The sequence below is a fragment of the Falco punctatus genome (assembly GCF_963210335.1).
Source record: "Falco punctatus genome assembly, contig: scaffold_43, whole genome shotgun sequence".
Classification (NCBI taxonomy): domain Eukaryota; kingdom Metazoa; phylum Chordata; class Aves; order Falconiformes; family Falconidae; genus Falco; species Falco punctatus.
The window spans coordinates 1-69,087 of NW_027660107.1; the positions used below are offsets into that span (position 1 = coordinate 1).

The 69,087-nt window shown below is 51.2% G+C and overlaps 1 long non-coding RNA gene and 1 pseudogene across 2 annotated transcripts; both read right to left on the bottom strand.

Moving 5' to 3' along the window:
• Nucleotides 1-3,343: 3,343 nt before the first annotated feature.
• LOC308057994 lies at nt 3,344-4,489 on the bottom strand. Its single transcript, XR_013925584.1, has 2 exons — nt 3,762-4,489; nt 3,344-3,725 (listed from the first exon to the last, which is right to left on the bottom strand). It is a non-coding gene; the product is annotated as an uncharacterized lncRNA (long non-coding RNA).
• A 13,932-nt stretch (nt 4,490-18,421) lies between these two features.
• On the bottom strand, nt 18,422-19,371 carry LOC308057995 (olfactory receptor 14C36-like; annotated as a pseudogene). Its single transcript has one exon. The product of its transcript is annotated as an olfactory receptor 14C36-like (transcript).
• Nucleotides 19,372-69,087: the final 49,716 nt, after the last annotated feature.

The window sequence follows — 69,087 nt, forward strand, 5'->3', positions numbered from 1 at the left end:
GGTTCTAGCAGCAATCTCCAAGCGATAATGATGCAGAGGATCTCCTCAGGATATCTGGACTGGTAGGAATCGCAGTCCCTTGAGGTCTGACACAGGATGGACAACCTTGCTCTGAATGTCCCCAAGACCACCCTTTTTCTCATTGTCCCCTGGGACTCACATCCCTTCTCCTTACATCAGACTTCTCCCCTCAGTTCTGCAGGTGGGTGCTGCAGCTCCTTTGCACCATCCCCACCTGTTTGCCTTAGAGGACTGGCTGCTTTTTCCTTCCTGAAGCTAAAAACAGCAGTACAGGTGAGAGGTACCTAAAAGACCAAAGACTAAAGGGAGGAGAAAACTGGTGAATAACTGAAAGAGCCTTTGCTGAGACAATCTGCTGAAAAGATGACTTCAGAAGGCGTCACTGTCTCCTGCCCAGGTGCAAATATGTTAAAGATGAGAGAAAATAAGGGTGTGGTATAACCGTAATAATAATGGTGAAGTTCTGGTATAAAATCAATATTTCCTTGAAGTATCGCTTTTGAAAGCTCCATGAATTGGCAGAGGTCTCTTGTGAGAAAGGACAAGTAAGTGTTGCAACTGTCTTGGAAGGAGTCCGTAACTTGGAAGGAGTCCAGTAGAGCAGCTTGGGGAACCATAGGCTGCGCAAACCCCCATGTTGAGGGGTGTGCCCCCAGTTAGAGTCCCCTTGGGTGACATTTCTGGCACCTGAGTGGGTAACTGTCCAGGTGGATTTTCCAAGGGTAAATCCTGCCTCGCCAACCTGACAGCCTGCAGTTGTGCGTGAGGAGCTCCACAGTGGATGTCATTTCCCTCAGCTTCAGCAAAACTGTTGTCATGGTTTACATCAGCGTTCTTCTGCCCACATGAGGCCATGACACTCTGGGTGGGAACAGAAAGAGATGGGTAAAACACCAGCTGGATGGTCAGGCTGAGAGAGCAGTGGGGAAGGGCTCACACCCCACCTGGAGGCCACTGGGACATACTGGGGCAGTGTGGGCTGAAGAGGGTCCCAATCGGAAAGTCAGCCAAGTAACGACAATCGCACCAATGTGGCTACATGTCATCCTACTTTATTTAGCAATTTTGTCATATTTATACTTCTAATACACTGTTCACGCGGCAGCTGCCTGACAGTCATTGGTTGTCGGTTACGTATTCATGTTACCTGTTGATTGGTTGTCATGCTGCAAGCGCCTAATAAGGATGTGCTAACCTAGCGGTTTTCATATCTTGCTTGGCATCCGGCCTTCTTCTTGTACAATGCTCATTATTCTTTATTCCGCCTATTCAAGGACAGTACAAGATCTTCAAAGTAACTTTGTAATCTGCAGGCCTGGGTTGTCCAACTCCTGCAAGGGTACAGTATGCCCTCGTTCTGCCAAGAATTCCCCTACACATCCCCCTTTTTCTTTTTGGACAACCTAGGCTCTATCAACAATTGATTCCAAATCTTTCTTCATACAGGAGAAAATACAACAAAAGATAACAAGCACAGCAAAGATAATAACAAAAATTTAATCCCTTCCATCAATAAGGTTTTCTACCAGCCAGTGATTCCCCATCCCTTAATTAAGCCACTCGTCATCAGTATTTTCAGTAACACTGTGTTTCTTCATATTATCTTGCAGTTATGAAAGCTTTTTGTGAATGGACTCAGAATGATCAGCAAGATTCATAGAGCACATTCCCTCAAAATCCTCACAGACGTGTCCTTGTGACGTGCGGAAAGCAGACTCCACAGTCTGTAAGACTGTAAAGTAGGTATGTTTATTCAGCGCTGGGTAGCACGGGTGGGTAGTCCCGCCAAAACCGTGTGCGCCTGACATGAAAACTTGCTGTGTTTTTATAAGGCATCTCATTACATATTCATAATATGTCGCAATACGCCTATACATATGCATTACCTATCCCGGCTTCATATTAAAATTAGTTCTGCGAGCCATTTCCTTTTTTTTTTTCTCAACTGAGTTTGCGCAGTGTCCCCTGGTGGTGGTCGTCAGGGGTCCTGAGGATGAAGGCAGGTGTCTTCCTCGTGACCCCCACATCTGGCGCAGGCTCAGTAACGTCCTGCTCTTTGTCCAAACCGCAGAACTGGCTTTGGCTTGTTCTTGCAAGGTTGTAATTGTTCTTTTGACTTATATGGTCATAAAGCTGGACTTATATGGTCATGAAGCCCTTTACTCCCGTACACCTTATCACAGTACCCAAGCAAACCGTGTAAGATTTGGCAAACAGCTTAAATTTTACAACTTTTACTCTAAACAGCTAAACAGACAATTACAATTGTTAAACTCTACGCTATCTCTTACCCCCCCCCCCCCCCCCCCCGTCTCTCTCAGTCCCTCCTTTTCTAAGAAATTAGTAAATTCTTTTACTCAGACTCGAAGTATTGATTAGATTCTAATTTTTGTCGCAGTTGATTTCTCTTCCATTCACTATAGGAATTTCCAGTTCCCTTAAGACACCAAAATCTACAACGGACAGCTATACTAATAATTAAAAATAGAAAGACAATTACAATGATCATTACAAATAATTGTTTTAACCATGTTAGATTGGGCAACCAGGATGTCAATTTCTCCCATAATTCAGAAAAGCCCCAAGAAGTGTTATCTTGTGTCACTTTATGTAGAATATTTACTTGTTTCCTAATTTCTTGGAGGTCCTCGGTGATTCGCCCGCTTTGATCTGCATACATGCAACAATCTACATTGATCACAGTGCATACCCCCCCTTGAAAGGCTAATAGCAAATCTAAAGCCATACGATTCTGTGACACTATTTTCGATAAGTCAGTAACTTCCTCCTGGAGTGCTAGGAGGGCATCAACTGTCCTATTTTCCACTGTTTCTATTATAGCTGAGATGTTTATTATTGCCTTTTCCAACTCACTAACCCCTAAAAACGGAATGAACCATTGCGCAAAACTGTGGAAACTCGTTGGTCTGTTTATGAGGGGGTTATTTACGATGTTCCGTTTTTTCCTTATGGGGGGTCGTGTTGACCCGTCAATGATAGTAATATTGGGGACCAGACCTCCCAGAGTGCATGCTCCTCGCCATCCTATGGGCAAGACTTTACGAGCCATTGTGCTGCACAACCAATACCACCCTGTCCCTCGTGGAGTCGGGAGACCAGTATAGTTCAATTTTTAAAATCCCAAATCTCTACCTGTCATATTTAATGTATGACTTCGGTTACAATTTGGGTGTTCTCCCACGAACAGTCCTTTTCCCGAACTTACCAGGCAGTTATCCCCCAGTGTGCTGGTCTCTTCGACAGTGATTTTTAATTCTCGTCCCCACTTAACCTGAGGGTCTGTGCTCCAGATTGTATTTCCCCAAAAGGAGCCGTCTTGGCGGTTCGTCAGGGGAACTGGCAGTGGGATGCCTATTAACGGTATCTCATAACCAGAATGTCTTGGCATTTGGGTACAGATCCAACAATCTGTCTTATTTAAAATTTTGGTGATGTTTTGAATCGCCTGAACATACCAGTTCTCTCGCCAGGCCGCTGTGTCTATCACCTGTGAAATTATCAGAATCATATTAAATTTAACCCACATCCTATCTTTTTAGCTTGAGCTTTAACGGCCCTTGAATTTCTGATGTCCAAAGCTTTTGTGGCGACTTCTTCACACGGGTATGATGAATCCAGGCATTCTGTTCTTTAATTTTGACTGCTGTGAAGGAGGTGAGGAGTACTTGGTATGGTCCTTCCCACTGTGGTTTCAAGGTTTTTTCTGCAAGAGGCTTTACATATACATAATCTCCAGGTTGGATATCATGTACAGGCCCATCCAGACCCCTTCCTCGGGTCCCAATTACATGTTTTCCAATTTTATTGAGCTGCTTGCTCAATGCCACCATATAGGAAGTCATAATTTCATCCCCAATTTGCATTGATGTCCCCTTTTGTATTCCATAGGGGCGTCCATACAGAATTTCAAAAGGGCTCAGTCCTTCCCTCGCCCTCGGTCTTGTCCCTATACGCAAAAGGGCTAAAGGGAGAGACTGAGGCCATGGCAAGTTTGCTTCTTGTCCCAACTTTACAATTTGCTGTTTGATTAAGTGGTTCATTTTCTCCACTTGGCCACTCGACTGAGGGCGATATGGGGTGTGAAGTTGCCAATCTATAACTAAATGGTGGCTGGTTTGTTGCACTATTTTTGAAACAAAGTGTGGTCCTCTGTCAGAGGATATGGTTGCTGGAACCCCAAAACGCGGTATTATTTCTTGTATTAGTATTTTAGTTACCTCCCGAGCCTTGGCAGTTCTGGTTGGGAACGCTTCTGGCCAACCTGAAAAGGTATCAGTTAATACCAGCAAATATCGGTACCCCCCTTTTCTTGGAAGTTCTGTGAAATCAACCTGCCATTGTTGTCCAGGCCCATTACCCTTTCCAATCTGGCCCATTTCTAATTTGGGAGTATTCTTTGGATTAGTCTGGAGGCAAAGGTCACACTGTTGAGTCACCTGTCTCACTGTGGTATGTAAGTTTCTAGCTACAATATCTTTTATCAGATGCTTATACAGAGCCTCCATTCCCCCATGTCTCTTCCTATGTTCTTCCCGTATTAAGTGCCACAGTAAATATGAGGGGACAATTAACTTTCCCTGTGGGGTATAAGCCCATCCCTCTTCATTATATGACCCTTCTAAGTCTGAAATAAGTTTCTGATCTTCCCTAGTGTATTTTGGTTTATCTTGTAGGGAAATATGCCTATCGGGGATTAAAGACCCTGCTACTTTTATTTTCATTTTGGCCACTTGTTTTGCCTCTCTGTCCGCCAGTTCATTCCCTTTTTCCAAACCTGAGCTCACTTTCTGGTGTGCCTTAATATGCATAATTGCCACTTTCTCAGGGAGTTGGACAGCTTCTAGTAACTTCAGAATTTCTTCTGCATGTTTGATATTCTTTCCTTGGGAGTTCAATAAACCTCTTTCTTTCCAAATTGCTCCATGTGCGTGTACAACTCCAAAGGCATATTTTGAGTCTGTGTAAATGTTTACAGTTTTGCTCTGAGCCAACTCCAGGGCTCGAGTTAGGGCAATTATTTCTGCCTTTTGTGCGGAGGTGTTCATGGGCAAAGGTCCTGACTCTATTGCCTCTTGACTGGTGGTGATGGCGTATCCTGCATGTCGATTGCCATTCAGGACATAGCTGCTCCCGTCTGTGAACCAGTTTTCTCCGTTTTCTATGGGGCTATCCTTTAAGTCTGGGCGACTTGCGTATGTCGCTTCAATAGTTTCCAAGCAGTCATGATGCACTGGTTCTCCTGTGTTTCCACTGAGAAAAGAAGCTGGGTTGACAATGTTAGTAACCACGATTTCCACATCATCCTGTTCCACTATTACAGCTTGATATTGCAGGAATCTTTGTGGAGATAGCCAGTGTCCACCCTTTGCCTCCAATACTGCCGACACTGCATGGGACACAAAAACAGTCATTTTCTGGCCCAGGGTGAATTTTCGGGCTTCCTGTATATTTAGTATCACAGCCGCAACTGCCCTTAAGGCATCCAGGCCAGCCCTTTGCAGTCGCGTCTAACTGTTTAGAGAGGTAGCCAACTGCCCGACGATACGGACCTAGCTCCTGTGCCAATATTCCTAGGGCAATGCCCTGTTTCTCGTGAGAAAAGAGGAGGAATGGCTTACCCACATCCGGGAGTCCTAAAGCCGGGGCAGACATCAGAGCCTTCTTTAGTTGTTCAAAAGCTTGTTCAGCCTCTTTATTCCATTTGAGGTGTTTCTGCTCAGTCGCTGTCAGCGCATATAATGGTTTAACAAGCAGTCCATAATTGTAGATCCACAATCGACACCACCCTGTCATTCCCAGAAAGGTTCGCAATTCCTTTACCATCTGGGGTTTTTTAGTTTGGCATATCACCTCTTTGCGGGCCTGCCCCAAAGTTCTCTGTCCCGCACTGATCTCATAGCCCAAATAATTCACTTTACGCTGCATTACCTGGGCCTTCTTCTTGGACACCCTGTATCCTTGAAGCCCTAAGAAATTCAACAGACTCACCGTCCACGCCATACAATCTTCCTCTGTGTTGGTAGCAATCAGGATATCATCCACATACTGTAACAATTTTCCTTTCTCGGACAGGGCTTCCCAGGATTCCAGGTCTCTCGCAAGCTGATTGCCGAAGATGGTAGGACTATTCTTGAATCCTTGCGGCAACACCGTCCAAGTGAGCTGGGTCTTTCAACCACTTTTAGGATTTTCCCACTCGAATGCAAACAACTTTTGACTGGCTTCGTGGAGAGGGAGGTAAAAGAAAGCATCCTTTAAATCTAGAACAGTAAACCAGATTAATTCAGGTGCCAATGCAGTCAGTAGGGTATACGGGTTTGCCACGACTGGGTAGAGATCCTCAGTAATCCTGTTCACTGCGCGCAAGTCTTGAACCACCCTATATGACCCATCGGGCTTCCGAATAGGTAATATAGGAGTATTGAATTCAGACTCACATTCCTTTAATAGTCCTAGCTGCAAAAATTTTTCTATCACTGGCCGGATTCCTTCCCTGTCCTCTTTCTTTAGAGGCTATTGTTTAATCCTTACTGGTCGTTGACCTTCCTTTATCTTAACTTCAACAGGTGGAGCATTTTTCGCTCTTCCAGGCACATCAGTAGCCCAGACTCCTGGATACACTTGGTTCAGAATTTCCTCATCGATTTTCCCTTCTGAGGGGAGACTGGTTAGGACTAGACTTAATGCCTGTGTATATTGTCGATCCTTTACCTCCAGAGTAATTTCCCCTTTTTCAAACGTGATCTTTGCTCCTAATTGTTCCAACAAATCTCTCCCCAAAAGTGCCTTTGGGGAGTTGGGCATGTATAAGAACTTGTGGATACCCCATTGCTTTCCCAATTTATACTTTAAAGGTTCGCAAAAATACGCCTTTTCACTTTGACCAGTTGCTCCCTGTACTACAACGTAATCATCTCCTAAAGGCATTAAGGCTTGATTCAAAACCGAATATGTCGCTCCTGTATCTATCAAAAACTCCACTTGTTGCTGCTTTTCCCCTAGCTTAATTATAACCAGTGGATCCGCTAGGGTAGATTCCCCAGGTTCCCGTCAGTCTTCTATTACATTGGCTATCTTCACATTTGCCGAGGTTTTCCGACCCCCTTCCCTGTTTCTAGGACATTCCCTTTTCCAATGACCAAAGCCCCTGCATATAGCGCACTGATCCCTTTCTAATCGAGACGAATCTCGCCTACCACCTCTCCGTTCCCCTTTTTCTTGAATGGCAGCTATCAATTTCCTTTGTCCCCGCCGATTTTCTTCTTCTCTATTACTAAACACCCTCCATGCTTCATCCAACAATATTTCCAAATTTCTACCTTCTGTAGAAAGCGGCTTTTGAAGTTTTCGCCTTATGTCCCCTGCAGATTGACCCAGGAATAAAGAAACTAATTGCTGGATCCCTACCTCAGACCCAGGGTCCAGCGGCGTGTTACGGCGCATCACATCCCTCAGCCGATCCAGGAACTCAGAAGGGGACTCAGAAGGAGTTTGCTTAACTGCATATAAAGCTGACCAGTCTATAGTTTTGGGAATTGCTCTCTCCATTCCCTTCGAAATCCATTCCTGATATTCCTGTAATCTTTGCATATGTGCCGATCTATTAGCATCCCACTTTGGGTCTTGGAGGGGGAAATGTTCCTTAACATCCCCTCCTGTAATTTTATAATGGTCTTCGGCCAAATTTCCTGCTGTTTTCAAAACTAGCTGTTTCTCAGTTTCAGTCAAATATTCCAATAATAATTGTATATCATTCCAATCGGGATTGTGTTGTTTTACGATAAATTGGAAATGCCTGGCTGCACTTATCGGGTCATTTCTATAATCCTTTGCAATCTTTCTCCACTCTCCCAAATCAGCAGTGGAGAAAGGCACTTTAAGTAGCATTGTTCCACCATCTGGCCCCACCGCCTCTCGGATGGGTGCTTGTAAAATAGACTTCTGCCGAGTGTGGGAAGATACAGGGCTATCAGGAGGATTTGAAACTCCTTCCAAGTCCGCATCCTGGTCCCGTGCCCGGGGGGGGAGGTTTAAACAAGTCATTTAAGTCTTGTTCTGGGGCTTGGTGAACTTTGTCTGCCTTTGTACACCTCTGCCCAATGCTGCAGGAAGAACAGCATCTTTTCAGTTTACTTCTACCCCCTTTATTTTCTCGCTCCAATGCGAGTACCATAGGGTCCTGTGGGGGTGTTATCCCACAGTCCCTTTGCCACTCCGGATGGTTTCGCAGCGTGAAAAACATATCTGCATATGACACTTCATCCCATTTCCCTTCTCTTCTCAAGAACAGCATAAGCTGTAACAAAGTATTATAATCCAATGTGCCATTAAACGGCCCCTTAACTTCGCCCTCTAACTTATACAATGGCCACCACTGATTACAATATTTAATGAGGGTCTTTTTACTTTCTGTGCTTCCCTTCCCAACAATATCCTTCCAATGGGTGAGTATACAACCCAGAGGACTCTTTTTTAGTATCCCTCCTTGGGTGTTACCCATTTTCGATATACTCTTAAGGAATTTAAACTGACTTTTAAATTCTTTTTTTACGCCTGTCAGCCACGCTCTCACTTATTCTCACTCAATTCCACTCTCACGGACGTCCATGCACTCAGAGAAAATCACACACACATCACTTCACACAAACACTATGGTTCGACAAATTCAAATCGGTAGTCTATTCCAAATGCCTTATTGCCATAACCAAAATCAATACCAAGAGAAATCTAACATAGCATCACTCCAGTTAACAACCTTTTAGCAGCTGCAAATATTTTGTGAATTACAAGAGGCCCGCTTACCCCTCTCCTGCCTCTCCTGGCTCCCAACAACAAGATACAGCGGTTACCTCGAACTCAGTCGATCTATCCTCGAGATCGCTACCGGCCGCTCTACCGGCCAGCGAGTTTCCCAATTGCAGTCCCAAACCCTATAGGTACCCAACCCACGGGCACTATGCTGCACGCCAGACGTCTCTGCGCGATTTATCAGCAGCCCCGAATGTGCATACGCTTAAGTCCCTTCGTTAAACATACCGTTAAATCCGCAGCTTCAAGAGGCTGTTGTCCACTCCCGCGGTGATCAGCCGGCAGCGGAGACTCCTCCGAGTAAAATGCTCGGGGCGCGCCTAGGAGCGTCCGCTCCGCAGTCGGTCCTGCAGCCGAGTGGAGATCCTCCTGGCTGGCTCGCCAAAACTGACGTGCGGAAAGCAGACTCCACAATCTCCAAGTTTGTGAAGTAGGTATGTTTATTCAGCACTAGGCAGCACGGGGGGGGGGGGGGGGGGGGGGGGGGGGGGGTAGTCCCGCCAAAACCATGTGCGCCTGACATGAAAACTTGCTCTGTTTTTATAAGGCATCTCATTACATATGCATTACCTATCTCCGCTTCATATTAAAATTAGTTCTGCGAGCCATTTCCATATTTTTTTCTCGACTGAGTTTGCACAGTGTCCCCTGGTAGTGGTCGTCAGGGGTCCTGAGGATGAAGGCAGGTGAGTCTTCCTCGTGACCGCTAGTTGCCCCCACATCTGGCGCAGGCTCAGTAACGTCCTAGTTTTTGTCCAAACCGCAGAACCGGCTTTGGCTTGTTCTTGCAAGGTTGTAATTGTTCTTTTGACTTATATGGTCATAAAGCTGGACTTATATGGTCATAAGGCTCTTTACTCCCGTATACCTTATCACAGCACCCAAACAAACCATGTAAGATCTGGCAAACAGCTAAGCAGACTATCATAATCGTTAAACTTTACCCTAAACGGCCAAGCAGACTATCATTACCCTAAACAGCTAAGCAGACTATCGTAATCGTTAAACTTTATCTCTTAACCCCCCTCTCTCTCAGTTCTCCTCAGATAGTGGAACTGGCTGCAGTTGTTCGAGTTTTTTGAAGGTGGTCCACACCGCTTAATCTTGTTACGGATTCAGCTTATGTTGCAGGGATTGTAGAACAAGCTGAAGCATCTGTACTACGTGATGTCTCACATTCTGAACTCTTTGCCTTATCACAAGAGCTTGTCTTTCTCTTAGACTCTCGCCCTCACCCCTATTTTGTTATGCATGTCAGGGCACATACCTCTTTACTTGGCTTTATTGCAGAAGGGAATCGACGAGCTGATATGCTCACTTTACCAGTACGAGTCCTACCAGATCACCTAGCACAGGCTAAACTAAGCCATTCTTTCTTTCACCAGAATGCTGGAGGTCTCAAACGGCAGTTTGGGCTCACCTCCCAACAAGCGTCCAATACCATCACCATCTGTCCTGACTGTCAAAGGCATTCTTTTGGTCCATGGCAGGAGGGGTTAATCCTAGAGGACTACAGAGCTTACAACTATGGCAAAGGGACGTTACACATTATCCAGAGTTTGTAAATTAACTATGCCCATTCCTCTATTGACACCTTTTCAGGTGCTCTCTTTTCTTCTTGTCACACAGGAGAGAAAGCTCGTGATGTCCGCAAGCATTTGATGCATGCTATTGCCACCTTGGGCATACCCTCCCAAATAAAAACGGACAACAGTCCCGCATATATCTCAGCTGCAACAAAGGGCTTTCTTGACTCATGGGGCATATCTCACATTACCAGTACTCCTCATTCCCCTACTGGCCAATCTTTGATTGAACACTCTCATCAGTCTTTGAAACGCTTACTACAACAACAAAAAGGGGGAATGGGGACTGCAACCCCTGAGGAACGACTAAAGAAAGCTCTGTGTGTTTTCAATTTTTTGAATTGTTCTTTAATAGATAATAATCCTCCGATAGTTGGGCATTTTAATGTGAATGCTTCACTTGAGGCATGAATTAAACCTCCGGTGTTGGTCCGTGATCCAGAAACAGGTAAGATTATGGGACCATATCCTCTTGTGACATGGGGAAGAGGTTATGCTTGTGTTTCCACAGAAAAATGCCCCGGGTGGATTCTGGTGAAGAACATACGACCCTTCCATGAATCCCTACCACAATCATCTGGTGAGGACTCCAATCATCCTCCGGATCATCCCCTGCATCATCACCTCGATCGACAAGCTTCTGAACCTTCTGGGATCACAAATAACTGAAGAAGCAGTATAAACTGAACGCTGTGGACTGAAAATAACTAAATGAATCAACGTAGAGAAGTATCAGTCACGGGAATTTCATGTGCTGTATGCGGGCACTGTAAGCCTTGGGTCTTATGTGTGTGCTCTAACTGTAAAAAGGAATGGTGGTGTAGAGTAGTATTAGCCAAACGATGGTGTGAAGGCTGTCTTGTTAATGGAATTAATACTGTTAAAATTCTGCTTACTTCAGGTCACGAGTCAGCAGAAGAACAAAGATATTGGGGATATTCCCGGGACTGGACCCTATCTGTATATAAACAAGCAGAAAGAGTCCTGCTCTGTGGTTTTGAGTGCAGTAAGACTAACCTGGTGCCTGCTGTTTGGACTGTTCTTAAACAAAACTGGGAGTAGACTAAAGAAAAATGTGAAAAACGATTTGCATGGAAGCTAAGGGCAGGCCAGAAACAATTTTTGAAATAGTGCTTATCTTCATGGTGACAGTAGGGATTGTGCAAGGCTACCCATTTCTTCCTGCACTTCCTAAGGTTAATGTATGGGTTACATTGGCAAATGTGACCAGACAAGACACTTGGTGTCTTGCCACTGCTTCACCTAATAACCCCTTTTCCACATGCCTCGTGGGCCTACCGCTAGATGAGTGGCCGGTACCTACAAATTTAAAAGCAATTTTTCCAAATCGGTCACAAAATCTGACAGAGAATTGGGACATATGGGTCCCCTGTCTCCCGCAGGCTACCCTAGAACCACAAGAGATTGAGCTTCTTGGATCAGTGAAAATGGGTATTTGTGTGAAGTTGAACTATACAGGGAAAAATCAGTCCAAAGCATGCGATGTCTCTCCTGCCCATCCCGTTTTTAGGAATGCTAGTGTTTGGTGTAATTACACGGCAACAAACTTGTCCAAGTCTAGCAATGCCCCCTTGTCATTACCATCGGGAGTATTTTTTATTTGTGGGGACAGAGCGTGGCCCATCATCCCTTCTCATAATAGGAGGTCCACGTAGCCTCGGCCGCCTTTCTGTCCTGACTCCTAATACATCTCTGATTTTACAGCACCGTCTCTCTCATAGGGCAAAGTGTAGCATTCATGCATATGCACCCGATTGTGAAGACCACGTGGAGTTTTGGTCTTTTCGTCAACGCTTTGCTGCCTCCCTCTTTATACCTGGAGCGGCCACTGGAAAAGCATTAGCAACTTTAGATAAGCTTGGCTGCTGGCTTGCTCAACAAGGGAATGCTACTAGCAATGTATTGTCTGGTCTTTTATTAGATGTAGACAGGGTTCGCCATGCTTCATTGCAAAATAGGGCCACTATCGATTTTTTGCTTTTAGCGCAAGGACACGGCTGTGAGGATTTTGATGGCATGTGCTGCATGAATCTCTCTGACCACTCGGAACCGGTTCATACCAGCATTTCAACAACTTAAAGCTGGAGTCTTTAAACTTTCACAAGCCAACAGCTGGGATTGGTTGGATAAACTTTTTGGAGGATGGGGACTGTCGGGATGCTTAAGAAGTTTAGTGAAGATGATTGTTTATGCCTTAGCCGTTTGTGTCTTCTTGTTACTCTTTTTACCCTGTTTGTTGCGGTGTCTACAAAAGTGGATAACACAGTCTGTGAAGAAAGATCTTTTTGTGCAACAGGAAGGGGGAGATGTGGGACAGGGCCTGAGAGGCAAGTCTCCAAGTACGGTCCAGCTGATCAGCGGGGATGTGCTGGAGCTTGTGGGCCATCAACCTTGGGAGGACGGCCATAAAACCTTGGCAGGATGGCTACAAACCTCGGGAGGACAAGGCATGTGAATAGGTAACAACTGACAGGAGGAGTCAGGCTGAGTAAAGATAAGGGAATGAGGAACAGATGGCCCAAAAGAGAAGTAACAAGTTTGTGCTGATTGATGACTGTTGAAACTTACTTAAAGCGCTCTTTGTTTGTAGTTAACCGATGAGGGATTGCCTTATGTAATGTGTAGTTTAAAGAACCAATCTGTTTAAAGCGCGCGGCCTCTGATAACGTATATAAACTTGTGATTGTATACAATAAATCGACATTTGCTTGCATCAAGCAGCGTCCCATCTCTCATCGCGGCAGTTGGACCCATGCCCCTGTTTCCCTGCAGGCTGTAGGCACCATCTCGCTGCCCTGCCTTGCTCTCACCCCAACATTGCCATGGGCTGATCCAGGCTCCCTCTGGCTGAGCTCTTGCACCGCAGCAGGACCCCTGGAGTGACAGTTCTTCCTCCCGATAGCCACTCTCCACCATCAGAGCTTGCCTTTGTCACATTTTTTCCTCTCTTGAGATTTTTCCCACTGCCCAGCAAAGCTTTACCATCTCAGAAACTACGCTTCAAGCAGGGAACCCAACCTGTTAGGGTTTTTTTGGTGGTCTTTCCCCTCAAAAAAGTGAAGTCACCTCCACATGGTCTTCCAAACCACATGGCTGCTGCTGGCCTTTCAGCTTTTTCCAGAGACATGACCAAGCCCTGTGCCTGCCGCTGTCCTGTCATGTCCACAGGCAAAATGGACATGACAAGCCCTATCCCAGCCCTTCTCCTGGATGGGGCCTGTGGGGTCCCTTGGCAGAGGGACTGTCCCAGCCACGTTCCTGATGCTGGCCTGTCACCTCCAGAGGCAGAACTGACCTCACAGGCCCCTCACAGTCAGGCACGTCCTCCTGCATGAGGAGTTCCTGAGACCCAGGTGCCCTCCTAATACCAGACCCCTCCATCACCCTCCTTTTGTCCAGGGATGTGACCACCAAAAAACAAGTTTGTTTTTCTCAGATTTATCAAATACCTTTCCCGCAATCCATTTGAGTGGAGAAACATTCTTCAGATGAGCTCCTCTATTTGTGTTGACACATTCTATAGATGCTCTTATATCTCTATGGTTTGCTTTTTGGTTGGACTGACCTTTAACTGAGCAGCTGAGGCAGGGTCAGCTAGAGCAGCCTGCTCAGCAAGTGGTCTAGGTAGGCTTCCAAGACCATAGAAGCACAGAAACAGAATCATTGAGGTTGGAAAGGACCTTAAAGATCATCACGTCCAACCGTAACCTGAGTATCAGTAAGTCATCACTGAACCATGTCCCTAAGCACCGCAACTGTGTATTTCTGAAACACCTCCAGGGCTGGAGATTCCCCCAGCTCCCTGGGCAGCCTGTTCCAATGCTTGACCACCCTTGCAGTGAAGATGTTTTTCCTCACATCCAATCTGAACCTCTCCTGGTGTAACTTGAGGCTGTTGCTTCTTGTCCTGTCACTTGTTATCTGGCAGAAGAGACCTACCCCCACTCATCTACAACCTCCTTTCAGGTACTTCTAGAGAGCATAAAGGTCTCCCTGAAGCCTCGCCTGCTCTAGACTGAACAAGCCAAGTCCTCTCAGACCCTCTTCATCCAAGCAAGGCTCCAGACCCTTCACCAGCCTTGTTGCCCTTCTCTGGATACACTCCAGCACCTCAACGTTTCTCTTGAACTGAATGGCCCAAACCACAAACACTTTGTTTGAGGTGTGGCCTCAGCAGTGCCGAGTACAGGGGGTCCATCACTGCCCTGGTCCTGCTGGCCACGCTCTTTCTGATACCAGATAGGATGCTATTGGCCTTCTTGGTCATCTGCACACAACTGCTGGCTCATGCTCAACCATCTGTCAATCCTCACCCTCAGGGTACTTCCCCACCAGGCAGCCTTCCAGCCACTCTGCCCCAAGCCTGTAGAGTTATGTGGGGGTGTGGTGAGCCATGTGCAGAACTGGCACTTCTCCTGGATGAACTTCATACAACTGGACTCAGCTGAACACTCCAACCTGTGCAGACCCCTCTGCAGAGCCTTCCTGCCCTCAAGGAGATCAGCACTTCCACCCCACTTGATGCTGTATGCAAACTCACTGAGGGTGCACTCAATCCAGACCATTGATAACGTTCTGAAGCAGGACTGGCCTCAACACTGAGCCCATGGATCACCAGTAATTATGGGTCGTCACGTGGGTGTCACTCCATTTACTACCCTTCTTGGAGCTTGGCTGTCCAGCCAGCTTTAACCCAGCGTGGAGAACACCCACCGAAGCCATGAGCAGCCAGGTTCTCCAGGAGAATGCAGTGGGATATGTTGTCCAAGGCTGTTTTAAGGTCCAGGTAGAGAACACCCCCAGGCTTTCCCTCATCCGCTAGGCAGGCCACCTTGTCACAAAATGAGATCAGATTCATCAAGCAGGACCTGCCTTTCATAGATCTGTGCTAGCTCGTCCTGACCTCCTGGTTGTCCTATGCTTGCTGTTGGCTGTTGTTCAGGATGATCAGCTCTACAACCTTCCTGGCACTACGATCAGGTTGACAGTCCTAGGAACCTCTTTTCTACGTTTCTTGTAGGTGGGCACCACTCTGACTAACCCCCAGGCTTCTGGTGCCTCCCCAGTATAGGCGGGAGTCTTGATAGTCACCCCTGGGGTAATGCATTTAGAGAAACAGACCAACGGTTTTCACAGTGTTCCTGGGTCACGGCATGTCCATAGCCAAGGACACTTTCCAAAGCACTTTGTCCTCCCTGGACATGAGGTTCACCTGCACCACATGTCCTCTGGGGCTGCAGAGGCAACACAGACAGACATGTCTGTGCCAGCACTGCACAGTCCAGCCCTTTGTCCCTCTGGTCTTGAGGACAGCTGGGTTTCCTCTCCTTAGGGACATTTCATTTCACCGTTACAGTGCCACCTGCCAACCACCCCAGTATGCTCTGCAGCAAAATTTAGCATGCATTGGACTTTGGGCACTTGGTACCCGCTATTTTTGTTACATGTTTGATCTTGGCCCTGGTGCCACAGCTGAGGTCCAATGCGTCCCTTCTCTGCCATAAAGAACCTAAATCAGGGAGAGCAAGGGGCCAAACTCTTACTTAACCAGCCTGAGGAAGCCTTCGGATCAATGACCTCACATCTTACTGGGGACTTTTCTGACCCCGTGGGTTTACATGGCAAGGGTTTGGGAGCGGTCATGGGGTTTGTAGGGCTGACAAAGGTGAGAAGAGGTCAAGAGTTGGCCCCATGGCCAAGAAAGCCACGTTCAGCTGGCTCTGAAATGGACCTGCTACCTCCCTGAGCTCATAAGTAATTCTAGCTGTGAATTCTCTCTGTGACAAACCAATGCAAGAAAGGACATAAGACAGTGTGCAGCATTTGTAAGAGAAAGGCGTGAGAAACTAGGCACAGGAACAGCCCTACAAATACCAAGTGAGTGAAGAAGGAGGGGGGGCAGTGAGGGAGAGGCTTGCTGGGCTCATGGAAGCCAATGGTCAACCCACTGACCCCGACGTTCACAGGTCAGCACAGTGACAACGTTCCTTTAGGTGTCTGTAGGTTCTTTACATCAGCATTTTAGCATTGCTGCCAGATGGGTCAACAGCTGTGATGCTCAGCTGGATCTGAAACCCTGTGTCACCCCTGTCCACCTTGGCTCCAGCAGCAAAGGAATTATGGAGTCTCATCTCCCAGGGGCAGTGAGGCAGGAGAGCAGCGGAGTGCAGGTGCCGGGCCTCAGCGTGGCAGGCTGTGGCCAGTGCTGGGAACTTTCACTGGGCAGTATCACTCAAGGGAGAAGGATTCAGTGCAAGTGGTCACAAGGAGGCCATGAGGCCCCAGGGCCAGAGGACAACTCGCCTTCTCATAGGCCTTGGTGGCAGAGACAATGGCCATACGCAAGGGGACAACCCTTGGGTTCTCTTGGTGACTTCCAGCCTTGCCCGTGCCCTTTGCCTTCCATCTCACGCTGTCCTACGCTGTCCCACGGCTGCTGCTTTTCCCCGGCAGGCTGCAGGCACCCATCTGGCTTCCCCACATTGCTCTCACCCTGCCCTTGCCACACATGCACTCATGTCTGCCCACCCTCACACGCTGTTCCTGCAAACACACACACATGGACTGATCCCACACTCCTTCTGGACGACGTCTCCCACCACAGCACAAGCCCTTGAGTGACATTTCCTCCTCCTGACCTCCAGTCTCCACTTTCCCAGCTGCACTGGGTGGCAGTGCTTCTCCCTCCTGCTCTTCCCTACCTCCAAGGAAAGCTCCACCACCTGGGAAACCACCCTTCAGGTGGACATCCCGACCCCTCACCCTCCTTGTGGCCTTTCTCCTGACCATGCCACGGCCTCACCGCGCTCTTCCAAGGCTGCGAGCCTTTCAGCTTCTCGCATAGGCACGAGCAAGCGGTGTGCCTGCTGCTGTGCTGCCATGTTCTCAGGCAGCAGCGACGTGACAAGCATTTCCCCAGACACTACGGTGAGGATGACCAGCCTGTATTTCTCCCAATTGTCCTTCTTGCTTTTCCTGAACAAAGGCTGGATGTCTGCCTTTTGCCAGGACCCCAGAACCTCCCTGATTGCTCGGACACATTTGAGGGCACCATCCAGAAAGGGTGTCGTGATCAGACAGAGGCACTTGCAATGAGCCTGCCCAAGGCGGGTGAGATGAATCTCCCTGGGACAGTGGCCTTTGTTCCTGCAGTCACACACAGGAACGGCCGGGCCCTGGGAGGTGTCCCCACCTCAGCTGGCCTCATGCTCTGCTGGCGTGGTTGAACCCCAGCCTCACGCACACAGGGGTGCTCAGAGGCACGAGCCCGTCCCTGGCAAGGCGGAGGCAGAGCACTGCAGCAGGCACAGTGACTGCCTGGCCTCCTGCTGCCCCTGCCAGAGGCTGGCAGCACCTCAGCCCGGGGGTGTCGTGCCCTGCTCGGCACCTCGCGGAGATGGCCCTCGTCATGAGCAATGGGCACGGGGACCTCGGTTCAAGGAAGCACGTTGCAGTGCTGCATTCAGGTGGTCTCCACAAATCCAGAACATTTTATGGAGGCCAGCACCGTCACAGAGTGCCCGTTGCCTGCCCCTGCCTGCGCTCACAGGACTGCCACGCAGCACGGCGGTGACCAAGCTGCCAGAGCACTCAGGCCTTACACCAAGGCAGGGGGTCAGAAGGAGGGTGTGGAAGTGGAAGGAGGACAGCACTGGAGAGCCAAGGGGTGGTGTTCCCTGGCAGTGCTGCCATGCCAGGAACCTTTTCCCCTCCGTCTGTGGATACAGGAACTGTCCCTGCAGCTCCAGAAAGGCCTTGGAAGAAAGAATCCCAGGAAAAACATAGTGGTTTAATGGCCCTTTGGCTTTGTTAGATGAGGAGAGAGCAGGGCACCTTCAGAAAAGAAAATCACAGAAAGAATTAGAATGGGGACGACACCTTTATCAGAAATGAAATACCCTGAGAAACTACAACAAATTCAGAAGACACTCTGGGTCTGTGATAAATTACATTATAAATGTTATTCAAAATATTATTCCTTCAGAAGAAGATACAGTTATCAGTTTGCACATTGCACCCTTGAGCTCCTGGCTCCTCATGCTGTAGATGAGGGGGTTCAGTGCTGGAGGCACCACTGAGTACAGGACTGACACCACCAGGTCCAGCGATGGGGAAGAGATGGAGGGGGGTTTCAGGTAGGCAAACATGGCAGTGCTGAGAAAGAGGGAGACCACGGCCAGGTGAGGGAGGCACGTGGAAAAGGCTTTGTGCCGTCCCTGCTCAGAGGGGATCCTCAGCACAGCCCTGAAGATCTGCACGTAGGACAGCACAATGAAAACAAAACACCCAAAAACTACTAAGACACTAACCACAATTAGCCCCACTTCCCTGAGGTAGGTGTGTGAGCAGGAGAGCTTGAGGATCTGTGGGATTTCACAGAAGACCTGTCCCAGGGCATTGCCTTGGCAGAGCGGCAGTGACAGTGTATTGGCCGTTGCAGCGCAGCACAGAGAAACCCACTGGCCCAGGCAGCTGCTGCCATGTGGACACAAGCTCTGCTGCCCAGCAGGGTCCCGTAGTGCAGGGGCTGGCAGATGGCCACAAAGCGGTCATAGGCCATGACGGTGAGGAGAGAACACTCTGCTGAAAGGAAAAAGACAATCAGGAAGAGCTGTGCTGCACATCCTGAGTAGGAGATGTCCCTGGTGTCCCAGAGGGAGTTGGCCATGGCTTTGGGGACAATAGTGGAGATGAAGCCCAGGTCGAGGAGGGAGAGGTTGAGGAGGAAGAAGTACATGGGGGTGTGCAGGTGGTGGTCGCACACTACGGTGGTGATGATGAGGCTGTTGGCCATGAGGGCAGCCAGGTAGATGCCCAGGGAGAGCCAGAAGTGCAAGAGCTGCAGCTCCCGCGTGTGTGCCAATGCCAGGAGGAGGAACTGGGTGATGGAGCTGCTGTTGGGCATCTGCTGCCTCTGGGCATATGATCCTGTCACAGGAGAAAAAGACAGTGATAATTTAGGGGAGACTTCTGCAAGCAAAATCAAAGCCATTTCCCACAGACCACCCCCCCGTGACACACAGACATCCCTCTCTTTTCTCGGAGACCTTCCTGCAGCTGTGTGGCTGCAGCCCTGCTTGGTGCTGGCCGTGTGGGCGATGAAGAGCAGGGCATCTGCCCACGGGCTCTTGACCAGCCAGCCCCACTCTGCAGCAGTGGGTGGGAGCAGGGACCAGTCCTGGTGTTTAACTTTGTCCTGTGAAACCAGTGCCAATGCAGAAGGGCTGCTCAGCGTCTGCAGCGCCAGTGCTAAGGAACGGGAAGGGTGAAGGCATTTTAAGGGAGTTTTAGTTTATTTCACAGCTCACCCCATCTCTCCTGTTGCGTATTCTTGGATGTCAGAAAAGCAGAGCATTTTTGCTGCCCTCAGGTGGAACAGAGTGAGGTCTGTGAGGCAAGAGGATTGCCTGTGGGTGAGTGCACAGTGAGGGGAGGTGGTCTGTCCATCTGGTTCCCAGTTTCTATGGGCTTGCACCTTCCTGAGATGAATGGTGGCCACACTCCCATGTTACCCTGAAATACCACAAGGCACTGCTGAGAACAGACTGACCCACCACAGACCAGTAAAGGTTGTAGACTTTCATCAGAAGTCAGCATCCCACCCACAGCAAAGGATACACAGCTCATTTCACCCTCCCCAACAGCGTTTTCTCTATCACAGAAACTCTACGCCTCTACGTGGGGCTTTCAGATCACTCATGGGTGCGATGGGACAGGTTTCCATTCTGGAGGGCAACGCACTGCTTGGAAGGGAACTTCAAGGAGGTAGCCAAGTGCCCTAACAAGAGCATCAGGTTCAGGGAGAACCAGCCCATTGCCCAGCCCCACATAGGGCATTGCCCACAGCCCCACAGGTGAGAGGAAAGCTGGGACACCTGTTCCCATGGACACACCTGCAGGAGAGGACCCACAAGGTCAGAGTGTGACTCTGCAGCTGAAACACCCATCCCCAGAGAGCCTGACAGCAAGAGCAAGAGAATAAAACTAACACCAAAAGGCAGAGAAAGAAGTAAAATTGCACTGATGGTCTAGGTATGAGTGTCCAGGGCGAGCGTGCCAGGCACTGAGGGCAGCGCTGCCCTTGCCCAGCTCTGCTCGCCACCTCCCACACACCAACATTGCTGGGCAGCTGCTCTCAGCCCCTGTGCTCTGCAGAGGGACCGGGGCACGTGGCTGCAGAGCTGCACCGCAGCTCTGCTGGAGCTCTGGCTGCAGAGGGGGTGGCTCACACCTCGGGACCCCCAGCCCTGAGGGCAGAGGCTTTGCTGGGGGGAGAGCAGCCAGGGGGATGCCTCAGAGAAAGGGGTCTGCACTGCACATGGTCAGAGAGAGCTTTCTGATTCTCCTTTCAACAACAATTCTGTCTGAAGTTTCCTATCAGTCCTTGCAATATCCTGGATGTCAGGAGATTTTCCTTGTGGGAGGTATCTCCCTGTGCCAGGTCTTTCCCTGTCAGTGCTCACAGATCCCATCTCTGCCTCTGTGCACTGGCCCCGCACAAACGTGCCTCTCTGCAGGGCACTGGCTGGGCGCAGGGTCCTGTCCGCAGGGGGAAAAGGGCAGCTCAGAACGACCCTGATGGCTCCAGCAAAGGTGCTGCTGCTGCTGTTCATAGGTGGAGGAGTGGCTGAGGGCACTTCAGGAGGCTCCTGGCAGACCTCCTCATCACTCAGAGTTACAGCTGGCAGTCTCAGGGACATCTTCAAACTCGAGATCTCCATTAACATTTCTGCCTTCCCTCTCCTGCCCCCAACAACAGAAAGCTGAAAACACAGATTGAGGAGAGCCCTGGATTTATCATAGCAATCCCTGCGCTGACCTTCGATACGAAAAGTCTCATCCAGACATATTCTGAGGGTAACCTATCCTTGTAAGCAGCGCTCAGCCATGCAGCACACTCTCAACAGCAGAGAGATCCGTCCATATCGGGGCTCAGTCCATACTCCCCCAGAGCTGTGGGGAGCCCCCCGGCAGGCTGAGAGCTGCCCCTGGCAGGCGGCAGAGCCCCTGCCCCAGCACAGAGCCCCCGCGGCTGCAGGGACCCTGCTGGCAAGGACAGCCCTGGGCACCCCTGCCTGCACAGCCACCTTCACAGCCCTGCAGCCGGCCCTGGCACAAGGCAGCCCACATGCCCTGGCCCTCCCACGCTGCAGCAGGGAAGCCCTGCTCTGCAGCACACTGGCCTCCTCCACAGCAAAAGGCTCCCACACGGTCCCACAGGCTGGGGGGGGCCCAGCTGCTGCAGACCCGGCTAGCAACTGCAGAGGCATTGCCCTGCAGCCACACACTTACCGGCTCAAGGGCTCTGCAGATTTCTCCAGCAGGGAGCTCTCAGCAGCCTCCCACCAAGGTCTGCTTTTGAGCTCTCCCTGCCTCCCTCCTCTGCCCCTCTGGGCTCCCTCCAGCTGTCCCTGGGGCTGCAGGGGAACCTGCTGGGCAGCAGGATGAGGCAATCCCTCATGGGCCTTGCCTCACCTGGGGGGACACACTTATTTCCAGCACTGGCAATTCCCTTACTAGAAAAAGTTTTCTGCATGAGCATCAACTTTTGTTAACTCATTCCTAGACAGGACACCAGTAAGACTGCAGCAAAGGATCCAAGTACTCCTAACGGAGCGTGTGTGTACGTGTGTGTCTGGTGGTTCTGCAGGCAGGGCAGGGAGGATGTCCTCAGTGCTTCAGTAAGCCCTGCAGAGCCCATTTCAGCACTTCATTGCACAGTCCGAGGGCTCAAGACTCAGCTCTCCTTTGCCCAGGCCACGTCTCTGCTCTGAAGCAAAGCCTTTGCACCCACGGGCTCGGGGACACTTGGTACCAGTTGCCTTATGGCCAGGCAGAGCTGGGCTGGTGCCACAGCTGGGGGGCTTCAGCCCAGATGTGCAGCAGTGCTTTCACACTAAGACGAGGGGTTTCCTCAGACTCTTGGTTTTTAATGAGCCTGGCAGTTTCCGAAGACAGACGAGACCCTTGTGTCTGACCAACCTGCCCACGACCTGCGCTTTGACAGCCCACTGTATCCGAGGGTGACTCTACCAACCTATCCAGGAACCCCGCTGACAGCATCATTGAGTCAGAGCCCTTAAAACCCCTACTCACATCTCCAGAGACTTATAGAAAATGAACTTCAGCTGAAGATTTTTATTATGCAAGTTTGTGACAGAGTAAGGTTCAAAGAATGCAAGTAATGGTAGACTGACTGCAAAACACGCTTAAAGCAACACCCTGAGCAACAGCTACCGTGAGTTAGTGCTAGCATAAAGTTCTTACCCTATAGGCGTCCCTAGGGGGAATGACAGGTTCAGCCCATCCACTGATCCCAGAAGTTCCCATGGAGTCTCCACTCACTTATCCCCTCATTGTCCACTTTGACACTTCATAGCACCTTGCTTATTAATTAACCTACACGGGATATGTTACAAGTTTCTCACTCGTGATGTACATTAGTGCTCACCCTCAGGCAGCACCACGGAAGGCTTTCACTGACTGCACATGCTCCCCAAGCGGGGTTTTGCCCTTGTTTGAGGGCTGTTTGACTTGGAGGTTGCAAACTGTCACTATCACAGTTACCTTTGTCTTACTATTGACTGGGGTGGGTTTGGTTTGTGTTTTTGGTTTTTAGGTGTGTTAGGTGGTTTTACAGGCAGGGGCGGGGAGGATGTCCTCAGTGCTTCAGTAAGCCCTGCAGAGCCCATTGCAGCACTTCATTGCACAGTCCGAGGGCTCAAGACTCAGCTCTCCTTTGCCCAGGCCATGTCTCTGCTCTGAAGCAAAGTCTTTGCACCCACGGGCTCGGGGACACTTGGTACCAGGTTGCCTTATGGCCAGGCAGAGCTGGGCTGGTGCCACAGCTGGGGGGCTTCAGCCCAGATGTGCAGCAGTGCCCTCAGCCAGGGGCCCACGCAGAGGCAGCTGGAGCCCGTCCTGTTGCAGACAGAGCTGTGACACTGAGGGAACCAAGTGCAAAGGCAGGTGGCAGAGCTCAGCACAGCTGCTCGGCAAGGACAGCAGCCTCCAACAGGTCCAACATTGAAAATGGAGTTTATGCTTGTGGGGCAATTCCAGGGCACCCGAAGGAGCGTTCCCTCCTTCTGCACAGGCCACAGCCTGCCAGTGTGTGACCTGGGGCCTGCACTCTGCTGCTCTCCTGCCTCACTCCCCCTGGGAGATGAGACTCCACCATTTCTTTGCTCCTAGAACCAAGGTGGACACGAATGATGCAGGGTTTCAGATCCAGGGGAGCATCACAGCTGTTGGCCCATCTGGCAGCTGTGCTAGAATGCCGATGCAAAGAACCTGCAGACACCTAAAGGAGCATTGTCACTGTGCTGCCCTGTGACTGTCGGCAGGTGGTTACTTGACCACTGGCTTGCAGGATCCCACCAAGCCTCTGTCTCGCTGCTCCCCTCCTTCTTCACTCACCTTGATGTCTATAGGGTTGTTCTCTCACATAATTCTCATTCCTCTCCCGTTGTGTTTTGTCCTTTCTGCCATAGGGGATCACAGAGGTGCCACTAGAATTGCTTCTTGGCTCAGGTTTGGGCAGGGGCTGGTCCATTTTGGAGTCAAATGAAAGTGGCTGTTATGGCCATGGAGTCAGCTCTTGGTCTCTTCTCACCTCTGCCAGCCCTACAAACACCTCCAAACCACTCCCAAACCCCTGCCGTGTAAACACACAGGATCAATAAATTCCCCAAGAAGATGTCAGGTTATTGATCCTAAGGCTTCCTCAACACTGCTTAAATAAGACTTTTCCCCTTCCTCTCCCTGATTTAGGTTATTTCAGAGCAGAGTTACCCTGAACCACACCTGTGTCACCTGGGCCAAGCTCAGACATGTAACAACAAAAATAATAATGGGTACCAAGTGTCCAAGGTCACACGCCAGCAAAATGTTTTGCTGCAGTGCATGCTGGGGTGGTGGGCAGAGGTCACTGTGATGGTGAAATGAGATGTCCCTAAGGAGAGCAATCCATGCTGTCCCTGGGACCACAGACATGCAGGGCTGGACTGTGCAGTGATGCAGGAGAAGGCATTGCTGCCAGTGATGCCTCTGCAGCCCCAGAGGACATGTGGTTCCAGTGAACCTTATATCCAGAAAGGACAAGGTGCTTTTGATTGTGTCCTTGACCATGGACATCTCGTGATGTAGGGACACTTTTAAAATCATTGGTCTGTTTCTCTATTGCCTCAGCACAGCGATGACTTTCAACAGTGCTGGCTAACTGGGGAGGCCCAAGAAGGCTGAATGTTAGTCAAGTGGTGCCCACCTACAAGAAGGGTAGGAGGGAGAATCGGGATAACTACAGGCCTGTCAACGTGATCTTAGTGCCAGGGAAGGTTGTGGAGCTGATCATCCTGAGCGCCATCGCACAGGAGCCGCAGGAAAACCAGGAGGTCAGGACCAGCCTGTTGCAGAATGGATGAAAGAGAACGGCCACGGTACTATGGAAGGACTGTGTGATACGACTTTTTGACATAAGTCTGGCTTAGGTCTGAGTGAACCAAACTAGGCCGCAGAGAGAAAAAAAACACTAAGAAGCTCAGCTGCAGTGGAAAGTTACCAGGATTACGAAAGAGAGAAGAGAGATAAGGTTGTGCTGACCTTGTACAAAAACAGAAAAACAACTTTAAGGGAGTAAGCATGAAGAACAAGGTGTAACCCGAACCCGCTGTAGCTATCCGCTGTAACCGCAAATAGGAGGATGTATAAAAATGTAATCCTTTAGAGCTTAGCCAATTAGCAGATGATTTGTAGGCATAAAATTAACTGGAACTGTATATAAGACATAATCGCGCCGTAATAAATTGAAGCTTGCTTTATCACTCACACTGAGTCGGCCGCTTGCTTCCCCTCGCTCGTCGCAAGTGGCGCCCGAACAAAGGACACCCAATCCTTGTTCTTCACCGGACAGCGAGGACGGAGAAGCACTGGTAGCAGCGACCAGGGAGCGAAGATCGACTGATGCAGGCATCGTAACTCGATCCGTGCTTGAACCGACGTTAATCAAGGAAAGGTTCGCCGTCCGTGAGTGTCTACCCAGAGAAAAGGCTGCATCTTAATCAAGGAAAAGGACTATTTTAAGCGCGCTATGGAAAAAGAGGTAGCACTTTTATGATGCTTTTTAGAAAAGCGGGGAGTAGGCCCTTTAAAAGATCTGGCCAGGTTAATTACTATGGGTAAAGCGAAAGGATATTTTACAGATCCTGAGCATATGTTTGAAGTAGATGAATGGCGTAATTATGGAGATTGTTTATGGGATTTAGTAATTGATGATGATAAAGTTGCTAAGAATTGATGAAATCATGGCATGAAGTAACTAATTGTGTAAAAAGATATCAAGCAGAGCGCCTTGCTGCGGCAGTAACAAGCCGACTTGCAAGCGCAGATCCTAATGCAGGAAAAATTATGCTATGTGAAAATCACATTCCAATACCCTCTTTATCACAAACAGTGCTCTCTGTACCACCTATAGACCCTTCGTGTCCGTCGTCGTCCGTCCCCCCCCCCCCCCCCCGCCCCCCTCCGGCACAGTAGCCTCGGGGGGGCCAGAGGGCGGGGACACATTTGACGAAAGTGCTGCTGAGGAAGAAAATAGCAGTGAGCAGTCATTACAAAATTCTAAAAAAAAAAAAAAAAAAAATACAGTAAAGAAACTGGTGCGTTCTACGCACATTAATTGGCAAAAAATAGCATAAAAGTGGTTCTACCTGCTTTGTGGGCTGAGATGGGGAATCGCTGACTTTTGGAGTCGGCTGGTGACAAAATGTTGCAAACACACCCCATGCACAACTCCACCGGGGAAGGTGCCAGAAAGGAGTTCTCTGGTAGTTTTTACATTGCTCCGCTAGGCAGCTGAAAGACACCACAAAAGTTGTTCTACCTGCTTTCTGGGCTGAGATGGGGAATCGCTGACTTTTGGAGTCGGCCGGTGACAAAACGTTCCAAACACACCCCATGCACATCTCCACCGGGGAAGGTGCCAGCAAGGAGTTCTCTGGTAATTTTACATTGCTCCGCTAGGCAGCTGAAAGACACCACAAAAGTTGTTCTACCCGCTTTCTGGGCTGAGATGGGGAACCGCTGACTTTTGGAGTCGGCCGGAGACAAAACGTTCCAAACACACCCCATGCACAACTCCACCGGGGAAGGTGCCAGCAAGGAGTTCTCTGGTAGTTTTTACATTGCTCCGCTAGGCAGCTGAAAGACACCACGAGTGTGAGTGTTAGTGTGAGTGTGAGGGTGAATGTGAGGGTGAGGGTTAGGATTAGGGTTAGGGTGAGTGTGACTGTGAGGGTGAGAGTGAGTGTGAGGGTGAGTGTGAGTGTGAGGGTGAGGGTGAGGGTGAGTGTGAGGGTGAGGGTTAGGGTGAGTGTGAGGGTGAGTGTGAGGGTGAGTGTGAGGGTGAGTGTGAGTGTGAGGGTTAGGGTTAGGGTTAGGGTTAGGGTTAGGGTGAGTGTGAGGGTGAGTGTGAGGCTGAGTGTGAGTGTGAGCGTGAGTGTGAGGGTGAGTGTGAGTTTGAGTGTGAGGGTGAGTGTGAGTGTGAGGGAGAGGGTGATGGTGAGGGTTAGGGTTAAGGTTAGGGTGAATGTGAGGGTGAGTGTGAGTTTGAGTGTAAGGGTGAGTGTGAGGGTGAGTGTGAGTGTGAGTGTGAGGGTGAGTGTGAGGGTTAGGGTTAAGATTAGTTTGAGTGTGAGGGTGAGTGTGAGGGTGAGGGTGAGTGTGAGTGTGAGTGCGAGGGTGAGTGTGAGGGTGAGTTTGAGGGTTAGGGTTAGGGTTAGGGTGAGTGTGAGGGTGAGGGTGAGTGTGAGGGTGAGTGTGAGGGAGAGGGTGAGGGTGAGTGTGAGTGTGAGTGTGAGGCGGAGGGTGAGTGTGAGGGTGAGTGTGAGTGTGAGTTTGAGTGTGAGTGTGAGGGTGAGTGTGAGGGTGACGGTAAGTGTGAGTGTGAGGGTTAGGGTTAGGGTTAGGGTGAGGGTGAGTGTGATTCTGAGTGTGAGGGTTAGGGTGAGGGTGAGTGTGAGTGTGAGGGTGAGGGTGAGGGTGAGTGTGAGGGTGAGGGTGAGGGTGAGTGTGAGGGTGAGTGTGAGTGTGAGTGTGAGTGTGAGGGTGAGTGTGAGTGTGAGGGTGAGGGTTAGGGTGAGTGTGAGGGTGAGTGTGAGTGTGAGTGTGAGGGTGAGTGTGAGTGTGAGGGTTAGGGTTAGGGTTAGGGTTAGGGTGAGTGTGAGGGTGAGTGTGAGGCTGAGTGTGAGTGTGAGCGTGAGTGTGAGGGTGAGTGTGAGTTTGAGTGTGAGGGTGAGTGTGAGTGTGAGGGAGAGGGTGAGGGTGAGGGTTAGGGTTAAGGTTAGGGTGAATGTGAGGGTGAGTGTGAGTTTGAGTGTAAGGGTGAGTGTGAGGGTGAGTGTGAGTGTGAGTGTGAGTGTGAGTTTGAGTGTGAGGGTGAGTGTGAGGGTTAGGGTTAAGATTAGTTTGAGTGTGAGGGTGAGTGTGAGGGTGAGGGTGAGTGTGAGTGTGAGTGCGAGGGTGAGTGTGAGGGTGAGTTTGAGGGTTAGGGTTAGGGTTAGGGTGAGTGTGAGGGTGAGGGTGAGTGTGAGGGTGAGTGTGAGGGAGAGGGTGAGGGTGAGTGTGAGTGTGAGTGTGAGTGTGAGGCGGAGGGTGAGTGTGAGTTTGAGTGTGAGTGTGAGGGTGAGTGTGAGGGTGACGGTAAGTGTGAGTGTGAGGGTTAGGGTTAGGGTTAGGGTGAGGGTGAGTGTGATTCTGAGTGTGAGGGTTAGGGTGAGGGTGAGTGTGAGGGTGAGTGTGAGTGTGAGGGTGAGTGTGAGGGTGAGGGTGAGGGTTAGGGTTAGGGTGAGTGTGAGTGTGAGTGTGAGTGTTAGTGTGAGTGTGAGTGTGAGTTTGAGTGTGAGGATTAGGTTTAGGGTTAGCGTGAGTGTGAGTGTGAGTGTGAAGATGAGTGTGAGTATGAGTGTGAGGGTGAGTGTGAGGATAAGTGTGAGTGTGAAGGTGAAAGTGAGTGTGAGTGTGAGGGTGATTGTGAGTGTAAGTGTGAGTATGAGTGTGAGTGTGAGGGTGAGTGTGAGTGTGACTGTGAATTTGAGTGTGAGGGTTAGGTTTAGGGTTAGCGTGAGTGTGAGGGTGAGTGTGAGTATGAGTGTGAGTGTGAGTGTGAGGGTGAGGGTGAGTGTGAGGGTTAGGTTTAGGGTTAGGGTGAGTGTGAGCGTGAGTGTGAGGGGGAGGGTGAGTGTGAGGGTGAGTGTGAGTGTGAGTTTGAGTGTGAGTGTGAGGGTGAGTGTGAGGGTGACGGTAAGTGTGAGTGTGAGGGTTAGTGTTAGGGTTAGGGTGAGGGTGAGTGTGATTGTGAGTGTGAGGGTTAGGGTGAGGGTGAGTGTGAGGGTGAGTGTGAACGTTTGTGTGAGTGTGAGGGTGAGGCTGAGGGTTAAGGTTAGGGTGAGTGTGAGGGTTAGGGTGAGTGTGAGGGTGAGTGTGAGGGTGAGTGTGAGGGAGAGGGTGAGTGTGAGTGTGAGGATTAGGGTTAGGGTTAGGGTTAGGGTGAGTGTGAGGGTGAGGGTGAGGCTGAGTGTGAGTGTGAGTGTGAGTGTGAGGGTGAGTATGAGGGTGAGTGTGAGGGTGAGTGTGAGTGTGAGGGAGAGGGTGAGGGTGAGGGTTAGGGTTAAGGTTAGGGTGAATGTGAGGGTGAGCGTGAGTTTGAGTGTAAGGGTGAGTGTGAGGGTGAGTGTGAGTGTGAGTGTGAGTGTGAGTTTGAGTGTGAGGGTGAGTGTGAGGGTTAGGGTTAACATTGGTTTGAGTGTGAGGGTGAGTGTGAGTGTGAGTGTGAGTGTGATGGTGAGTGTGAGTGCGAGGGTGAGTGTGAGGGTGAGTTTGAGGGTTAGGGTTAGGGTTAGGGTGAGTGTGAGGGTGAGGGTGAGTGTGAGGGTGAGTGTGAGAATGAGTGTGAGGGAGAGGGTGAGGGTGAGTGTGAGTGTGAGTGTGAGGCGGAGGGTGAGTGTGAGGGTGAGTGTGAGTGTGAGTGTGAGTGTGAGGGTGAGTGTGAGTGTGAGTGTGAGTGTGAGGGTGACGCAAGTGTGAGTGTGAGTGTTAGGGTTAGGGTTAGGGTGAGCGTGAGTGTGATTGTGAGTGTGAGTGTGAGGGTTAGGGTGAGGGTGAGTGTGAGGGTGAATGTGAGTGTGTGTGTGAGTGTGAGGGTGAGGGTGAGGGTTAGGGTTAGTGTGAGGGTGAGTGTGAGGCTGAGTGTGAGTGTGAGGGTGAGTGTGAGTGTGAGGGTTAGGGTTAGGGTTAGGGTTAGGGTGAGTGTGAGGGTGAGTGTGAGGCTGAGTGTGAGTGTGAGTGTGAGTGTGAGTGTGAGTGTGAGGGTGAGTGTGAGTGTGAGGGAGAGGGTTAGGTTTAAGGTTAGGGTGAATGTGAGGGTGAGTGTGAGTTTGAGTGTAAGGGTGAGTGTGAGGGTGAGTGTGAGTGTGAATGTGAGTGTGAGTTTGACTGTGAGGGTGAGTGTGAGGGTTAGGGTTAAGTTTAGTTTGAGTGTGAGGGTGAGTGTGAGTATGATGGTGAGTGTGAGTGCGAGGGTGAGTGTGAGGGTGAGTTTGAGGGTTAGGGTTAGGGTGAGTGTGAGGGTGAGGGTGAGTGTGAGGGTGAGTGTGAGTGTGAGGGTGAGTGTGAGGGTGAGGGTGAGGGTTAGGGTTAGGGTGAGTGTGAGTGTGAGTGTGAGTGTTAGTGTGAGTGTGAGTGTGAGTTTGAGTGTGAGGATTAGGTTTAGGGTTAGCGTGAGTGTGAGTGTGAGTGTGAAGATGAGTGTGAGTATGAGTGTGAGGGTGAGTGTGAGGATAAGTGTGAGTGTGAAGGTGAAAGTGAGTGTGAGTGTGAGGGTGATTGTGAGTGTAAGTGTGAGTATGAGTGTGAGTGTGAGGGTGAGTGTGAGTGTGACTGTGAATTTGAGTGTGAGGGTTAGGTTTAGGGTTAGCGTGAGTGTGAGGGTGAGTGTGAGTATGAGTGTGAGTGTGAGTGTGAGGGTGAGGGTGAGTGTGAGGGTTAGGTTTAGGGTTAGGGTGAGTGTGAGCGTGAGTGTGAGGGGGAGGGTGAGTGTGAGGGTGAGTGTGAGTGTGAGTTTGAGTGTGAGTGTGAGGGTGAGTGTGAGGGTGACGGTAAGTGTGAGTGTGAGGGTTAGTGTTAGGGTTAGGGTGAGGGTGAGTGTGATTGTGAGTGTGAGGGTTAGGGTGAGGGTGAGTGTGAGGGTGAGTGTGAACGTTTGTGTGAGTGTGAGGGTGAGGCTGAGGGTTAAGGTTAGGGTGAGTGTGAGGGTTAGGGTGAGTGTGAGGGTGAGTGTGAGGGTGAGTGTGAGGGAGAGGGTGAGTGTGAGTGTGAGGATTAGGGTTAGGGTTAGGGTTAGGGTGAGTGTGAGGGTGAGGGTGAGGCTGAGTGTGAGTGTGAGTGTGAGTGTGAGGGTGAGTATGAGGGTGAGTGTGAGGGTGAGTGTGAGTGTGAGGGAGAGGGTGAGGGTGAGGGTTAGGGTTAAGGTTAGGGTGAATGTGAGGGTGAGCGTGAGTTTGAGTGTAAGGGTGAGTGTGAGGGTGAGTGTGAGTGTGAGTGTGAGTGTGAGTTTGAGTGTGAGGGTGAGTGTGAGGGTTAGGGTTAACATTGGTTTGAGTGTGAGGGTGAGTGTGAGTGTGAGTGTGAGTGTGATGGTGAGTGTGAGTGCGAGGGTGAGTGTGAGGGTGAGTTTGAGGGTTAGGGTTAGGGTTAGGGTGAGTGTGAGGGTGAGGGTGAGTGTGAGGGTGAGTGTGAGAATGAGTGTGAGGGAGAGGGTGAGGGTGAGTGTGAGTGTGAGTGTGAGGCGGAGGGTGAGTGTGAGGGTGAGTGTGAGTGTGAGTGTGAGTGTGAGGGTGAGTGTGAGTGTGAGTGTGAGTGTGAGGGTGACGCAAGTGTGAGTGTGAGTGTTAGGGTTAGGGTTAGGGTGAGCGTGAGTGTGATTGTGAGTGTGAGTGTGAGGGTTAGGGTGAGGGTGAGTGTGAGGGTGAATGTGAGTGTGTGTGTGAGTGTGAGGGTGAGGGTGAGGGTTAGGGTTAGTGTGAGGGTGAGTGTGAGGCTGAGTGTGAGTGTGAGGGTGAGTGTGAGTGTGAGTGTGAGTGTGAGGGTGAGTGTGAGTGTGAGTGTGAGTGTGAGGGTGACGCAAGTGTGAGTGTGAGTGTTAGGGTTAGGGTTAGGGTGAGCGTGAGTGTGATTGTGAGTGTGAGTGTGAGGGTTAGGGTGAGGGTGAGTGTGAGGGTGAATGTGAGTGTGTGTGTGAGTGTGAGGGTGAGGGTGAGGGTTAGGGTTAGTGTGAGGGTGAGTGTGAGGCTGAGTGTGAGTGTGAGGGTGAGTGTGAGTGTGAGGGTTAGGGTTAGGGTTAGGGTTAGGGTGAGTGTGAGGGTGAGTGTGAGGCTGAGTGTGAGTGTGAGTGTGAGTGTGAGTGTGAGTGTGAGGGTGAGTGTGAGTGTGAGGGAGAGGGTTAGGTTTAAGGTTAGGGTGAATGTGAGGGTGAGTGTGAGTTTGAGTGTAAGGGTGAGTGTGAGGGTGAGTGTGAGTGTGAATGTGAGTGTGAGTTTGACTGTGAGGGTGAGTGTGAGGGTTAGGGTTAAGTTTAGTTTGAGTGTGAGGGTGAGTGTGAGTATGATGGTGAGTGTGAGTGCGAGGGTGAGTGTGAGGGTGAGTTTGAGGGTTAGGGTTAGGGTGAGTGTGAGGGTGAGGGTGAGTGTGAGGGTGAGTGTGAGTGTGAGGGTGAGTGTGAGGGTGAGGGTGAGGGTTAGGGTTAGGGTGAGTGTGAGTGTGAGTGTGAGTGTTAGTGTGAGTGTGAGTGTGAGTTTGAGTGTGAGGATTAGGTTTAGGGTTAGCGTGAGTGTGAGTGTGAGTGTGAAGATGAGTGTGAGTATGAGTGTGAGGGTGAGTGTGAGGATAAGTGTGAGTGTGAAGGTGAAAGTGAGTGTGAGTGTGAGGGTGATTGTGAGTGTAAGTGTGAGTATGAGTGTGAGTGTGAGGGTGAGTGTGAGTGTGACTGTGAATTTGAGTGTGAGGGTTAGGTTTAGGGTTAGCGTGAGTGTGAGGGTGAGTGTGAGTATGAGTGTGAGTGTGAGTGTGAGGGTGAGGGTGAGTGTGAGGGTTAGGTTTAGGGTTAGGGTGAGTGTGAGCGTGAGTGTGAGGGGGAGGGTGAGTGTGAGGGTGAGTGTGAGTGTGAGTTTGAGTGTGAGTGTGAGGGTGAGTGTGAGGGTGACGGTAAGTGTGAGTGTGAGGGTTAGTGTTAGGGTTAGGGTGAGGGTGAGTGTGATTGTGAGTGTGAGGGTTAGGGTGAGGGTGAGTGTGAGGGTGAGTGTGAACGTTTGTGTGAGTGTGAGGGTGAGGCTGAGGGTTAAGGTTAGGGTGAGTGTGAGGGTTAGGGTGAGTGTGAGGGTGAGTGTGAGGGTGAGTGTGAGGGAGAGGGTGAGTGTGAGTGTGAGGATTAGGGTTAGGGTTAGGGTTAGGGTGAGTGTGAGGGTGAGGGTGAGGCTGAGTGTGAGTGTGAGTGTGAGTGTGAGGGTGAGTATGAGGGTGAGTGTGAGGGTGAGTGTGAGTGTGAGGGAGAGGGTGAGGGTGAGGGTTAGGGTTAAGGTTAGGGTGAATGTGAGGGTGAGCGTGAGTTTGAGTGTAAGGGTGAGTGTGAGGGTGAGTGTGAGTGTGAGTGTGAGTGTGAGTTTGAGTGTGAGGGTGAGTGTGAGGGTTAGGGTTAACATTGGTTTGAGTGTGAGGGTGAGTGTGAGTGTGAGTGTGAGTGTGATGGTGAGTGTGAGTGCGAGGGTGAGTGTGAGGGTGAGTTTGAGGGTTAGGGTTAGGGTTAGGGTGAGTGTGAGGGTGAGGGTGAGTGTGAGGGTGAGTGTGAGAATGAGTGTGAGGGAGAGGGTGAGGGTGAGTGTGAGTGTGAGTGTGAGGCGGAGGGTGAGTGTGAGGGTGAGTGTGAGTGTGAGTGTGAGTGTGAGGGTGAGTGTGAGTGTGAGTGTGAGTGTGAGGGTGACGCAAGTGTGAGTGTGAGTGTTAGGGTTAGGGTTAGGGTGAGCGTGAGTGTGATTGTGAGTGTGAGTGTGAGGGTTAGGGTGAGGGTGAGTGTGAGGGTGAATGTGAGTGTGTGTGTGAGTGTGAGGGTGAGGGTGAGGGTTAGGGTTAGTGTGAGGGTGAGTGTGAGGCTGAGTGTGAGTGTGAGGGTGAGTGTGAGTGTGAGGGTTAGGGTTAGGGTTAGGGTTAGGGTGAGTGTGAGGGTGAGTGTGAGGCTGAGTGTGAGTGTGAGTGTGAGTGTGAGTGTGAGTGTGAGGGTGAGTGTGAGTGTGAGGGAGAGGGTTAGGTTTAAGGTTAGGGTGAATGTGAGGGTGAGTGTGAGTTTGAGTGTAAGGGTGAGTGTGAGGGTGAGTGTGAGTGTGAATGTGAGTGTGAGTTTGACTGTGAGGGTGAGTGTGAGGGTTAGGGTTAAGTTTAGTTTGAGTGTGAGGGTGAGTGTGAGTATGATGGTGAGTGTGAGTGCGAGGGTGAGTGTGAGGGTGAGTTTGAGGGTTAGGGTTAGGGTGAGTGTGAGGGTGAGGGTGAGTGTGAGGGTGAGTGTGAGGGTGAGTGTGAGGGAGAGGGTGAGTGTGAGGGTGAGTTTGAGGGTTAGGGTTAGGGTTAGGGTGAGTGTGAGGGTGAGGGTGAGTGTGAGGGTGAGTGTGAGGGTGAGTATGAGGGAGAGGGTGAGGGTGAGTGTGAGTGTGAGTGTGAGTGTGAGGCGGAGGGTGAGTGTGAGGGTGAGTGTGAGTGTGAGTTTGAGTGTGAGTGTGAGTGTGAGTGTGAGGGAGACGGTAAGTGTGAGTGTGAGGGTTAGGGTTAGGGTTAGGGTGAGCGTGAGTGTGAGTGTGAGTGTGAGTGTGAGGGTTAGGGTGAGGGTGAGTGTGAGTGTGTGTGTGAGTGTGAGGGTGAGGGTGAGGGTTAGGGTTAGGGTAAGTGTGAGGGTTAGGGTGAGTGTGAGGGTTAGGGTGAGTGTGAATGTGACTGTTAGTGTGAGTATGAGTGTGAGTTTGAGTGTGAGGGTTAGCGTGAGTGTGAGGGTGAGTGTGAGTATGAGTGTTAGTGTGAGTGTGAGTGTGAGGATGAGTGTGAGTGTGAGTGTGAGGGTGAGTGTGAGGATAAGTGTGAGTATGAAGGTGAAAGTTCTGTTGGTAGTTCTGACACTGCCCCGGTAGCCAGATGAAAGACACCACAAAAGTGGTTCTACCTGCTTTCTGGGCTGAGATGGGGAACCGCTGACTTTTGGAGTCGGCCTGTGACAAAATGTTACAAACACACCCCATGCACAACTCCACCGGGGAAGGTGCCAGCAAGGAGTTCTCTGGTAGTTTTTACATTGCTCCGCTAGGCATCTGAAAGACACCACAAAAGTGGTTCTACCTGCTTTCTGGGCTGAGATGGGGAATCGCTGACTTTTGGAGTCGGCCGGTGACAAAACGTTCCAAACACACCCCATGCACATCTCCACCGGGGAAGGTGCCAGCAAGGAGTTCTCTGGTAGTTTTTACATTGCTCCGCTAGGCAGCTGAAAGACACCACAAAAGTTGTTCTACCCGCTTTCTGGGCTGAGATGGGGAACCGCTGACTTTTGGAGTCGGCCGGAGACAAAACGTTCCAAACACACCCCATGCACAACTCCACCGGGGAAGGTGCCAGCAAGGAGTTCTCTGGTAGTTTTTACATTGCTCCGCTAGGGAGCAGAAAGACATAACAAAAGTTGTTCTACCTGCTTTCTGGGCTGAGATGGGAAATCGCTGACTTATGAAGTCGGCTGGTGACAAAACGTTCCAAACACACCCCATGCACAACTCCACCGGGGAAGGAGCCAGAAAGGAGTTCTGTTGGTTGCTCTTACACTGCCCCGGTAGCCAGATGAAAGACACCACAAAAGTGGTTCTACCGGCTTTCTGGGCTGAGATGGGGAATCGCTGACTTTTGGAGTCGGCTGGTGACAAAATGTTCCAAACACACCCCATGCACAAGTCCCCCGGGGAAGGTGCCAGCAAGGAGTTCTCTGGTAGTTTTTACATTGCTCCGCTAGGTAGCTGAAAGACACCACAAAAGTTGTTCTACCTGCTTGCTGGGTTGAGATGGGCAATCGCTGACTTTTGGAGTCGGCTGGTGACAAAACGTTCCAAACACACCCCATGCACAACTCCACCGGGGAAGGTGCAAGAAAGGAGTTCTGTTGATAGTTCTTACACTGCCCCGGTAGCCAGATGAAAGACACCACAAAAGTAGTTCTACCTGCTTTCTGGGCTGAGATGGAGAATTGCTGACTTTTGTAGTCGGCCGGAGACAAAACGTTCCAAACACACCCCATGCACAACTCCCCCGGGAAAGGTGCCAAAAAGGGGTTCTGTTGGTGGTTCTTACACTGCTCCGGTAGCCAGATGAAAGACACCACAAAAGTTGTTCTACTGCTTTCTGGGCTGAGATGGGGAACCGCTGACTTTTGTAGTCGGCCGGAGACAAAACGTTCCAAACACACCCCATGCACAACTCCACCGGGGAAGGTGCCAGCAAGGAGTTCTCTGGTAGTTTTTACATTGCTCCGCTAGGGAGCAGAAAGACATAACAAAAGTTGTTCTACCTGCTTTCTGGGCTGAGATGGGAAATCGCTGACTTATGGAGTCGGCTGGTGACAAAACGTTCCAAACACACCCCATGCACAACTCCACCGGGGAAGGAGCCAGAAAGGAGTTCTGTTGGTTGCTCTTACACTGCCCCGGTAGCCAGATGAAAGACACCACAAAAGTGGTTCTACCGGCTTTCTGGGCTGAGATGGGGAATCGCTGACTTTTGGAGTCGGCTGGTGACAAAATGTTCCAAACACACCCCATGCACAAGTCCCCCGGGGAAGGTGCCAGCAAGGAGTTCTCTGGTAGTTTTTACATTGCTCCGCTAGGTAGCTGAAAGACACCACAAAAGTTGTTCTACCTGCTTGCTGGGTTGAGATGGGCAATCGCTGACTTTTGGAGTCGGCTGGTGACAAAACGTTCCAAACACACCCCATGCACAACTCCACCGGGGAAGGTGCCAGCAAGGAGTTCTCTGGTAGTTTTTACATTGCTCCGCTAGGCAGCTGAAAGACACCACGAGTGTGAGTGTTAGTGTGAGTGTGAGGGTCAGTGTGAGCGTGAGGGTTAGGATTAGGGTTAGGGTGAGTGTGAGTGTGAGGGTGAGAGTGAGTGTGAGTGTGAGTGTGAGTGTGAGGGTGAGGGTGAGTGTGAGGGTGAGTGTGAGGGTGAGGGTGAGGGTGAGTGTGAGGGTGAGGGTGAGTGTGAGTGTAGAGGGTGAGAGTGAGTGTGAGGGTGAGTGTGAGTGTGAGGGTTAGGGTTAGGGTTAGGTTTAGGGTGAGTGTGAGGGTGAGTGTGAGGCTGAGTGTGAGTGTGAGTGTGAGGGTGAGTGTGAGGGTGAGTGTGAGTGTGAGGGAGAGGGTGAGGGTGAGGGTTAGGGTTAAGGTTAGGGTGAATGTGAGGGTGAGTGTGAGTTTGAGTGTAAGGGTGAGTGTGAGGGTGAGTGTGAGTGTGAGTGTGAGTTTGAGTGTGAGTGTGAGGGTGAGTGTGAGGGTGAAGGTAAGTGTGAGTGTGAGGGTTAGGGTTAGGGTTAGGGTGAGGGTGAGGGTGATTGTGAGTGTGAGGGTTAGGGTGAGGGTGAGTGTGAGGGTGAGTGTGAGTGTGTGTGTGAGGGTGAGGGTGAGGGTTAGGGTTAGGGTGAGTGTGAGGTTTAGGGTGAGTGTGAGTGTGAGTGTGAGTGTGAGTGTGAGTGTGAGTTTGAGTGTGAGGGTTAGGTTTAGGGTTAGCGTGAGTGTGAGAATGAGTGTGAGTATGAGTGTGAGGGTGAGTGTGAGGATAAGTGTGAGTGTGAAGGTGAAAGTGAGTGTGAGTGTGAGGGTGAGTGTGAGTGCGAGTGTGTGTGTGAGTGTGAGGGTGAGTGTGAGTGTGAGTATGAGGGTGAGTGTGAGGGTGAGTGTGAGTGTGAATTTGAGTGTGACGGTTAGGTTTAGGGTTAGCGTGACTGTGAGTATGAGTGTGAGTGTGAGTGTGAGTGTGAGTGTGAGTGTGAATTTGAGTGTGAGGGTTAGGGTTAGGGTTAGGGTGAGTGTGAGCGTGAGTGTGAGGGGGAGGGTGAGTGTGAGGGTAAGTGTGAGTGTGAGTGTGAGGGTGAGTGTGAGTGTGAGTGTGAGGGTGACGGTAAGTGTGAGTGTGAGGGTGACGGTAAGTGTGAGTGTGAGGGTTAGGGTTAGGGTTAGGGTGAGTGTGACTGTTACTGTGAGTGCGAGTGTTAGTGTGAGGGTGAGTGTGAGTGTGAGTGCGAGTGTGAGTGTTATGGTGAGTGTGAGTGCGAGGGTGAGTGTGAGGGTGAGTTTGAGGGTTAGGGTTAGGGTGAGTGTGAGGGCGAGCGTGAGTGTGAGGGTGAGTGTGAGGGTGAGTGTGAGGGTGAGTGTGAGGGTGAGTGTGAGGGTGAGTCAGAGTGTGAGTTTGAGTGTGAGTGTGAAGGTGAGTGTGAGTGTGAGAGTGACCGTAAGTGTGAGTGTGAGGGTTAGGGTTAGGTTGAGCGTGAGTGTGATTGTGAGTGTGAGTGTGAGGGTTAGGGTGAGGGTGAGTGTGAGGGTGAGTGTGAGTGTGAGGGTGAGGGTGAGGGTTAGGGTTAGGGTGAGTGTGAGGGTTAGGGTGAGTGTGAGTGTGAGTGTGAGTGTGAGTGTGAGTGTGAGTGTGAGTTTGAGTGTGAGGGTGAGTGTGAGGGTTAGGGTTAAGATTAGTTTGAGTGTGAGGGTGAGTGTGAGTGTGAGTGTGATGGTGAGTGTGAGTGCGAGGGTGAGTGTGAGGGTGAGTGTGAGGGAGAGGGTAAGGGTGAGTGTGAGGGTGAGTGTGAGGGAGAGGGTGAGTGTTAGTGTGAGGGTGAGGGTTAGGGTTAGGGTGAGTGTGAGCGTGAGTGTGAGGCAAAGGGTGAGTGTGAGGGTGAGAGTGAGTGTGAGTTTGAGTGTGAGTGTGAGGGTTAGGGTGAGGGTGAGTGTGAGGGTGAGTGTGAGTGTGTGTGTGAGTGTGAGGGTGAGGGTGAGTGTGAGTGTGAGTGTGAGTGTTAGTGTGAGTTCGAGTGTGAGGGTTAGGTTTAGGGTTAGCGTGAGTGTGAGGGTGAGTGTGAGTATGAGTGTGAGTGTGAGTGTGAGGATGAGTGTCAGTGTGAGTGTGAGGGTGAGGGTGAGGATAAGTGTGAGTGTGAAGGTGAAAGTTCTGTTGGTAGTTCTGACACTGCCCCGGTAGCCAGATGAAAGAAACCACAAAAGTTGTTCTACCTGCTTTGTGGGCTGAGAGGGGCAATCGCTGACTTTTGGAGTCGGCTGGTGACAAAATGTTCCAAAGACACCCCATGCACAACTCCACCGGGGAAGGTGCAAGAAAGGAGTTCTGTTGATAGTTCTTACACTGCCCCGGTAGCCAGATGGAAGACACCACAAAAGTAGTTCTACCTGCTTTCTGGGCTGAGATGGGGAATCGTTGACTTTTGGAGTCGGCTGGTGACAAAACGTTCCAAACACACCCCATGCACAATTCCAGCGGGGAAGGTGCCAGAAAGGAGTTCTGTTGCTAGTTCCGACACTGCCCCGGTAGCCTGCTGAAAGACACCACAAAAGTGGTTCTACCTTCTTGCTGGGCTGAGATGGGGAATCGCTGACTTATGGAGTTGGCTGATGACAAATGTTGCAAACACACCCCATGCACAACTACAGCGGGGAAGGTGCCAGAAAGGAGTTCTGTTGGTAGTTCTTACACTGCCCCGGTAGCCAGATGAAAGACACCACAAAAGTGGTTCTACCTGCTTGCTGGGCTGAGATGGGGAATCACTGACTTTGGGAGTCAGCTGGTGACAAAATGTTCCAAACACACCCCATGCACAACTCCCCCGGGAAAGGTGCCAAAAAGGGGTTCTGTTGGTGGTTCTTACACTGCTCCGGTAGCCAGATGAAAGACACCACAAAAGTGGTTCTACCTGCTTTCTGGGCTGAGATGGGGAATCGCTGACTTTTGGAGTCGGCTGGTGACAAAATGTTGCAAACACACCCCATGCACAACTCCACCGGGGAAGGTGCAAGAAAGGAGTTCTGTTGATGGTTCTTACACTGCCCCGGTAGCCAGATGAAAGACACCACAAAAGTGGTTCTACCTGCTTTCTGGGCTGAGATGGGGAATCGCTGACTTTTGGAGTCGGCTGGTGACAAAATGTTCCAAACACACCCCATGCACAACTCCACCGGGGAATGTGCCTGAAAGGGGTTCTGTTGGTTGCTCTGACACTGCCCCGGTAGCCAGATGAAAGACACCACAAAAGTGGTTCTACCTGCTTTCCGGGCTGAGATGGGGAATCGCTGACTTTTGGAGTCGGCTGGTGACAAAATGTTGCAAACACACCCCATGCACAACTCCACCGGGGAAGGTGCCAGAAAGGGGTTCTGTTGGTTGCTCTGACATTGCCCCGGTAGCCAGATGAAAGACACCACAAAAGTGGTTCTGCCTGCTTTCTGGGCTGAGATGGGGAATCGCTGACTTTAGGCGTCGGCTGGTGACAAATTTGGCAAACACACCCCATACACAACTCCACAGGGGAAGGTGTCAGAATGGGGTTCTGTTGGTTGTTCTGACACTGCCCCGGTAGCCAGTTGAAAGACACCACAAAAGTGGTTCTACCTGCTTTCTGGGCTGAGATGGGGAACCGCTGTCTTTTGGAGTCGGCCGGAGACAAAACGTTCCAAAGACACCCCATGCACAACTCCCCCGGGGAAGGTGCCAGCAAGGAGTTCTCTGGTAGTTTTTACATTGCTCCACTAGGCAGCTGAAAGACACCACAAAAGTGGTTCTACCGGCTTTCTGGGCTGAGATGGGGAATCGCTGACTTTTTGACTAAGCCGGTGACAAAACGTTCCAAACACACCCCATGCACAACTCCACCGGGGAAGGTGCCAGAAGGGAGTTCTCTGGTAGTTTTTACATTGCTCAGTTAGGCAGCTGAAAGACACCACATAAGTTGTTCTACCCACTTTCTGGGCTGAGATGGGAACCGCTGACTTTTGGAGTCGGCTGGTGACAAAACGTTCCAAACACACCCCATGCACAATTCCAGCGGGGAAGGTGCCAGAAAGGAGTTCTGTTGGTAGTTCCGACACTGCCCCGGTAGCCTGCTGAAAGACACCACAAAAGTGGTTCTACCTTCTTGCTGGGCTGAGATGGGGAATCGCTGACTTATGGAGTTGGCTGATGACAAATGTTCCAAACACACCCCATGCACAACTACAGCGGGGAAGTTGCCAGAAAGGAGTTCTGTTGGTAGTTCTTACACTGCCCCGGTAGCCAGATGAAAGACACCACAAAAGTGGTTCTACCTGCTTGCTGGGCTGAGATGGGGAATCACTGACTTTGGGAGTCGGCTGGTGACAAAATGTTCCAAACACACCCCATGCACAACTCCCCCGGGAAAGGTGCCAAAAAGGGATTCTGTTGGTGGTTCTTACACTGCCCCGGTAGCCAGATGAAAGACACCACAAAAGTGGTTCTACCTGCTTTCTGGGCTGAGATGGGGAATCGCTGACTTTTGCAGTCGGCTGGTGACAAAATGTTGCAAACACACCCCATGCACAACTCCACCGGGGAAGGTGCCAGAAAGGAGTTCTCTGGTAGTTTTTACATTGCTCCACTAGGCAGCTGAAAGACACCACAATAGTGGTTCTACCTGCTTTCTGCGCTGAGATGGGGAATCGCTGACTTTGGGAGTCGGCTGGTGACAAAATGTTCCAAAGATACCCCATGCACAACTCCACCGGGGAAGGTGCAAGAAAGGAGTTCTGTTGATGGTTCTTACACTGCCCCGGTAGCCAGATGAAAGACACCACAAAAGTGGTTCTACATGCTTTCCGGGCTGAGATGGGGAATCGCTGACTTTTGGAGTCGGCTGGTGACAATATGTTCCAAACACACCCCATGCACAACTCCACCGGGGAAGGTGCCAGAAAGGAGTTCTCTGGTAGTTTTTACATTGCTCCGCTAGGCAGCTGAAAGACACCACAAAAGTTGTTCTACCTCCTTTCTGGGCTGAGATGGGGAACCGCTGACTTTTGGAGTCGGCCGGTGACAAAACGTTCCAAACACACCCCATTCTCCACCGGGGAATGTGCCAGCAAGGAGTTCTCTAGTAGTTCTTACATTGCTCCGCTAGGCAGCTGAAAGACACCACGAGTGTGAGTGTTAGTGTGAGTGTGAGGGTGAGTGTGAGGGTTAGGGTTAGGGTGAGTGTGAGTGTGAGGGTGAGGGTGAGTGTGAGGGTGAGTGTGAGTGTGAGGGTGATTGTGATTGTGAGTGTGAGGGTGAGGGCGAGTGTGAGTGTGAGGGTTAGGGTTAGGGTGAGGGTTAGGGTTAGTGTGAGGGTGAGTGTGAGGCTGAGTGTGAGTGTGAGTGTGAGGGTGAGTGTGAGTGTGAGGGTTAGGGTTAGGGTGAGGGTTAGGGTTAGTGTGAGGGTGAGTGTGAGTGTGAGGGTGAGTGTGAGGGTGAGTGTGAGGGTGAGTGTGAGTGTGAGGGAGAGGGTGAGGGTGGGGGTGAGGGTTAGGGTTAAGGTTAGGGTGAATGTGAGGGTGAGTGTGAGTTTGAGTGTAAGGGTGAGTGTGAGTGTGTGAGTGTGAGTGTGAGTTTGAGTGTGAGGGTGAGTGTGAGGGTTAGGGTTAAGATTAGTTTGAGTGTGAGGGTGAGTGTGAGTGTGAGTGTGATGGTGAGTGTGAGTGTGAGGGTGAGTGTGAGGGTGAGTTTGAGGGTTAGGGTTAGGGTTAGGGTGAGTGTGAGGGTGAGGGTGAGTGTGAGGCGGAGGGTGAGTGTGAGGGTGAGTGTGAGTGTGAGTTTGAGTGTGAGTGTGAGGGTGAGTGTGAGGGTGACGGTAAGTGTGAGTGTGAGGGTTAGGGTTAAGATTAGTTTTAGTGTGAGGGTGAGTGTGAGTGTGAGTGTGAGGGTGAGGGTGAGTGTGAGGGTTAGGGTTAGGGTTAGGGTGATTGTGAGCGTGAGTGTGAGGGGGAGGGTGAGTGTGAGGGTGAGTGTGAGTGTGAGTTTGAGTGTGAGTGTGAGGGTGAGTGTGAGGGTGACGGTAAGTGTGAGTTTGAGGGTTAGGGTTAGGGTTAGAATGAGGGTGAGTGTGATTGTGAGTGTGAGTGTGAGGGTTAGGGTGAGGGTGAGGGTGAGGGTGAGTGTGTGTGTGAGTGTGAAAGTGAGGGTGAGGGTTAGGGTTAGGGTTAGGGTTAGGGTGAGTGTGAGGGTGAGTTTGAGGCTGAGTGTGAGTGTGAGTGTGAGTGTGAGGGTGAGTGTGAGTGTGAGGGAGAGGGTGAGTGTGAGGGTGAGGGTTATGGTTAAGGTTAGGGTGAATGTGAGGGTGAGTGTGAGTTTGAGTGTAAGGGTGAGTTTGAGGGTGAGTGTGAGTGTGAGTGTGAGTTTGCGTGTGAGGGTGAGTGTGAGGGTTAGGGTTAAGATTAGTTTGAGTGTGAGGGTGAGTGTGAGTGTGAGTGTGATGGTGAGTGTGAGTGCGAGGGTGAGTGTGAGGGTGAGTTTGAGGGTTAGGGTTAGGGTTAGGGTGAGTGTGAGGGTGAGGGTGAGTGTGAGGGTGAGTGTGAGGGTGAGTGTGAGTGTGTGTGTGAGTGTGAGGGTGAGGGTGAGGGTGAGGGTTAGGGTTAGGGTGAGTGTGAGGGTTAGGGTGAGTGTGAGTGTGAGTTTGAGTGTGAGGGTTAGGTTTAAGGTTAGCGTGAGTGTGAGGGTGAGTGTGAGGGTGAGTGTGAGTGTGTGGGTGAGTGTGAGTGTGAGTATGAGTGTGAGGGTGAGTGTGAGGATAAGTGTGAGTGTGAAGGTGAAAGTGAGTGTGAGTGTGAGGGTGAGTGTGAGTGCGAGGGTGAGTGTGAGTGTGAGTGTGAATTTGAGTGTGAGGGTTATGTTTAGGGTTAGCGTGAGTGTGAGGGTGAGTGTGAGTATGAGTGTGAGTGTGAGGGTGAGGGTGAGTGTGAGGGTTAGGATTAGGGTTAGGGTGAGTGTGAGCGTGAGTGTGAGGGGGAGGGTGAGTGTGAGGGTGAGTGTGAGTGTGAGTGTGAGTGTGAGGGTGAGGGTGAGTGTGAGTGTGAGTGTAAGGGTGACGGTAAATGTGAGTGTGAGGGTTAGGGTTAGGGTGAGTGTGAGAATGAGGGTGAGTGTTACTGTGAGTGCGAGTGTTAGTGTGAGGGTGAGTGTGAGTGTGAGTGTGATGGTGAGTGTGAGGGTGAGTGCGAGGGTGAGTGTGAGGGTGAGTTTGAGGGTTAGGGTTAGGGTTAGGGTTAGGGTTAGGGTGAGTGTGAGGGTGAGTGTGAGGGTGAGTGTGAGGGAGAGGGTGAGGGTGAGTGTGAGGGTGAGTGTGAGGGAGAGGGTGAGGGTGAGTGTGAGTGTGAGTGTGAGTGTGATGGTGACGGTAAGTGTGAGTGTGAGGGTTAGGGTTAGGGTGAGCGTGAGTGTGAGTGAGAGTGTGAGTGTGAGGGTTAGGGTGAGTGTGAGTGTGAGGGTTAGGGTGAGTGTGAGTGAGAGTGTTAGTGTGAGTGTGAGTGTGAGTTCGAGTGTGAGTGTTAGTTTTAGGGTTAGCGTGAGTGTGAGGGTGAGTGTGAGTATGAGTGTGAGTGTGAGTGTGAGGATGAGTGTGAGTGTGAGGGTGAGGATGAGTGTGAGGATAAGTGTGAGTGTGAAGGTGAAAGTTCTGTTGGTAGTTCTGACACTGCCCCGGTAGCCAGATGAAAGACACCACAAAAGTGGTTCTACCTGCTTGCTGGGCTGAGATGGGGAATCGCTGACTTTTGCAGTCGGCTGGTGACAAAACGTTCCAAACACACCCCATGCACAACTCCAGCGGGGAAGGTGCCAGAAAGGAGTTCTGTTGGTAGTTCCGACACTGCCCCGGTAGCCAGCTGAAACACACCACAAAAGTGGTTCTACCTGCTTGCTGGGCTGAGATGGGGAACCGCTGTCTTTTGGAGTCGGCTGGTGACAAAATGTTCCAAACACACCCCATGCACAACTCCACCGGGGAAGGTGCCAGAAAGGAGTTCTGTTGGAGATTCTTACACTGCCCCGGTAGCCAGATGAAAGACACCACAAAAGTGATTCTACCTGCTTTCTGGGCTGAGATGGGGAACCGCTGACTTTTGGAGTCGGCCTGTGACAAAACGTTCCAAACACACCCCATGCACAACTCCACCGGGGAAGGTGCCAGAAAGGAGTTCTCTGGTAGTTTTTACATTGCTCCGCTAGGCAGCTGAAAGACACCCCAAAAGTTGTTCTACCGGCTTTCTGGGCTGAGATGGGGAATCGCTGACTTATGGAGTTGGCTGATGACAAATGTTGCAAACACACCCCATGCACAACTCCACCGGGGAAGGTGCCAGAAAGGAGTTCTTTTGGCAGTTCTGACACTGCCCCGGTAGCCAGATGAAAGACACCACAAAAGTGGTTCTACCTGCTTTCTGGGCTGAGATGGGGAATCACTGACTTTGGGAGTCGGCTGGTGACAAAATGTTCCAAACACCCCCCCATGCACAACTCCAGCGGGGAAGATGCCAGAAAGGAGTTCTGTTGGTAGTTCTTACACTGCCCCGGTAGCCAGATGAAAGACACCACAAAAGTGGTTCTACCTGCTTTCTGGGCTGAGATGGGGAATCGCTGTCTTTTGGAGTCGGCTGGTGACAAAATGTTGCAAACACACCCCATGCACAACTCCACCGGGGAAGGTGCCAGAAAGGAGTTCTCTGGTAGTTTTTACATTGCTCCACTAGGCAGCTGAAAGACACCACAATAGTGGTTCTACCTGCTTTCTGGGCTGAGATGGGGAATCGCTGACTTTTGGAGTCGGCTGGTGACAAAATGTTCCAAAGATACCCCATGCACAACTCCACCGGGGAAGGTGCAAGAAAGGAGTTCTGTTGATGGTTCTTACACTGCCCCGGTAGCCAGATGAAAGACACCACAAAAGTGGTTCTACCTGCTTTCTGGGCTGAGATGGGGAATCGCTGACTTTTGGAGTCGGCCGGTGACAAAACGTTCCAAACACACCCCATTCTCCACCGGGGAATGTGCCAGCAAGGAGTTCTCTGGTAGTTCTTACATTGCTCCGCTAGGCAGCTGAAAGACACCAGGAGTGTGAGTGTTAGGGTGAGTGTGAGGGTTAGGGTTAGGGTGAGTGTGAGTGTGAGGGTGAGGGTGAGTGTGAGGGTGAGTGTGAGTGTGAGGGTGATTGTGACTGTGAGTGTGAGGGTGAGGGTGAGTGTGAGAGTGAGGGTTAGGGTTAGGGTGAGGGTTAGGGTTAGTGTGAGGGTGAGTGTGAGGCTGAGTGTGAGTGTGAGGGTGAGTGTGAGTGTGAGGGTTAGGGTTAGGGTGAGTGTGAGGGTGAGTGTGAGTGTGAGTGTGAGTGTGAGTGTGAGTATGAGGGTGAGTGTGAGGGTGAGTGTGAGTGTGAGGGTGAGGGTGAGTGTTACTGTGAGTCCGAGTGTTAGTGTGAGGGTGAGTGTGAGTGTGATGGTGAGTGTGAGTGCGAGGGTGAGTGTGAGGGTGAGTTTGAGGGTTAGGGTTAGGGTTAGGGTGAGTGTGAGGGTGAGTGTGAGGGTGAGTGTGAGGGAGAGGGTGAGGGTGAGTGTGAGTGTGAGTGTGAGGGTGAGTGTGAGGGAGAGGGTGAGGGTGAGTGTGAGTGTGAGTTTCAGTGTGAGTGTGAGGGTGAGTGTGAGTGTGAGTGTGAGTGTGAGTTTCAGTGTGAGTGTGAGGGTGAGTGTGAGTGTGAGTGTGAGTGTGAGGGTGACGGTAAGTGTGAGTGTGAGGGTTAGGGTGAGCCTGAGTGTCATTGTGAGTGTGAGGGTTAGGGTGAGGGTGAGTGTGATGGTGAGTGTGAGTGTGTGTGTGAGTGTGAGGGTGAGGGTAAGGGTTAGGGTTAGGGTGAGTGTGAGGGTTAGGGTGAGTGTGAGTGTGAGTGTGAATTTGAGTGTGAGGGTTATGTTTAGGGTTAGCGTGAGTGTGAGGGTGAGTGTGAGTATGAGTGTGAGTGTGAGTGTGAGGGTGAGGGTGAGTGTGAGGGTTAGGGTTAGGGTTAGGGTGAGTGTGAGCGTGAGTGTGAGGGGGAGGGTGAGTGTGAGGGTGAGTGTGAGTGTGAGTGTGAGGGTGAGTGTGAGTGTGAGTGTGAGTGTGAGGGTGACGGTAAATGTGAGTGTGAGGGTTAGGGTTAGGGTTAGGGTGAGTGTGAGAAGGAGGGTGAGTGTTACTGTGAGTGCGAGTGTTAGTGTGAGGGTGAGTGTGAGTGTGAGTGTGAGTGTGAGTGTGAGTGTGAGTGTGACTGTGATGGTGAGTGTGAGTGCGAGGGTGAGTGTGAGGGTGAGTTTGAGGGTTAGGGTTAGGGTTAGGGTGAGTGTGAGGGTGAGTGTGAGGGTGAGTGTGAGGGAGAGGGTGAGTGTGAGTGTGAGTGTGAGGGTGAGAGTGAGTGTGAGTGTGAGTTTGAGTGTTAGGGTGAGTGTGAGTGTTAGTGTGAGTGTGAGGGTGACGGTAAGTGTGAGTGTGAGGGTTAGGGTGAGTGTGAGTGTGATTGTGAGTGTGAGTGTGAGGGTTAGGGTGAGGGTGCGTGTGAGGGTGAGTGTGAGTGTGTGTGTGAGTGTTAGGGAGAGTGTGAGGGTTAGTGTGAGTGTGAGTGTGAGTGTGAGTTTGAGTGTGAGGGTTAGGTTTAGGGTTAGCGTGAGTGTGAGGGTGAGTGTGAGTATGAGTGTGAGTGTGAGTGTGAGTGTGAGGATGAGTGTGAGTGTGAGTGTGAGGATGAGTGTGAGTGTGAGGATGAGGGTGAGTGTGAGTGTGAGGGTGAGGGTGACGGTAAGTGTGAGTGTGAGGGTTAGGGTTAGGGTTAGGGTGAGTGTGAGGGTGAGTGTTACTGTGAGTGCGAGTGTTAGTGTGAGGCTGAGTGTGAGTGTGAGTGCGAGTGTGAGTGTGATGGTGAGTGTGAGTGCGAGGGTGAGTGTGAGTTTGAGGGTTAGGGTTAGGGTGAGTGTGAGGGTGAGGGTGAGTGTGAGGGTGAGTGTGAGGGAGAGGGTGAGGGTGAGTGTGAGTGTGAGTCTGAGGCGGAGGGTGAGTGTGAGGGTGAGTGTGAGTTTGAGTGTGAGGGTGAGTGTGAGTGTGAGGGTGACGGTAAGTGTGAGTGTGAGGGTTAGGGTTAGGGTTAGGGTTAGGGTGAGCGTGAGTGTGATTGTGAGTGTGAGGGTTAGGGTGAGGGTGAGTGTGAGGGTGAGTGTGAGTGTGTGTGTGAGTGTGAGGGTTAGGGTTAGGGTTAGGGTTAGGGTGAGTGTGAGGGTTAGGGTGAGTGTGAGTGTGAGTGTGAGTTTGAGTGTGAAGGTTAGGTTTAGGGTTAGCGTCGAGTGTGAGGGTGAGTGTGAGTATGAGTGTGAGTGTGATTGTGAGGGTGAGGATGAGTGTGAGTGTGAGTGTGAGTGTGAGGATAAGTGTGAGTATGAAGGTGAAAGTTCTGTTGGTAGTTCTGACACTGCCCCGGTAGCCAGATGAAAGACACCACAAAAGTTGTTCTACCTGCTTTCTGGGCTGAGATGGGCAATCGCTGACTTTTGGAGTCGGCTGGTGACAAAATGTTCCAAAGACACCCCATGCACAACTCCACCGGGGAAGGTGCAAGAAAGGAGTTCTGTTGATAGTTCTTACACTGCCCCGGTAGCCAGATGGAAGACACCACAAAAGTAGTTCTACCTGCTTTCTGGGCTGAGATGGGGAATCGTTGACTTTTGGAGTCGGCTGGTGACAAAATGTTGCAAACACACCCCATGCACAACTCCACCGGGGAAGGTGCCAGCAAGGAGTTCTCTGGTAGTTTTTACATTGCTCCGCTAGGTAGCTGAAAGACACCACAAAAGTTGTTCTACCTGCTTTGTGGGCTGAGATGGGGAATCGCTGACTTTTGGAGTCCGCTGATGACAAATGTTGCAAACACACCCCATGCACAACTCCACCGGAGAAGGTACCAGAAAGGGGTTCTGTTGGTAGTTCTGACACTGCCCCGGTAGCCAGATGAAAGACACCACAAAAGTGGTTCTACCTGCTTTCTGGGCTGAGATGGGGAATCGCTGACTTTAGGCGTCGGCTGGTGACAAATTTTGCAAACACAACCCATGCACAACTCCACAGGGGAAGGTGTCAGAATGGGGTTCTGTTGGTTGCTCTGACACTGCCCCGGTAGCCAGATGAAAGACACCACAAAAGTGGTTCTACCTGCTTTCTGGGCTGAGATGGGCAATCGCTGACTTTTGGAGTCGGCCGGAGACAAAACGTTCCAAAGACACCCCATGCACAACTCCCCCGGGGAAGGTGGCAGAAAGGAGTTCTCTGGTAGTTTTTACATTGCTCCACTAGGCAGCTGAAAGACACCAAAAAAGTGGTTCTACCGGCTTTCTGGGCTGAGATGGGGAATCGCTGACTTTTTGACTAAGCCGGTGAAAAAACGTTCCAAACACACCCCATGCACAACTCCACCGGGGAAGGTGCCAGAAGGGAGTTCTCTGGTAGTTTTTACATTGCTCAGTTAGGCAGCTGAAAGACACCACATAAGTTGTTCTACCCACTTTCTGGGCTGAGATGGGAACCGCTGACTTTTGGAGTCGGCTGGTGACAAAACGTTCCAAACACACCCCATGCACAACTCCAGCGGGGAAGGTGCCAGAAAGGAGTTCTGTTGGTAGTTCCGACACTGCCCCGGTAGCCTGCTGAAAGACACCACAAAAGTGGTTCTACCTTCTTGCTGGGCTGAGATGGGGAATCGCTGACTTATGGAGTTGGCTGACGACAAATGTTCCAAACACACCCCATGCACAACTACAGCGGGGAAGTTGCCAGAAAGGAGTTCTGTTGGTAGTTCTTACACTGCCCCGGTAGCCAGATGAAAGACACCACAAAAGTGGTTCTACCTGCTTGCTGGGCTGAGATGGGGAATCGCTGACTTTTGGAGTCGGCTGGTGACAAAATGTTCCAAAGATACCCCATGCACAACTCCACCGGGGAAGGTGCAAGAAAGGAGTTCTGTTGATGGTTCTTACACTGCCCCGGTAGCCAGATGAAAGACACCACAAAAGTGGTTCTACCTGCTTTCCGGGCTGAGATGGGGAATCGCTGACTTTTGGAGTCGGCTGGTGACAAAATGTTGCAAACACACCCCATGCACAACTCCAGCGGGGAAGGTGCCAGGAAGGAGTTCTCTGGTAGTTTTTACATTGCTCCGCTAGGCAGCTGAAAGACACCACAAAAGTTGTTCTACCGGCTTTCTGGGCTGAGATGGGGAACCGCTGACTTTTGGAGTCGGCCTGTGACAAAACGTTCCAAACACACCCCATGCACAACTCCACCGGGGAATGTGCCAGAAAGGAGTTCTCTGGTAGTTTTTACATTGCTCCGCTAGGCAGCTGAAAGACACCACAAAAGTTGTTCTACCTGCTTTCTGTGCTGAGATGGGGAACCGCTGACTTTTGGAGTCGGCCGGTGACAAAACGTTCCAAACACACCCCATTCTCCACCGGGGAATGTGCCAGCAAGGAGTTCTCTAGTAGTTCTTACATTGCTCCGCTAGGCAGCTGAAAGACACCACGAGTGTGAGTGTTAGTGTGAGTGTGAGGGTGAGTGTGAGGGTTAGGGTGAGTGTGAGTGTGAGGGTGAGGGTGAGTGTGAGGGTGAGTGTGAGTGTGAGGGTGATTGTGAGTGTGAGTGTGAGGGTGAGGGCGAGTGTGAGTGTGAGGGTTAGGGTTAGGGTGAGGGTTAGGGTTAGTGTGAGGGTGAGTGTGAGGCTGAGTGTGAGTGTGAGTGTGAGGGTGAGTGTGAGTGTGAGGGTTAGGGTTAGGGTGAGTGTGAGGGTGAGTGTGAGTGTGAGTGTGAGTGTGAGTGTGAGGGTGAGTGTGAGGGTGAGTGTGAGGGTGAGGGTGAGTGTGAGTGTGAGGGTTAGGGTGAGGGTTAGGGTTAGTGTGAGGGTGAGTGTGAGGCTGAGTGTGAGTGTGAGTGTGAGGGTGAGTGTGAGTGTGAGGGTTAGGGTTAGGGTGAGTGTGAGGGTGAGTGTGAGTGTGAGTGTGAGGGTGAGTGTGAGGGTGAGTGTGAGGGTGAGTGTGAGTGTGAGGGAGAGGGTGAGGGTGAGGGTGAGGGTTAGGTTAAGGTTAGGGTGAATGTGAGGGTGAGTGTGAGTTTGAGTGTAAGGGTGAGTGTGAGTGTGTGAGTGTGAGTGTGAGTTTGAGTGTGAGGGTGAGTGTGAGGGTTAGGGTTAAGATTAGTTTGAGTGTGAGGGTGAGTGTGAGTGTGAGTGTGATGGTGAGTGTGAGTGTGAGGGTGAGTGTGAGGGTGAGTTTGAGGGTTAGGGTTAGGGTTAGGGTGAGTGTGAGGGTGAGGGTGAGTGTGAGGGTGAGTGTGAGGGTGAGTGTGAGGGAGAGGGTGAGGGTGAGTGTGAGTGTGAGTGTGAGTGTGAGGCGGAGGGTGAGTGTGAGGGTGAGTGTGAGTGTGAGTTTGAGTGTGAGTGTGAGGGTGAGTGTGAGGGTGACGGTAAGTGTGAGTGTGAGGGTTAGGGTTAAGATTAGTTTTAGTGTGAGGGTGAGTGTGAGTGTGAGTGTGAGGGTGAGTGTGAGTATGAGTGTGAGTGTGAGTGTGAGTGTGAGGGTGAGTGTGAGTATGAGTGTGAGTGTGAGGGTGAGGGTGAGGGTGACGGTAAGTGTGAGTGTGAGGGTTAGGGTTAGGGTTAGGGTGAGTGTGAGGGTGAGGGTGAGTGTGAGGGTGAGTGTTACTGTGAGTGCGAGTGTTAGTGTGAGGCTGAGTGTGAGTGTGAGTGCGAGTGTGAGTGTGATGGTGAGTGTGAGTGCGAGGGTGAGTGTGAGTTTGAGGGTTAGGGTTAGGGTTAGGGTGAGTGTGAGGGTGAGGGTGAGTGTGAGGGTGAGTGTGAGGGAGAAGGTGAGGGTGAGTGTGAGTGTGAGTCTGAGGCGGAGGGTGAGTGTGAGGGTGAGTGTGAGTTTGAGTGTGAGTGTGAGGGTGAGTGTGAGTGTGAGTGTGAGTGTGAGTGTGAGGGTGACGGTAAGTGTGAGTGTGAGGGTTAGGGTTAGGGTTAGGGTGAGCGTGAGTGTGATTGTGAGTGTGAGTGTGAGGATGAGTGTGAGGGTGAGTGTGAGTGTGTGTGTGAGTGTGAGGGTTAGGGTTAGGGTTAGGGTTAGGGTTAGGGTTAGGGTTAGGGTGAGTGTGAGGGTTAGGGTGAGTGTGAGTGTGAGTGTGAGTTTGAGTGTGAAGGTTAGGTTTAGGGTTAGCGTCGAGTGTGAGGGTGAGTGTGAGTATGAGTGTGAGTGTGATTGTGAGGGTGAGGATGAGTGTGAGTGTGAGTGTGAGGATAAGTGTGAGTATGAAGGTGAAAGTTCTGTTGGTAGTTCTGACACTGCCCCGGTAGCCAGATGAAAGAAACCACAAAAGTTGTTCTACCTGCTTTCTGGGCTGAGATGGGCAATCGCTGACTTTTGGAGTCGGCTGGTGACAAAATGTTCCAAAGACACCCCATGCACAACTCCACCGGGGAAGGTGCAAGAAAGGAGTTCTGTTGATAGTTCTTACACTGCCCCGGTAGCCAGATGGAAGACACCACAAAAGTAGTTCTACCTGCTTTCTGGGCTGAGATGGGGAATCGTTGACTTTTGGAGTCGGCTGGTGACAAAATGTTGCAAACACACCCCATGCACAACTCCACCGGGGAAGGTGCCAGCAAGGAGTTCTCTGGTAGTTTTTACATTGCTCCGCTAGGTAGCTGAAAGACACCACAAAAGTTGTTCTACCTGCTTTGTGGGCTGAGATGGGGAATCGCTGACTTTTGGAGTCCGCTGATGACAAATGTTGCAAACACACCCCATGCACAACTCCACCGGAGAAGGTACCAGAAAGGGGTTCTGTTGGTAGTTCTGACACTGCCCCGGTAGCCAGATGAAAGACACCACAAAAGTGGTTCTACCTGCTTTGTGGACTGAGATGGGGAATCGCTGACTTTAGGCGTCGGCTGGTGACAAATTTTGCAAACACACCCCATGCACAACTCCACAGGGGAAGGTGTCAGAATGGGGTTCTGTTGGTTGCTCTGACACTGCCCCGGTAGCCAGATGAAAGACACCACAAAAGTGGTTCTACCTGCTTTGTGGGCTGAGATGGGCAATCGCTGACTTTTGGAGTCGGCCGGTGACAAAACGTTCCAAACACACCCCATTCTCCACCGGGGAATGTGCCAGCAAGGAGTTCTCTAGTAGTTCTTACATTGCTCCGCTAGGCAGCTGAAAGACACCACGAGTGTGAGTGTTAGTGTGAGTGTGAGGGTGAGTGTGAGGGTTAGGGTTAGGGTGAGTGTGAGTGTGAGGGTGAGGGTGAGTGTGAGGGTGAGTGTGAGTGTGAGGGTGATTGTGAGTGTGAGTGTGAGGGTGAGTGTGAGTGTGAGGGTTTAGGGTTAGGGTGAGTGTGAGGGTGAGTGTGAGTGTGAGTGTGAGTGTGAGTGTGAGGGTGAGTGTGAGGGTGAGTGTGAGAGTGAGGGAGAGGGTGAGGGTGAGGGTGAGGGTTAGGGTGAGGGTTAGGGTCAGTGTGAGGGTGAGTGTGAGGCTGAGTGTGAGTGTGAGTGTGAGGGTGAGTGTGAGTGTGAGGGTTAGGGTTAGGGTGAGTGTGAGGGTGAGTGTGAGTGTGAGTGTGAGTGTGAGTGTGAGTGTGAGGGTGAGTGTGAGGGTGAGGGCGAGTGTGAGTGTGAGGGTTACGGTTAGGGTGAGGGTTAGGGTTAGTGTGAGGGTGAGTGTGAGGCTGAGTGTGAGTGTGAGTGTGAGGGTGAGTGTGAGTGTGAGGGTTTAGGGTTAGGGTGAGTGTGAGGGTGAGGGTGAGTGTGAGTGTGAGTGTGAGTGTGAGTGTGAGTGTGAGGGTGAGTGTGAGGGTGAGTGTGAGTGTGAGGGAGAGGGTGAGGGTGAGGGTGAGGGTTAGGGTTAAGGTTAGGGTGAATGTGAGGGTGAGTGTGAGTTTGAGTGTAAGGGTGAGTGTGAGTGTGTGAGTGTGAGTGTGAGTTTGAGTGTGAGGGTGAGTGTGAGGGTTAGGGTTAAGATTAGTTTGAGTGTGAGGGTGAGTGTGAGTGTGAGTGTGATGGTGAGTGTGAGTGTGAGGGTGAGTGTGAGGGTGAGTTTGAGGGTTAGGGTTAGGGTTAGGGTGAGTGTGAGGGTGAGGGTGAGTGTGAGGGTGAGTGTGAGGGTGAGTGTGAGGGAGAGGGTGAGGGTGAGTGTGAGTGTGAGTGTGAGTGTGAGTGTGAGTTTGAGTGTGAGTGTGAGGGTGAGTGTGAGGGTGACGGTAAGTGTGAGTGTGAGGGTTAGGGTTAAGATTAGTTTTAGTGTGAGGGTGAGTGTGAGTGTGAGGGTGAGTGTGAGTATGAGTGTGAGTGTGAGTGTGAGTGTGAGGGTGAGTGTGAGTATGAGTGTGAGTGTGAGTGTGAGGGTGAGGGTGACGGTAAGTGTGAGTGTGAGGGTTAGGGTTAGGGTTAGGGTGAGTGTGAGGGTGAGGGTGAGTGTGAGGGTGAGTGTTACTGTGAGTGCGAGTGTTAGTGTGAGGCTGAGTGTGAGTGTGAGTGCGAGTGTGAGTGTGATGGTGAGTGTGAGTGCGAGGGTGAGTGTGAGTTTGAGGGTTAGGGTTAGGGTTAGGGTGAGTGTGAGGGTGAGGGTGAGTGTGAGGGTGAGTGTGAGGGAGAGGGTGAGGGTGAGTGTGAGTGTGAGTCTGAGGCGGAGGGTGAGTGTGAGGGTGAGTGTGAGTGTGAGTTTGAGTGTGAGTGTGAGGGTGAGTGTGAGTGTGAGTGTGAGGGTGACGGTAAGTGTGAGTGTGAGGGTTAGGGTTAGGGTTAGGGTGAGCGTGAGTGTGATTGTGAGTGTGAGTGTGAGGATGAGTGTGAGGGTGAGTGTGAGTGTGTGTGTGAGTGTGAGGGTTAGGGTTAGGGTTAGGGTAAGGGTTAGGGTTAGGGTTAGGGTGAGTGTGAGGGTTAGGGTGAGTGTGAGTGTGTGTGTGAGTTTGAGTGTGAAGGTTAGGTTTAGGGTTAGCGTCGAGTGTGAGGGTGAGTGTGAGTATGAGTGTGAGTGTGATTGTGAGGGTGAGGATGAGTGTGAGTGTGAGTGTGAGTGTGAGGATAAGTGTGAGTATGAAGGTGAAAGTTCTGTTGGTAGTTCTGACACTGCCCCGGTAGCCAGATGAAAGAAACCACAAAAGTTGTTCTACCTGCTTTCTGGGCTGAGATGGGCAATCGCTGACTTTTGGAGTCGGCTGGTGACAAAATGTTCCAAAGACACCCCATGCACAACTCCACCGGGGAAGGTGCAAGAAAGGAGTTCTGTTGATAGTTCTTACACTGCCCCGGTAGCCAGATGGAAGACACCACAAAAGTAGTTCTACCTGCTTTCTGGGCTGAGATGGGGAATCGTTGACTTTTGGAGTCGGCTGGTGACAAAATGTTGCAAACACACCCCATGCACAACTCCACCGGGGAAGGTGCCAGCAAGGAGTTCTCTGGTAGTTTTTACATTGCTCCGCTAGGGAGCAGAAAGACATAACAAAAGTTGTTCTACCTGCTTTGTGGGCTGAGATGGGGAATCGCTGACTTTTGGAGTCCGCTGATGACAAATGTTGCAAACACACCCCATGCACAACTCCACCGGAGAAGGTACCAGAAAGGGGTTCTGTTGGTAGTTCTGACACTGCCCCGGTAGCCAGATGAAAGAAACCACAAAAGTTGTTCTACCTGCTTTCTGGGCTGAGATGGGCAATCGCTGACTTTTGGAGTCGGCTGGTGACAAAATGTTCCAAAGATACCCCATGCACAACTCCACCACGAAAGGTGCAAGAAAGGAGTTCTGTTGATGGTTCTTACACTGCCCCGGTAGCCAGATGAAAGACACCACAAAAGTGGTTCTACCTGCTTTCTGGGCTGAGATGGGGAACCGCTGTCTTTTGGAGTCGGCCGGAGACAAAACGTTCCAAAGACACCCCATGCACAACTCCCCCGGGGAAGGTGCCAGAAAGGAGTTCTCTGGTAGTTTTTACATTGCTCCGCTAGGCAGCTGAAAGACACCACAAAAGTGGTTCTACCGGCTTTCTGGGCTGAGATGGGGAATCGCTGACTTTTTGACTAAGCCGGTGAAAAAACGTTCCAAACACACCCCATGCACAACTCCACAGGGGAAGGTGTCAGAATGGGGTTCTGTTGGTTGCTCTGACACTGCCCCGGTAGCCAGATGAAAGACACCACAAAAGTGGTTCTACCTGCTTTCTGGGCTGAGATGGGCAATCGCTGACTTTTGGAGTCGGCCGGAGACAAAACGTTCCAAAGACACCCCATGCACAACTCCCCCGGGGAAGGTGCCAGAAAGGAGTTCTCTGGTAGTTTTTACATTGCTCCGCTAGGCAGCTGAAAGACACCAAAAAAGTTGTTCTACCGGCTTTCTGGGCTGAGATGGGGAATCGCTGACTTTTTGACTAAGCCGGTGAAAAAACGTTCCAAACACACCCCATGCACAACTCCACCGGGGAAGGTGCCAGAAGGGAGTTCTCTGGTAGTTTTTACATTGCTCAGTTAGGCAGCTGAAAGACACCACATAAGTTGTTCTACCCGCTTTCTGGGCTGAGATGGGAACCGCTGACTTTTGGAGTCGGCTGGTGACAAAATGTTCCAAAGACACCCCATGCACAACACCACCGGGGAAGGTGCCAGAAAGGAGTTCTGTTGGTAGTTCTGACACTGCCCCGGTAGCCAGATGAAAGACACCACAAAAGTGGTTCTACCTTCTTGCTGGGCTGAGATGGGGAATCGCTGACTTTTGGAGTCGGCTGGTGACAATATGTTGCAAAAACACCCCATGCACGACTCCACCGGGGAAGGTGCCAGAAAGGGGTTCTGTTGGTAGTTCTTACACTGCCCCGGAAGCCTGCTGAAAGACACCACAAAAGTGGTTCTACCTGCTTTCTGGGCTGAGATGGGGAACCGCTGACTTTTGGAGTCGGCCGGAGACAAAACGTTCCAAACACACCCCATGCACAACTCCACCGGGGAAGGTGCCAGCAAGGAGTTCTCTGGTAGTTTTTACATTGCTCCGCTAGGCAGCTGAAAGACACCACGAGTGTGAGTGTTAGTGTGAGTGTGAGGGTTAGGGTTAGGGTGAGTGTCAGTGTGAGGGTGTGAGTGTGTGGGTGAGTGTGAGTGTGAGGGTGAGTGTGAGTGTGAGGGTGAGTGTGAGTGTGAGGGTTAGGGTTAGGGTTAGGGTGAGGGTTAGGGTGAGTGTGAGGGTGAGTGTGAGGCTGAGTGTGAGAGTGAGTGTGAGGGTGAGAGTGAGTGTGAGGGAGAGGGTGAGGGTGAGGGTTAGGGTTAAGTTTAGGGTGAATGTGAGGGTGAGTGTGAGTTTGAGTGTAAGGGTGAGTGTGAGTGTGAGTGTGAGTGTGAGTTTGAGTGTGAGGGTGAGTGTGAGGGTGAGGGTGAGTGTGAGTGTGAGGGTGAGGGTTAGGGTTAGTGTGAGGGTGAGTGTGAGGCTGAGTGTGAGTGTGAGTGTGAGGGTGAGTGTGAGTTTGAGTGTGAGGGTTAGGTTTAGGGTTAGCGTGAGTGTGAGGGTGAGTGTGAGTATGAGTGTGAGTGTGAGTGTGAGGATGAGTGTGAGTATGAGTGTGAGGGTGAGTGTGAGGATAAGTGTGAGTGTGAAGGTGAAAGTGAGTGTGAGTGTGAGGGTGAGTATGAGTGTGAGTATGAGTGTGAGTGTGAGGGTGAGTGTGAGTGTGAGTGAATTTGAGTGTGAGGGTTAGGTTTAGGGTTAGCGTGAGTGTGAGGGTGAGTGTGAGTATGAGTGTGAGTGTAAGTGTGAGTGTGAGGGTGAGGGTGAGGGTGAGTGTGAGTGTGAGTGTGAGGGTGACGGTAAGTGTGAGTGTGAGGGTTAGGGTTAGGGTTAGGGTGAGTGTGAGGGTGAGTGTGAGTGTGAGGGTGAGTGTTACTGTGAGTGCAAGTGTTAGTGTGAGTGTGAGGGTGAGTGTTACTGTGAGTGCAAGTGTTAGTGTGAGTGTGAGTGTGAGTTTGAGTGTGAGGGTTAGGTTTAGGGTTAGCGTGAGTGTGAGTATGAGTGTGAGTGTGAGTGTGAGTGTGAGGATGAGTGTGAGTGTGAGGGTGAGGGTGAGTGTGAGGGTTAGGGTTAGGGTTAGGGTTAGGGTGAGTGTGAGGGTGAGGGTGAGTGTGAGGGTGAGTGTGAGGGAGAGGGTGAGGGTGAGTGTGAGTCTGAGGCGGAGGGTGAGTGTGAGGGTGAGTGTGAGTGTGAGTTTGAGTATGAGTGTGAGGGTGAGTGTGAGTGTGAGTGTGAGTGTGAGGGTGACGGTAAGTGTGAGTGTGAGGGTTAGGGTTAGGGTTAGGGTGAGCGTGAGTGTGATTGTGAGTGTGAGGGTTAGGGTTAGGGTTAGGGTTAGGGTGAGTGTGAGGGTTAGGGTGAGTGTGAGTGTGAGTGTGAGTTTGAGTGTGAAGGTTAGGTTTAGGGTTAGCGTCGAGTGTGAGGGTGAGTGTGAGTATGAGTGTGAGTGTGAGTGTGTGTGTGAGGATGAGTGTGAGTGTGAGTGTGAGGGTGAGGGTGAGTGTGAGGATAAGTGTGAGTATGAAGGTGAAAGTTCTGTTGGTAGTTCTGACACTGCCCCGGTAGCCAGATGAAAGAAACCACAAAAGTTGTTCTACCTGCTTTGTGGGCTGAGATGGGCAATCGCTGACTTTTGGAGTCGGCTGGTGACAAAATGTTCCAAAGACACCCCATGCACAACTCCACCGGGGAAGGTGCAAGAAAGGAGTTCTGTTGATAGTTCTTACACTGCCCCGGTAGCCAGATGGAAGACACCACAAAAGTAGTTCTACCTGCTTTCTGGGCTGAGATGGGGAATCGTTGACTTTTGGAGTCGGCTGGTGACAAAATGTTGCAAACACACCCCATGCACAACTCTACCGGGGAAGGTGCCAGCAAGGAGTTCTCTGGTAGTTTTTACATTGCTCCGCTAGGTAGCTGAAAGACACCACAAAAGTTGTTCTACCTGCTTTGTGGGCTGAGATGGGGAATCGCTGACTTTTGGAGTCCGCTGATGACAAATGTTGCAAACACACCCCATGCACAACTCCACCGGAGAAGGTACCAGAAAGGGGTTCTGTTGGTAGTTCTGACACTGCCCCGGTAGCCAGATGAAAGACACCACAAAAGTGGTTCTACCTGCTTTCTGGGCTGAGATGGGGAATCGCTGACTTTTTGACTAAGCCGGTGAAAAAACGTTCCAAACACACCCCATGCACAACTCCACCGGGGAAGGTGCCAGAAGGGAGTTCTCTGGTAGTTTTTACATTGCTCAGTTAGGCAGCTGAAAGACACCACATAAGTTGTTCTACCCACTTTCTGGGCTGAGATGGGAACCGCTGACTTTTGGAGTCGGCTGGTGACAAAACGTTCCAAACACACCCCATGCACAACTCCATCGGGGAAGGTGCAAGAAAGGAGTTCTGTTGATAGTTCTTACACTGCCCCGGTAGCCAGATGGAAGACACCACAAAAGTAGTTCTACCTGCTTTCTGGGCTGAGATGGGGAATCGTTGACTTTTGGAGTCGGCTGGTGACAAAATGTTCCAAACACACCCCATGCACAACTCCACCGGGGAAGGTACCAGAAAGGGGTTCTGTTGGTAGTTCTGACACTGCCCCGGTAGCCAGATGAAAGACACCACAAAAGTGGTTCTACCTGCTTTCTGGGCTGAGATGGGGAACCGCTGACTTTTGGAGTCGGCCGGAGACAAAACGTTCCAAAGACACCCCATGCACGACTCCCCCGGGGAAGGTGCCAGCAAGGAGTTCTCTGGTAGTTTTTACATTGCTCCGCTAGGCAGCTGAAAGACACCACAAAAGTGGTTCTACCTGCTTGCTGGGCTGAGATGGGGAATCACTGACTTTGGGAGTCGGCTGGTGACAAAATGTTCCAAACACACCCCATGCACAACTCCCCCGGGAAAGGTGCCAAAAAGGGATTCTGTTGGTGGTTCTTACACTGCTCCGGTAGCCAGATGAAAGACACCACAAAAGTGGTTCTACCTGCTTTCTGGGCTGAGATGGGGAACCGCTGTCTTTTGGAGTCGGCCGGAGACAAAACGTTCCAAAGACACCCCATGCACAACTCCCCCGGGGAAGGTGCCAGAAAGGAGTTCTCTGGTAGTTTTTACATTGCTCCGCTAGGCAGCTGAAAGACACCACAAAAGTGGTTCTACCTGCTTTCTGGGCTGAGATGGGGAATCGCTGACTTTTTGACTAAGCCGGTGAAAAAACGTTCCAAACACACCCCATGCACAACTCCACCGGGGAAGGTGCCAGAAGGGAGTTCTCTGGTAGTTTTTACATTGCTCAGTTAGGCAGCTGAAAGACACCACATAAGTTGTTCTACCCACTTTCTGGGCTGAGATGGGAACCGCTGACTTTTGGAGTCGGCTGGTGACAAAACGTTCCAAACACACCCCATGCACAACTCCAGCGGGGAAGGTGCCAGAAAGGAGTTCTGTTGGTAGTTCCGACACTGCCCCGGTAGCCTGCTGAAAGACACCACAAAAGTGGTTCTACCTTCTTGCTGGGCTGAGATGGGGAATCGCTGACTTATGGAGTTGGCTGATGACAAATGTTCCAAACACACCCCATGCACAACTACAGCGGGGAAGTTGCCAGAAAGGAGTTCTGTTGGTAGTTCTTACACTGCCCCGGTAGCCAGATGAAAGACACCACAAAAGTGGTTCTACCTGCTTGCTGGGCTGAGATGGGGAATCGCTGACTTTTGGAGTCGGCTGGTGACAAAATGTTCCAAAGATACCCCATGCACAACTCCACCGGGGAAGGTGCAAGAAAGGAGTTCTGTTGATGGTTCTTACACTGCCCCGGTAGCCAGATGAAAGACACCACAAAAGTGGTTCTACCTGCTTTCCGGGCTGAGATGGGGAATCGCTGACTTTTGCAGTCGGCTGGTGACAAAATGTTGCAAACACACCCCATGCACAACTCCAGCGGGGAAGGTGCCAGAAAGGAGTTCTCTGGTAGTTTTTACATTGCTCCGCTAGGCAGCTGAAAGACACCACAAAAGTGGTTCTACCTCCTTTCTGGGCTGAGATGGGGAACCGCTGACTTTTGGAGTCGGCCGGTGACAAAACGTTCCAAACACACCCCATTCTCCACCGGGGAATGTGCCAGCAAGGAGTTCTCTAGTAGTTCTTACATTGCTCCGCTAGGCAGCTGAAAGACACCACGAGTGTGAGTGTTAGTGTGAGTGTGAGGGTGAGTGTGAGGGTTAGGGTGAGTGTGAGTGTGAGGGTGAGGGTGAGTGTGAGGGTGAGTGTGAGTGTGAGGGTGATTGTGAGTGTGAGTGTGAGGGTGAGGGCGAGTGTGAGTGTGAGGGTTAGGGTTAGGGTGAGGGTTAGGGTTAGTGTGAGGGTGAGTGTGAGGCTGAGTGTGAGTGTGAGTGTGAGGGTGAGTGTGAGTGTGAGGGTTAGGGTTAGGGTGAGTGTGAGGGTGAGTGTGAGTGTGAGTGTGAGTGTGAGTGTGAGGGTGAGTGTGAGGGTGAGTGTGAGGGTGAGGGCGAGTGTGAGTGTGAGGGTTAGGGTTAGGGTGAGGGTTAGGGTTAGTGTGAGGGTGAGTGTGAGGCTGAGTGTGAGTGTGAGTGTGAGGGTGAGTGTGAGTGTGAGGGTTAGGGTTAGGGTGAGTGTGAGGGTGAGTGTGAGTGTGAGTGTGAGTGTGAGGGTGAGGGTGAGTGTGAGGGTGAGTGTGAGGGTGAGTGTGAGTGTGAGGGAGAGGGTGAGGGTGAGGGTGAGGGTTAGGGTTAAGGTTAGGGTGAATGTGAGGGTGAGTGTGAGTTTGAGTGTAAGGGTGAGTGTGAGTGTGTGAGTGTGAGTTTGAGTGTGAGGGTGAGTGTGAGGGTTAGGGTTAAGATTAGTTTGAGTGTGAGGGTGAGTGTGAGTGTGAGTGTGAGGGTGAGTGTGAGGGTGAGTGTGAGGGTGAGTTTGAGGGTTAGGGTTAGGGTTAGGGTGAGTGTGAGGGTGAGGGTGAGTGTGAGGGTGAGTGTGAGGGTGAGGGTGAGGGTGAGTGTGAGTGTGAGTGTGAGTGTGAGGCGGAGGGTGAGTGTGAGGGTGAGTGTGAGTGTGAGTTTGAGTGTGAGTGTGAGGGTGAGTGTGAGGGTGACGGTAAGTGTGAGTGTGAGGGTTAGGGTTAAGATTAGTTTTAGTGTGAGGGTGAGTGTGAGTGTGAGTGTGAGGGTGAGTGTGAGTATGAGTGTGAGTGTGAGTGTGAGTGTGAGTGTGAGGGTGAGTGTGAGTATGAGTGTGAGTGTGAGTGTGAGGGTGAGGGTGACGGTAAGTGTGAGTGTGAGGGTTAAGGTTAGGGTTAGGGTGAGTGTGAGGGTTAGGGTGAGTGTGAGGGTGAGGGTGAGTGTGAGGGTGAGTGTTACTGTGAGTGCGAGTGTTAGTGTGAGGCTGAGTGTGAGTGTGAGTCCGAGTGTGAGTGTGATGGTGAGTGTGAGTGCGAGGGTGAGTGTGAGTTTGAGGGTTAGGGTTAGGGTTAGGGTGAGTGTGAGGGTGAGGGTGAGGGTGAGTGTGAGTGTGAGTCTGAGGCGGAGGGTGAGTGTGAGGGTGAGTGTGAGTTTGAGTGTGAGTGTGAGTGTGAGTGTGAGTGTGAGGGTGACGGTAAGTGTGAGTGTGAGGGTTAGGGTTAGGGTTAGGGTGAGCGTGAGTGTGATTGTGAGTGTGAGTGTGAGGATGAGTGTGAGGGTGAGTGTGAGTGTGTGTGTGAGTGTGAGGGTTAGGGTTAGGGTTAGGGTTAGGGTTAGGGTTAGGGTTAGGGTGAGTGTGAGGGTTAGGGTGAGTGTGAGTGTGAGTGTGAGTTTGAGTGTGAAGGTTAGGTTTAGGGTTAGCGTCGAGTGTGAGGGTGAGTGTGAGTATGAGTGTGAGTGTGATTGTGAGGGTGAGGATGAGTGTGAGTGTGAGTGTGAGTGTGAGGATAAGTGTGAGTATGAAGGTGAAAGTTCTGTTGGTAGTTCTGACACTGCCCCGGTAGCCAGATGAAAGAAACCACAAAAGTTGTTCTACCTGCTTTCTGGGCTGAGATGGGCAATCGCTGACTTTTGGAGTCGGCTGGTGACAAAATGTTCCAAAGACACCCCATGCACAACTCCACCGGGGAAGGTGCAAGAAAGGAGTTCTGTTGATAGTTCTTACACTGCCCCGGTAGCCAGATGGAAGACACCACAAAAGTAGTTCTACCTGCTTTCTGGGCTGAGATGGGGAATCGTTGACTTTTGGAGTCGGCTGGTGACAAAATGTTGCAAACACACCCCATGCACAACTCCACCGGGGAAGGTGCCAGAAAGGAGTTCTCTGGTAGTTTTTACATTGCTCCACTAGGCAGCTGAAAGACACCACAATAGTGGTTCTACCTGCTTTGTGGGCTGAGATGGGGAATCGCTGACTTTTGGAGTCGGCTGGTGACAAAATGTTCCAAAGATACCCCATGCACAACTCCACCGGGGAAGGTGCAAGAAAGGAGTTCTGTTGATGGTTCTTACACTGCCCCGGTAGCCAGATGAAAGACACCACAAAAGTGGTTCTACCTGCTTTCTGGGCTGAGATGGGGAACCGCTGTCTTTTGGAGTCGGCCGGAGACAAAACGTTCCAAAGACACCCCATGCACAACTCCCCCGGGGAAGGTGCCAGAAAGGAGTTCTCTGGTAGTTTTTACATTGCTCCGCTAGGCAGCTGAAAGACACCACAAAAGTGGTTCTACCGGCTTTCTGGGCTGAGATGGGGAATCGCTGACTTTTTGACTAAGCCGGTGAAAAAACGTTCCAAACACACCCCATGCACAACTCCACCGGGGAAGGTGCCAGAAGGGAGTTCTCTGGTAGTTTTTACATTGCTCAGTTAGGCAGCTGAAAGACACCACATAAGTTGTTCTACCCACTTTCTGGGCTGAGATGGGAACCGCTGACTTTTGGAGTCGGCTGGTGACAAAACGTTCCAAACACACCCCATGCACAACTCCATCGGGGAAGGTGCAAGAAAGGAGTTCTGTTGATAGTTCTTACACTGCCCCGGTAGCCAGATGGAAGACACCACAAAAGTAGTTCTACCTGCTTTCTGGGCTGAGATGGGGAATCGTTGACTTTTGGAGTCGGCTGGTGACAAAATGTTCCAAACACACCCCATGCACAACTCCACCGGGGAAGGTACCAGAAAGGGGTTCTGTTGGTAGTTCTGACACTGCCCCGGTAGCCAGATGAAAGACACCACAAAAGTGGTTCTACCTGCTTTCTGGGCTGAGATGGGGAACCGCTGACTTTTGGAGTCGGCCGGAGACAAAACATTCCAAAGACACCCCATGCACGACTCCCCCGGGGAAGGTGCCAGCAAGGAGTTCTCTGGTAGTTTTTACATTGCTCCGCTAGGCAGCTGAAAGACACCACAAAAGTGGTTCTACCTGCTTGCTGGGCTGAGATGGGGAATCACTGACTTTGGGAGTCGGCTGGTGACAAAATGTTCCAAACACACCCCATGCACAACTCCCCCGGGAAAGGTGCCAAAAAGGGATTCTGTTGGTGGTTCTTACACTGCCCCGGTAGCCAGATGAAAGACACCACAAAAGTGGTTCTACCTGCTTTCTGGGCTGAGATGGGGAACCGCTGTCTTTTGGAGTCGGCCGGAGACAAAACGTTCCAAAGACACCCCATGCACAACTCCCCCGGGGAAGGTGCCAGAAAGGAGTTCTCTGGTAGTTTTTACATTGCTCCGCTAGGCAGCTGAAAGACACCACGAGTGTGAGTGTTAGTGTGAGTGTGAGGGTGAGTGTGAGGGTTAGGGTGAGTGTGAGTGTGAGGGTGAGGGTGAGTGTGAGGGTGAGTGTGAGTGTGAGGGTGATTGTGAGTGTGAGTGTGAGGGTGAGGGCGAGTGTGAGTGTGAGGGTTAGGGTTAGGGTGAGGGTTAGGGTTAGTGTGAGGGTGAGTGTGAGGCTGAGTGTGAGTGTGAGTGTGAGGGTGAGTGTGAGTGTGAGGGTTAGGGTTAGGGTGAGTGTGAGGGTGAGTGTGAGTGTGAGTGTGAGTGTGAGTGTGAGTGTGAGGGTGAGTGTGAGGGTGAGTGTGAGGGTGAGGGTGAGTGTGAGTGTGAGGGTTAGGGTTAGGGTGAGGGTTAGGGTTAGTGTGAGGGTGAGTGTGAGGGTGAGTGTGAGGGTGAGTGTGAGGGAGAGGGTGAGTGTGAGTGTGAGGGTTAGGGTTAGGGTGAGTGTGAGGGTGAGTGTGAGTGTGAGTGTGAGTGTGAGGGTGAGGGTGAGTGTGAGGGTGAGTGTGAGGGTGAGTGTGAGTGTGAGGGAGAGGGTGAGGGTGAGGGTGAGGGTTAGGGTTAAGGTTAGGGTGAATGTGAGGGTGAGTGTGAGTTTGAGTGTAAGGGTGAGTGTGAGTGTGTGAGTGTGAGTGTGAGTTTGAGTGTGAGGGTGAGTGTGAGGGTTAGGGTTAAGATTAGTTTGAGTGTGAGGGTGAGTGTGAGTGTGAGTGTGAGGGTGAGTGTGAGTGTGAGGGTGAGTGTGAGGGTGAGTTTGAGGGTTAGGGTTAGGGTTAGGGTGAGTGTGAGGGTGAGTGTGAGTGTGAGGGTTAGGGTTAGGGTGAGTGTGAGGGTGAGTGTGAGTGTGAGTGTGAGGGTGAGTGTGAGGGTGAGTGTGAGGGTGAGTGTGAGTGTGAGGGAGAGGGTGAGGGTGAGGGTGAGGGTTAGGGTTAAGGTTAGGGTGAATGTGAGGGTGAGTGTGAGTTTGAGTGTAAGGGTGAGTGTGAGTGTGTGAGTGTGAGTGTGAGTTTGAGTGTGAGGGTGAGTGTGAGGGTTAGGGTTAAGATTAGTTTGAGTGTGAGGGTGAGTGTGAGTGTGAGTGTGATGGTGAGTGTGAGTGTGAGGGTGAGTGTGAGGGTGAGTTTGAGGGTTAGGGTTAGGGTTAGGGTGAGTGTGAGGGTGAGGGTGAGTGTGAGGGTGAGTGTGAGGGTGAGTGTGAGGGAGAGGGTGAGGGTGAGTGTGAGTGTGAGTGTGAGTGTGAGGCGGAGGGTGAGTGTGAGGGTGAGTGTGAGTGTGAGGGTGAGTGTGAGGGTGACGGTAAGTGTGAGTGTGAGGGTTAGGGTTAAGATTAGTTTTAGTGTGAGGGTGAGTGTGAGTGTGAGTGTGAGGGTGAGTGTGAGTATGAGTGTGAGTGTGAGTGTGAGTGTGAGGGTGAGTGTGAGTATGAGTGTGAGTGTGAGTGTGAGGGTGAGGGTGACGGTAAGTGTGAGTGTGAGGGTTAGAGTTAGGGTTAGGGTGAGTGTGAGGGTGAGGGTGAGTGTGAGGGTGAGTGTTACTGTGAGTGCGAGTGTTAGTGTGAGGCTGAGTGTGAGTGTGAGTGCGAGTGTGAGTGTGATGGTGAGTGTGAGTGCGAGGATGAGTGTGAGTTTGAGGGTTAGGGTTAGGGTTAGGGTGAGTGTGAGGGTGAGGGTGAGTGTGAGGGTGAGTGTGAGGGAGAGGGTGAGGGTGAGTGTGAGTGTGAGTCTGAGGCGGAGGGTGAGTGTGAGGGTGAGTGTGAGTTTGAGTGTGAGTGTGAGGGTGAGTGTGAGTGTGAGTGTGAGTGTGAGGGTGACGGTAAGTGTGAGTGTGAGGGTTAGGGTTAGGGTTAGGGTGAGCGTGAGTGTGATTGTGAGTGTGAGTGTGAGGATGAGTGTGAGGGTGAGTGTGAGTGTGTGTGTGAGTGTGAGGGTTAGGGTTAGGGTTAGGGTTAGGGTTAGGGTTAGGGTTAGGGTGAGTGTGAGGGTTAGGGTGAGTGTGAGCGTGAGTGTGAGTTTGAGTGTGAAGGTTAGGTTTAGGGTTAGCGTCGAGTGTGAGGGTGAGTGTGAGTATGAGTGTGAGTGTGATTGTGAGGGTGAGGATGAGTGTGAGTGTGAGTGTGAGTGTGAGGATAAGTGTGAGTATGAAGGTGAAAGTTCTGTTGGTAGTTCTGACACTGCCCCGGTAGCCAGATGAAAGAAACCACAAAAGTTGTTCTACCTGCTTTCTGGGCTGAGATGGGCAATCGCTGACTTTTGGAGTCGGCTGGTGACAAAATGTTCCAAAGATACCCCATGCACAACTCCACCGGGGAAGGTGCAAGAAAGGAGTTCTGTTGATGGTTCTTACACTGCCCCGGTAGCCAGATGAAAGACACCACAAAAGTGGTTCTACCTGCTTTCTGGGCTGAGATGGGGAACCGCTGTCTTTTGGAGTCGGCCGGAGACAAAACGTTCCAAAGACACCCCATGCACAACTCCCCCGGGGAAGGTGCCAGAAAGGAGTTCTCTGGTAGTTTTTACATTGCTCCGCTAGGCAGCTGAAAGACACCACAAAAGTGGTTCTACCGGCTTTCTGGGCTGAGATGGGGAATCGCTGACTTTTTGACTAAGCCGGTGAAAAAACGTTCCAAACACACCCCATGCACAACTCCACCGGGGAAGGTGCCAGAAGGGAGTTCTCTGGTAGTTTTTACATTGCTCAGTTAGGCAGCTGAAAGACACCACATAAGTTGTTCTACCCACTTTCTGGGCTGAGATGGGAACCGCTGACTTTTGGAGTCGGCTGGTGACAAAACGTTCCAAACACACCCCATGCACAACTCCATCGGGGAAGGTGCAAGAAAGGAGTTCTGTTGATAGTTCTTACACTGCCCCGGTAGCCAGATGGAAGACACCACAAAAGTAGTTCTACCTGCTTTCTGGGCTGAGATGGGGAATCGTTGACTTTTGGAGTCGGCTGGTGACAAAATGTTCCAAACACACCCCATGCACAACTCCACCGGGGAAGGTACCAGAAAGGGATTCTGTTGGTAGTTCTGACACTGCCCCGGTAGCCAGATGAAAGACACCACAAAAGTGGTTCTACCTGCTTTCTGTGCTGAGATGGGGAACCGCTGACTTTTGGAGTCGGCCGGAGACAAAACGTTCCAAAGACACCCCATGCACGACTCCCCCGGGGAAGGTGCCAGCAAGGAGTTCTCTGGTAGTTTTTACATTGCTCCGCTAGGCAGCTGAAAGACACCACAAAAGTGGTTCTACCTGCTTGCTGGGCTGAGATGGGGAATCACTGACTTTGGGAGTCGGCTGGTGACAAAATGTTCCAAACACACCCCATGCACAACTCCCCCGGGAAAGGTGCCAAAAAGGGATTCTGTTGGTGGTTCTTACACTGCTCCGGTAGCCAGATGAAAGACACCACAAAAGTGGTTCTACCTGCTTTCTGGGCTGAGATGGGGAACCGCTGTCTTTTGGAGTCGGCCGGAGACAAAACGTTCCAAAGACACCCCATGCACAACTCCCCCGGGGAAGGTGCCAGAAAGGAGTTCTCTGGTAGTTTTTACATTGCTCCGCTAGGCAGCTGAAAGACACCACAAAAGTGGTTCTACCTGCTTTCTGGGCTGAGATGGGGAATCGCTGACTTTTTGACTAAGCCGGTGAAAAAACGTTCCAAACACACCCCATGCACAACTCCACCGGGGAAGGTGCCAGAAGGGAGTTCTCTGGTAGTTTTTACATTGCTCAGTTAGGCAGCTGAAAGACACCACATAAGTTGTTCTACCCACTTTCTGGGCTGAGATGGGAACCGCTGACTTTTGGAGTCGGCTGGTGACAAAACGTTCCAAACACACCCCATGCACAACTCCAGCGGGGAAGGTGCCAGAAAGGAGTTCTGTTGGTAGTTCCGACACTGCCCCGGTAGCCTGCTGAAAGACACCACAAAAGTGGTTCTACCTTCTTGCTGGGCTGAGATGGGGAATCGCTGACTTATGGAGTTGGCTGATGACAAATGTTCCAAACACACCCCATGCACAACTACAGCGGGGAAGTTGCCAGAAAGGAGTTCTGTTGGTAGTTCTTACACTGCCCCGGTAGCCAGATGAAAGACACCACAAAAGTGGTTCTACCTGCTTGCTGGGCTGAGATGGGGAATCGCTGACTTTTGGAGTCGGCTGGTGACAAAATGTTCCAAAGATACCCCATGCACAACTCCACCGGGGAAGGTGCAAGAAAGGAGTTCTGTTGATGGTTCTTACACTGCCCCGGTAGCCAGATGAAAGACACCACAAAAGTGGTTCTACCTGCTTTCCGGGCTGAGATGGGGAATCGCTGACTTTTGGAGTCGGCTGGTGACAAAATGTTGCAAACACACCCCATGCACAACTCCACCGGGGAAGGTGCCAGAAAGGAGTTCTCTGGTAGTTTTTACATTGCTCCGCTAGGCAGCTGAAAGACACCACAAAAGTGGTTCTACCTGCTTTCTGTGCTGAGATGGGGAACCGCTGACTTTAGGAGTCGGCCGGTGACAAAACGTTCCAAACACACCCCATTCTCCACCGGGGAATGTGCCAGCAAGGAGTTCTCTAGTAGTTCTTACATTGCTCCGCTAGGCAGCTGAAAGACACCACGAGTGTGAGTGTTAGTGTGAGTGTGAGGGTGAGTGTGAGGGTTAGGGTTAGGGT